The following is a 72089-nucleotide window of genomic DNA, read 5'->3' on the forward strand; positions in this document are numbered from 1 at the left end:
ATTGATAAAAACAATCGGAGAAATGTTTTCATTGCATACATGTGCATTGTATACACATATTGATATATTGGCCTGTTTCAAGCATAGAACAACTAAACCTAACATTAATTTTTCATTTAAATCTGAATTTAAACATTTAAGTTAATTGTCCTGTTTTTATGTACAAATCAGTCATATTATCACAGAGCTATACATGTAGGTCTGTGATATTATCAATCTCTATAGGTCACTGAATTATGTGATTGACAAAGTGCTGGTCAAGTAAGTTAGTTTATGTATTGATTTTGAATACGAGTGTCACTTTAATTGCATTGAATGTTTGCAATCCTACAGCTACAAGATGGTTCTCTCTTAAAAAATCACCAAATTCCCTTTGGAAGGCACCACAATCCTGCTCCAACCCCATATAAAATATTGGTACCAAACCAATAAAAGAGATTTTATATATTGACACATCACCTTTGTTTTCCAACTACGTTGCTAAATGTGCACCTTTTACAGAGTGATCATGAGGAACATAAGATAAGATAAATTTTATTTTAAGTCAGCAAGTCAGAAATAACAATATAACATAAGCGACAAGCGCTTTTGAACCGACTATAACAATAGTATACATGATGAACCACAATATCATGGTAAGAAGGCTGTAAAATAATTTTGAGCATTGTTAAATAAGCACATATCACATAGCAAAGCAAGTAAAAGAGGTTAAACCTGTGAAAGATCTGCTGCTCTAGACCAGAGGCCTAAGAGACACTTAAGAAAAAGAGTAATAAAAAACTGATAGTCAAAATAGTTGCAAAAAGCAGATTAAAAGTAGTCTAAACGAAAATATCACCACAGATCAGATCTGGGATGACCTGAGCAGCAATTCCTTCACAGCAGCACATACAAGAGCACAATCAATAATAAAGCATGGTATGACAATGACGAAAGCATATACAAAGAGAGTTTTATTAACAAGCTGCTGCATAGCAAGTACTAGTTAGCAAAATTAAGCAGTAAAAGCAAATCAAGTAATGTACAGCTATACAAAAAGAGCAGAGCATGCAGCTAGAACACTTGAACAAGCTAAGGCAAGCAGAAACACAAAACACAAAATAAACTTAAAAGACCCAACACAAGCAAGATATAAACTAAGATAGATATTGAACAAAAAGACAAAGATGATGTCCGGCCCTGTAGAACAAGCAACTAATTTGATTTGCAAATTGAACACCTACAGTCCCGTACATTCCAATGTGCAATCAAGCTTTTGAATTGATTGTAGTTTGTTGTATTTCTAAAAGCTTCTGGGAGCGAGTTCCACAGGACCGGAGCAGCATACTTAAAACTATTTTTTCCATACCTAGTTGTAGTTACTCTGGGAACTTCTAATAAGTTTGAATACCTAAAATTATAACCGGCATCATGCACTTTAATTAAATCATTTAATACAGGTGGGGCAATATTATTCAAGATTTTAAAAGTTTCTATAGTCATCGCTCTAGTTCTTCTGATATACAAGCTAGGAAGTTTTGCTCTATTTAGAAGTTGTTCATATGTACTGGAGTAGTCGTCATAAACAAAACGAAGGGCTCTTTCTTGTATTTTTTCAATCTTGTTTGTGCTTTTATTTGAACAGAAATGCCAAGTTAACGGACAGAAGTTGAAATTGGATAAGATAAAAGAGTGAAAAATGGTTAGGCGGCTTAATCTACACAAATTTCGGCCTAATCTTTTCAATATATTATGTTGTTGTGCAGCTTTACTACATATGATGCTAATACTCGTATGGTTTTCAAAGGTAAGGGCAAAATCTAAGTTGACTCCAAGAAGTTTTACCACTTCATCACATTCAATGTTGGCATTTTTAATACTAAGCTTGGGCTTTTTAGAGTGCGTTTTAGTGCCTATGGCGATAGCCTGAAACTTATCAGGATTTGCCTGCATGCAATTAACAGAGAACCAGTTGATAAGGACATTACTTTCGTTTTGAAGGACTGATATCAGAGTATCAAAGTTAAATGCGCTAAAAGAAAGGGTATTGTCATCAGCGTAGCTGTAGAGGGATCCTTGTTTGATGAAATAAAAGATGTCATTGAGAAATATGTTAAAGAGTAAAGGACCAAGGATCGAGCCCTGTGGCACACCTTTGGTTATCTCAGCCCAGCTACTTGTAATGTGACCTATTTTGATTTGCTGTTTTCTCTGAGTAAGATAGGATGTTAATTAGTTCAGTGAGCTGGCAGACAGACCATAACATTTAAGTTTGCAAAGTAATATATCATGGGGCAGACAGTCAAAAGCCTTTGACAGGTCCATAAGGACAGCAGCAACACATTGTTTTGAGTCCAGAGCGGACTTCCAGTCTTCAACTAATTTTAAAAGGGTGGTCTGACAACCATGGCCTTTCCTAAATGCACAAAGAAATTTATTAAAAATAGGTTCGAAATGCTCAGATAGTTGCTCGGCTAAAACTTTTTCAAATATTTTTGAGGGTGCAGGCAAAATACTGACAGGCCTGTAATTAGACTTTTGTAGAGGATCATTTTTCTTGAAGATTGGAGTAACCTGAGCTTGCTTTAGGCGATCTGGGAAAATGCCATTGTCTATAGAGCTATTTATAAAATCAGTATGAAATGGGGCTAACGACTGTGATCCTAGCTGAAGTAGTTTAATTGATATTTTATCAACACCTGTAGCTTTTTTTACATTAAACTTTTGTATAATTTTTGAGACTGTTGATTGCCCTACATGTGTAAAATTGAAGGAGCTGGGTGTAATGTTTTGTTCTAATATTTTACTGATGCTGGGGTGATTAGCCTCATTAAAAACAACATCTTTACCAATATCTTTGGCAACATTTGCATAGAACTCATTGAAAACTTCTGCGACTTCAGTGCTTACTGAAATAATCTTTTCGTTATTGTTTAAAATAATTTTGGACTGATTGCTTTTTGATTTATTTGACATATAGGGTTTAATTGTTGACCAGAAGTCTTTGTTCTTACATCCACCTAAGCATCTTTCCTGAAAGTAATTGTTTATTGATATTCGTTTAAGCTTATTAACATAATTTCTACTTTTTCTATATTCTTCCCATGTTTTAGCATTTTTGTTCTTCATGTATTTCGTGTGAGACATTTTCTTATTGTAAATTGCTTTTCTTAGTCTTCTATTCATGTAAGGCAGCTGAACAGGCTTTTTATAGATTTGTTTAAGAGGAGCGTGTTTTTCTATAGTATTCACAACTTTTTTCTCAAAATCATTATATACAGTATCTATGTTATTTTTGTCAGGGTGATAACCATCATTAATCATGCTAAGATCATTGTTAAAAGAGTCAATGTCGAAAGTTTTGAAACTTCTAAAACTTACTTTTTGTTTCTCATTTCCTGGTGCATTATTATTGATGACTGTGCTGATCATATTGTGACAATCACTGATACCAGTTGGGAAATTTAAAGTTTTAAAACAAAGGTTTTTATGATTAGTCAAAAATACATCTAAAAGCGATGGTGGACAACCCTTTTTAAAACATGTAGGTTCTTTAATAATATTTGACAGGTTAAAAGATTCAATAATATCCAAAAGTGTTTTACATTTGGTTTCAGACAAGAGATCATAGTTCAAATCCCCTAGCACGGAATATAGTCATAGAGACTGACACATCTATCAAAAGTTTTACAAAAGTGTTCACCAAAAAGATTATTTTTCATACATGGAGGTCTGTAAACGCAGAAAAAGCACCATTTTTATTTGTTTAAATTTACATAACATCCTAAGAACAGCTGCTTTAAAAAGTATAGCCAAGTTTTGCTTTCATATCGATGAGAAAAGGAGACTTATCTTTAATTTTCAAGTATGTCAATTTTGATCGGGAGTATGATGCTTTTAGGTCTCATACTTTGGTGTGTAAAACTACAAATCACTCGACACCGTTTGGGGAAAAGCCGTTTTGACTAACGGTTTAATATCAGGGTAGTGGGTTGTCCTATATTGTTTATCTGCAGAAAAAAGTTACTTTTTAGATTTTAGATTAGGAAAATGAGCTATTATGCGCAACAATACGATACAGGGGGTGGTGATAGTTATCAAGAACCAACTGATACACAGATTGAAACGACTAGCGACCCAAACCAAGCATACTATGACCAATCCTACTATTCCGAACAATCTGGCTACGATCAATATCAAAATCAAGCTGACCCTTACGGCCAGTACAATGCCAACGAAAGCTATGTGGAAAACTATGACCAACAAGAACGTGCTGCTGGAACAAGTACCAGCACCGATTACTATGACTATCACACATCACAGGCGACTGAATACCCAAATTACAATAGTGCCACCAACTACCAAGCTGGTGCTGGTGGTGGTGTCGCAAGCACTTCTTACCAAAGAGGTGGAAGAGGTAAACATATTGAAAATTATTTTTTGTTAGTGCTGTGAAGGGTTATTTTGGTTTATATTTTCAAGCTAGACATATTTCAGTCTATGTGCACAAGCAACAATGATGAGCGTTACGGGATACTTTTTAATATTTTGATATTTCTTATGTATACATAAAAAGCTATTACAGAATTACTGGTTGACGGTACATTTCCGAACAGGACACAAATCCCGAACACCGGCTAAAACACGCGTTTGTTTACCGTGATCGATTATTCAATGATCTAGATCAATACAGAGGCTTGCCTTGGTCACACTTGCGAAGTTTCATCTTGTTTTGTTGAGTATTTTTCTAAAAAATGCCATTCAAAGTGTTTATGCTTAAAGATCAAAATGTAGCACATGCGGAAATGACGTCAGAGGGCGCACGCGCATCTTTAGGTTTTGCAGTTATGTTGACCCACATTCAAGTAATTTATAAATAGAAATCACGCTTTACATTTGAATTGCATGTTTTGAAAAACATCGGCAACAATAAATAACTTTACAGCTAAGTGTTTATTTAATAAAGCATACTTATAAATTATAATTGTATGACCATGTATTTTCACTTTGCAAGTGTTCGGTGTTTGTGCCGTCCATAGCATAAATTTAAGGGTGATTTACTGTCCATAAACTGAACGATTTTCGACATAAAATTGATGAGTTCGTGAATCTGTACTTTGACAGATTTTGTCACATTAACCAAAGATGTTTCATACACAGTTTTAACTTACTACAACAAAAACTCTCCAAGATAATTGTGAAAAACCTCAAAAAGTGTTCGGATTTATGACCTTAGCCAGTACTCTTTAAATTGAAACTGTGCGAAATCATATTAAGGCCAAAAAAAATAATATGTCTGGTTCAGGAAACGTTGTCCCAAAAAATTAGGAGGGTAGGCATTTTTTCCATTTTTTTTTTTTTTTTTTTTTTTTTTTTTGGACGTATGTTGTCTATGTGTAGACGATGCACAGAGCAGTCAGATCACTTTGTAACTCCCAGCATGTGGTATTGTGATGTGTGCTTGTTTCAATGCAGTCATTTAACCACATAATAACAGAGCATTTCAACCCTGTATTATCTGTAAGGACCACAATGGAAATAAGGTTTTATTTTACCTCTTTTTTGTGTTATCCTTGACATAAATGTTATATATGTTTATACATGTTTAAATTTGTATTTGTCATGTTATATGCAATTTTTATGTCGAATAAATCTATCTAATCTATCTAACCATGTATCATCTTTGTTTATTCACATTATTTTCCTTTTCTATGCTTGCTGTTTATGTACCCTATGCCTTTTAGTCACCCTCTGTACAATGCTAACCTGCACAAAGAGTTCATAAAAGAGATTCATGTACAACCTAGTATTTTATAAAAATTCCATTTTTTAAAGATTTCTGTCGACAATTTTGTTTAAAATATCTTGTAAAGATAAGTCACTTTAATACATCTCTTTTGTGAATTCTGTCATTGTAACAAATGCACATTGTGAGTGGTGTTACACAAAATCATATAAGGCATTAGCTAGGCAACCTTAGTGCACTGAGGACCTAGGGGTCCAGGTTAGAAGAGCAACACAAGTATTATCCAATACTTTGTGAGTTTAATATTATTAATTGACTGTTGATATATTTCCCAAACACAATTATTAAAGTACAAAATGCGTACATTCAATGACATGGCAATTTTTTCACTGATATATATTTAATGACATTCACTGAAAATCTTCTGATACTTTTACTTAAATGGGTTGGTACTTTTTACTTTATATAAGTTTTCAAACATATGACAGTGTACAATTCAACACTCCAATGATAAAATGTTTGCCAAAAAATCTAGCAGTGATAGATACAGTTACTAGTCACTGCATTTTCAACTACATGTACTGACAGAAAGCACATGGAAAAAATCTTAAAAAGAGTTTTACAGTTTAACATTTGCCCATTATGTATTCATATTCTTCAATACATACACCGGGCCTAAACTACTTGCGGCTTCATATTTGGTGGCAAACAGTTTGGGGTTGGTTGGCCCATGGAGCTCCTCGAATACTTCCGAAGCTGTGCAACCATGCTGGACCGCTTTCATGACCTGCCGCTCTGCTCCATGTTCACATTTTTGGAGTTTTATGGCCATCAAAGTGGCTGGTGAACACGCCATGGGCGCCGCCATTGTTGTGCGCTCTATTAACCCAAAGATCGATATAAACGCGCTCTATTAACCCAAAGAGCAATAACTACAGAAAAGAAAATTTTCAATACGCAGTATAGCGGTTTTCGGCCGCGATTTCGAAAAAAAAGTTTAGGGTCGGCGGGTAAAAAATAGGGTCGGTCGGGTTTCCTGAACCAGACATATTTTTTTTTTTGGCCTAAGCATAATCATGTAAATATGTTGCATAACAATGATAAAACTGTACCAAATGTACTTAAAAATGATTGAAACTGGAAGCCAATTGCCAAAAGTCATATTGAAGGCCATTTAGGTTGGCGTGTTTTGCCTCTGAATTTTAGTCCTTTTAAAATGGTCAAGTATTGACCTAATGCACCAGTCATTTGTAACCACGCCCCCCCCCCCCCCCCCCCCCCCCCCCCCCCCAGGTCTGGGGAATAGCTGAGACTTCGACTTTCGGTCGTCCAGCCAACCCCGGACAAAATCCCCGCCCTGTGGGGACGAACTGATGGTTAAACCCCAACCAAATGTCCCCACACTCCAGAGACTATATCAGGCCCAATCTCAGCTTTATTTGGCGCTATGAAAAAACCACCACGGTTAACCAGCCCTGCGGGGGCACCTGGAAAGTAAAAACATGGCCCTTTTCCCTGGCTATCCCCGGTATACCCCCGTACCGGGGGGGGGGGGGCATGGTTACAATTGACTGGTGCATAAATCTTGAAGGAATATTTGCTGGCTGCTTAATTTATCATGCATAATTCATTTAATATAAAACTACTAGAACATGAACATTAATTTAACAGATACTGAATGAATTACATTTTTGAATTACATCTTTCATATCATATGCAGGTCAAGTGTATCAAGCCAGAGGGAGGGGAACAGCGGTAGGAAGGGTAGCCCAAAGTTCAAGAGGTCGTGGAAGGGCACAGGGGCGTGGTGACTATGGCAACAACCAGCAACAATTTGGACGTGGGAATAGAGGGCAACATTTTGGGGTTGGGAAAAATCAGCAACAATATGGGAACTCAGTTGGACAGTTTGGTCAGGCAATTAGTAGTGGTGTTAGCATGTCAAGCCAAAGCAATAGGCAGTATCATAATCCGAGCAGTACTAATAAAGTTGGTGGACAGTTTGGAATTAAGTCTCCTTTGAAAGATAGTAATCAAGCAGCCACATCAATCAGCCAAATGTCGAATAAGCCAAATTCTACTGATCAAACCCCAGGTTCAAGTACTGTAACAGAAGTTAAAGGTACAGAAGTAAAAGGTCCGGAAGTTAAAGGTGCAGAAGATAAAGCTACAGAAGTAATAGAAGAACCGAAGGAGGCGGAAAGTGAATCATCAGATGAAGACACTGACTTCTGCAAATACTGTAACAAGAAGTTTGACTCATTAAAGGTAAATTGCCTTGGTGTACTTCAGTGCATTTGTGGCTTTCGGTATCTTAATAATAATACAAAACTAGGCGAAAGGGTAATGAAGTTCAGCTTAAAATTAGTAACTTCTGCTAATAAAAACAACATTTTTTAAGGACTTTCAAATGTGGATTTGAAGTTAACACCCATCACGTTTTTTTCTGGAATTTGTAATTAACAAGTCATTTTTGGTGCTCTACATTTTTGCTTTAATTTCTCAGGTATGCAGCATTAAAGCAATATGACCAGCAAGAAAAAAATGCGAGATTAACTAGTAAAAGAATAAGATGATTAACCTGGGTACAAACCCAACTGAAATAAAATTCAAATTGGGTTTTCTTTTACATTTTATAAAGACTGTGTATACAGAGTTCCATTTTACCTTTTTGGGAATGGGTTTTTAAGATTGAAATGAAGGGGAAAATGCTTTAATTTGACTAAAATCGAGAATTTAACTTTGCCTAGAAATCAACAAGAATGTTTTTTTAAATAGACTGACAGAAAAAATAGTTTCTTTAAGAAGACATGACGTCTTCCTTTCAAAAACAGTTTGGGGTACAAATGTACATCTTTAGTGAGAAATAAACATAAAATGGCATTTTTATTTTCACAATTTGGGAAAAAGTATTGTATTTTTGTGGGGCTGAAATCGGTAAAATAGCTCCATACGTGTAAAAGGGATAAAACAAGTCAAATGGCAAAAGTTTTAAGTTAGTAATAAGAAAATTGCTGCCAATCTAGGATATTATTCCAAATACTCATAACAGCATTGTTTGCTAGTTGCTTGACAGTGTAGAATTTCCATGAATTATGTGTTTTTAGGCGTACCATGCTCATACCAGAGGAATGCAACACACAGCATTTGTTATGGAGGCAAAAAGAAAGAAGGGAGACAAGAAATATGATAAGGAAATAGTTGATAAATCTGTACTCGGTAAGTTTAAGTTTTCATGTGTCTGATTACTCTTCAAATTTCTTGCAGTTTTATAGTCAAATAATACCATTATTTTTTATCCTTACAGAATTTCCCTGATCAATGCAGAAAACTTACATCCCTGACTCAGTTTTACTTGCTGGGGACTGTTTGTCACTGGCCCCCCAAAATAAACTTTTTTTATGTATGCACGTGTTATTGGTACCCTATAAATTCATCAGAACCATTTAGAGTTAAAGATGCAAGACCCATTTTCCTTTTTATAGATGATATTCAGTTTTGTTCCCAATGCCAAAAAGTATGTTTTAATTCCAAATGTAGAATAATAAATTCCAAGATTTTCAGTGTTATTAAGTTGCTGAGATAATTATGTTTGGTAAATGACTTTAGTTAGCAAATGACTTCAGATGGAAATGACTTAAGGTGTTTTATGAATACCAGCCAGGGCTTTTTATGCCCATTTTGGGAAATTTTGCTTTGTAAAAATGCCAAAATTGGGAAATTTTACAGTTAAAAGAAAAAGCTGTCTAGTCTCCTGCGAATTAGGAAATGATTAAATATTAGTTTATTTTCCGTACTTAAAAGACCCAAAAATATCAATCCTTAAACGTAAATCATATATCTATTGCAATAAATCATGATAGATAACATTTTATACTGATCTCCAAATGTTATGAAAATCAATGATTTCCGAGTTTAATTTCCAAAAAAAACTTAATATATCACATAATTTATGAGGATGTTGAAAATGAACCCGGACGGGATAAAAGAATTCTAAAATAAAAAAAATTGGGAATAGGTCCGATAGTCGGACCCGTGGGTACTATAGAAAAAGCCCTGCCAGCCCTGTATTAACCAATGCCTTTTCAGAGGTTCAGATTCCAGCTCCAAGGCCACAAAATGTTGAGGCAGAATTTAAGGATGAATTTGAGGTGGAAGACAACTGGATGGATCTTGACAATGACATGATAGATTCCATCCGTATGCGCAAGAACATCGAAGAGAGGGACCTGAATCCAGAGCAGATTGGAAAGAGTCACTTGCCTGATAATTATTCTTGCCCGGTATATGGAAGGCTTTTTGTATATATATTATATATATATAGTATTAATTACTAAAAATCATGGTTGATGATTGTCAATTTTATATAAAATAAGTGCTTTGAATGATTTTTAATAGCATATTTGACTAGACATTTAAACAAACTTCAATCTAAATTTATTCATAAACCTTTTAAAAATACTTTTTCATCAAACTTAATAGTTTAATTTAATTTTCCCATGTTGTCCCCACTAGCTCCAAATTTCTCAACTCAAACTTCAGATAATTCATCTCTGAATCTATGTGATTTTCTTATTTAGGTGAGAAATTTGGTCTATATTTTTTCTTACTATTTACAACTAGCTTACTCGTACTCATAGGGTTAGATGAAATGTAAGGCTCTTAAAAAGCTTAAAACCCAGAAGATTCAAAGGGGCTCTGACTGGGATAACCCCCACAATTGCCCTGCCCTGGACCTGCTGGAGCCGTTGCTAGGACTCCAGAGTAAAGTGGCAATAACACAGAGGATCCCATCTACTTTTGAAAAAATTCTTCAAAATGTTTTAACCTTAACATAACTTTGTTGTTTTTTATTTCAGTATCTTGATAATTTCAGTATGTTTATTTTATTCCAGTATGTTGTTCTATTTAACCCTTAGGCTGCTGATGGCGATTTTAAAGGCTTTGCAAACAGCATGGAACCAGACCAGCCGCCGAGTAACTCGGCGCCTGGTCAGGTTCCAAGCTGTTTGCCACTCGGTCAATATATCCCCAAAGTTTTAAGTAAATTGAAAGAAATTTAGAATAAACCAGACAACATTTTAGAGCAGACGACAATTTACCCAGCATGCAAAGGGTTAAGTTTGTTTTCTTTTATTTCAGTTGTGTGAAATTCGATGTACAGGGGCACAGGCTTTTCGGGCTCACATCGATGGAAAACAGCACAAACATGTAAGAATTCTCATTTTTTCTATGATTTAAAGTATGATTTAAGTAAGAAATCGGAAAAAAAATGATTTTGTATTTTTTACTTATAAACTTAAAAAAGCTTTGATAGTGTACTTGTAAACAGCATTGAATGGCTTGGAGTTTCATGCACGCAAAAGGTTCCGGTAAGTAAAATGATGTACTTGATGTATTTTAAGACTGCAGAGTCTTCTTCAAGGAGGTAAGAATGTCTTTTAATAAAGATGATCAGGTTTCCCCAATTGTTATTCCGTTTGTGGGATAACCAGTTGCATGTGTTCACAGAGTTGGAATGCGAACATACGTTTTCAATGTAAATAGCAAGAATGTTTTATACCTTGACAAAATTGTTCAAACAGGTTGTAGTGCAGTTGCTACTGGTTTTGACTCTGTCAGACAAATGTATAACTGTTTTTAACATAAAACAAAAGTGTGATAATGAATAATTCAGACCAAAACTTGAAAAAATGAAATACAGGTATACTAGAATTGATAAATACATTTAATCTGGTGAAATAAATGGACAAATAAAATAGCTGCCGTTTGTGCTGGTATCAGATATTTACTATCGATAACTTTACTCAATTTTGGGAATTATCGAGCTGGTTTTTCACAAAAAAACAGGCACAGGCATTTAAGTAAGTTTTTAAAAAATGCACGGCTATGCAGATTCTTCCATGTATCTCAAAAGCTGTATTAAATTTGATGAGAAATTTGGGGCTGGGATTATTTCTGCTTTGTTAGAAAGGAGGTGAAATCTTAATATTTCTCTTCAGAAATCAATCATGGCAAAATCAGAATTGACCTTTTTGATTAGTTATTTATAATCGACCCTCGTAACAACACTAGCCACAAACTTTGTTTATGGGGAAATTTTTAGATGTTCTTTAAGAAAAGGCTTTTCAAAAGACTATTCTTTATGTCTTGAAAAGTATTCAAAGCAAATTTGACAGTTAATATTTATATGATAAATTTTGGACCGGTTCAAAGAAGCCTGTCTTTGTATGGTTAAAATTTGCACTTCAGACATTTAACCAAATGGCGAAGATCTTTCTTATTCGTAGAAAGGATTAAACATTCCCCTCAAGAGTTTTGATGGGAATGTTTATGATATATGAAACAATGATGAATTAAAATACAAATGTGAGATACAATGACACAGTTTTAATGCAAGTAGTTCATACATGTACTTGAAAAAATAGTGCAAGCTATTAATATTGCCAATACTGTAAGGCAAAGCATTGAATTATTGAACACATCTTTACTTATTCTCCATAGCCACATTGCATATAATTATACCCTCACAAACGAAGTTTGAGGGGGTATATAGGAGTGAGCTTGTCGGTCGGCCCGTCTGTCGGTTTTCATGGTTTCCGGACGATAACTCATGAAAGGCTAGACAGATTTGAAAATTTTTTGGTACACAGGTGTAACATCAGACGATACAGGTCAAGTTTGATATTGGGGCTGGTGGGGCCAAGGTCAAGGTCACTGTTACTAAAAATAGAAAAAACGGTTTCCTTACGATAACTCATGAAAGGCTAGACAGATTTGAACAATTTTTTGGTACACAGGTGTAACATCAGAAGATACAGGTCAAGTTTGATATTGGGGCTGGTGGGGCCAAGGTCAAGGTCACTGTTACTAAAAATAGAAAAACGGTTTCCGGACGATAACTCATGAAAGGCTTGACAGATTTGAACAATTTTTGGTACACAGGTGTAACATCAGAAGATACAGGTCAAGTTCGATATTGGGGCTGGTGGGGCCAAGGTCAAGGTCACTGTTGCTAAAAATAGAAACGGTTTCCGGACGATAAATCATGAAAGGCTTGACAGATTTGAACAATTTTTGGTACACAGGTGTAACATCAGAAGATACAGGTCAAGTTCGATATTGGGGCTGGTGGGGCCAAGGTCAAGGTCACTGTTACTAAAAATAGAAAAACGGTTTCCTTACGATAACTCATGAAAGGCTAGACAGATTTGAACAATTTTTGGTACGCAGGTGTAACATCAGAAGATACAGGTCAAGTTCAATATTGGGGCTGGTGGGGCCAAGGTCAAGGTCACTGTTACTAAGAACAGAAAAACGGTTTCCGGACGATAACTCATGAAAGGCTAGTTTTTCTTGTCAGCAGTGTAACTTCTAAATTACTCAACAGATTTAAATAAAACAATACATGCATGATAAAAGAAGATGCAGCATGCAGTAACCTTGGAGTTATGGCCTCTTTTCAAAGGAATGGTTTGCCATTCCTGTGTCCAGGCGGCATTTGGGGGTATTCGTCACTCCTATGACAGCTCTAGTTGTCTCAGGCTTAACATATTATTTGTCCGATAAATTCTGGACACCATCTTAAGTAACTCTGTTCTGAAATAATGTTCATTTAAAAATTGCTTAATATTGTTCTTAATAGTTATACCAATGGTCAAAATAAGGCCCAGCTCTTGTAGGATGCTGTTTGGGCATGCTCAAAGTCTCGATGTTATATAGCAGGGCTTGTTTAAAGTTTTTATGGCTTGTTTTTTTAATGAATGGTATCAATGAATACATCAATGCTTGTAAATATTGTGCCCATAGTATTCATGCATAAAAAATACAGATGCTTGCTTTTGATGATTAAGAAAAGCCTTCTACTACAATATGAAATATGGTATTAAATTGTTCCATAAGAAAATGAAGTGGAAAATGATTTGAAATTTAAAACAAATAAATATTGTTACTGAAAAGACCAACTGGGACAAAACGCTTATACACAAATAAAACCATTCCATAGCTCATTGGTAATAAGTTTTTTCACTGTAATGCCTGAAAAGTGAATTACTATGACAGCAAACTATTGTTGTATACACAAGAATAATATACGAAATGTCCTAAATTGAAAAAACAACAACATTACAGTAGTATACTGAAATCATAGACTCCTAAACACATTAAATATGTATCGTATAAGAATACTCAATCTTCAAATGTTTGATAGTTTCGTCATTTGAAGAAAACTTGCTGTAAAACTGTGCTTTGTTGGTACGAAAACTGTACACTATCAAGGGATGGACTTAAAAAAATGCACAGATTTAATGCAAGTGAAATATTTAAGTAGAAACTTAAATACTTGCTGTAAATCTGTGTTCTTGGGCCTAGCAGAATACAGATGAATTTTCTGTATTGATGGATTCATGCATAATTGAGTGCATTTCAAAGAGAAGTGATTTATCAATTTGAGCTCATATGTTCTTTGAAGAAATAAAGTCTAAGTATAGAAGTAGCCCTGGCATCAGGTGGTGTTAACTGAGGTGCCACTAATGCCTTTGCATCACATTTGCGTTTACAGAGGTGCCATAGATGGCTTGCAAAAAACTTTAACCAGGGCCATAACTTAAAAAGTAATCAAGCTATTCAGGTGAAACTTAGTACACATGTTGAATTAGACAATGTGCATGTTTGGAGAAGTACCCATAACTCTTGCTTTAATAATTGTTTAGTTATGCACCCTGTTTGACAGGAAAAACATACACAAGTTGGGGTTTGTTCCACAGTGCTCTTGTTTTAATTTTTGGTGATTAACGATATTGATGGCCAGAGAATTTTTTTTATATTTGCTGTGCCAGAATGGTAAAAAATGAGGAAGTTGTGCTTCGTTGATACGAAAACTGTAAACTATCAAGGGATGGTCTTTAAAAAATGCACAGATTTAATGCAAGTGAAATATTTAAGTAGAAACTTAAATACTTGCTGTAAATCTGTGTTCTTGGGCCTAGCAGAGTACAGATGATTTTTCTGTATTGATGGATTAATGCATAATTGAGTGCATTTTAAAGAGAAGTGATTTATCAATTTGAGCTCATCTGATCTTTGAAGAAATAAAGTCTAAGTATAGAAGTAGCCCTGGCATCAGGTGGTGTTAACAGTGGTGCCATAGTTGCCTTGCAAAAAACTTTAACCATGGCCATAACTAAAAAAGTAATCAAGCTATTCAGATGAAACTTAGTACACATGTTGAATTAGACAATGTGCATGTTTGGAGAAGTACCCATAACTCTTGCATTAATAATGGTTTAGTTATGCATAATGTTTGACTGGATAAAATGTACACAATGTTGGCGTTGGTTCTCTACAGTAGTGCTCTTTCTTGTTTAAATTCTTGATAATTAACTGATGGCCAGAGAAACATATTTCCTGTGGCAGAATTAGTCAGTGATGAATGAAAAAGTGCCAAAATTTAAGCATGCCACTTGCTTTTTTTACATCATAAATCTAATCATCCACCTTCCCACTTTTATATATCTTGGTAAGAATTTAAATCTTATTTGTCTATGTTCTACTGAACAAATACAATAAAACATAAAATTAATTTTGAAAGATGGAAAATAAAAGAAATACAAGCAGAATTGTTTTATCTTATGTAATACTATGAAAACTTATGGGGCTTGTCCTAATCTTTGTATTTTTTTATTTTCATTCAAGTTAATGTTTTGGTATTGCAAGAAAGTCTATTGAAACGTATTCATTATTTTCCGAACATTTTTACAGATTTTATTTTTAAAAGACTTGATTATTAATATACATGTATTGACTACGTTTTCTGTATTTTTCAGAACTTGGAGCTTGCAGCGAAGGGTGGTGAGTAAAACGCTATATAATTAACTGTTAATTATTTAAGTGATTCAGTCTTATTATTTCACAGCTAGCTTCTCATTATGAATATACTGACATTACTGATTCGTCTATTTTAATGGCTGAAGCATATTTTTTTTTAAATAGAAGATTTTTTATTGAAAGGTTTGAAGCAAATAATATGACATTTTTTTTTCTAATTTGAACATGATTTTACTCTGTCACTTGTGCACTAAATAACAATTTCACTTCTTGCCTTAAGACGAGATTTTGAGGACAGACAACATATATATCTTAAATTAACATATATTTTCTTGTTGCTTCTATGAAATAATGATTTCATTCATTGTATGCTTGATGATTTTATTCTTAGCTTAAAAACACAATGGAAAGTATTTTTGAAGCTCATTTACCTCTATCGATGTAAAAAATGGATAGAATTAATACTTGCTCATCAATCAGAAATGATAAAAACTACTGATACAAGTGATGAGGTCTTCGTGAGAACTTCCTGACGCAGCTTCAATTTTGAAAGCACATCAGGATCAAAAAGAAAAGAATCTTCTTATAGACTGAATTAGATGACTGCAAGCAGCAACCTCATCTTGAAAACCATGACCAGCCGACAAAAGATCTGTACCAAGAAACTAGCTTGCTTGGTATGAGGAATTTTCATTGTAGTTCTAATGCAGTGATATTGGGAGCGTGTATCTGCCAAAATGGAAACGTTTTGCCTGGTTGTCAACTTCAAACCCACTTTTCGAGCCTGAAAATCATGACATGGGATGTCAATACCATAAGAATTAGCTTGTTTGGAATAAGAACATTTCATCAGTTCCATTGCAGTAGAGTGCAGTATAGTTGAGATCAGTGGATAGCTACTTTACACACCGAACAATGATCTCATGAGAGCTCTTTATTCATAGAATCTGTGCGGCACCTGATGCTTATGAAAAAAGTTTGGGGAAAGGCTTCCCTCATCTGAAACTACAGGATGTGTTTCGTGTAGCAATGTATCATGCTATAATTGCAGACGGTTCTGTTATAAATAAATGCTTCCTCATTGCTGGATATAGCTTGAAATGCCTGATGTAACGTTACGTTATTTCAGTATATTGTTGTATTTGAATTGGTTCTTAGTAATAATGATATCTAAAAAGGTTTTGACAGAAGAAATTGGTGGTGAAATAGCTATTTGTAACTCGACAGCTTTGCAACTCAACATCTTATTGTGAACAAATTAGTGTTTATGTGTGTTTATACCTGCTTACTTGGACCCATGGTAATGCATACTTGAAGACTTTTATCAATAAACGTAAGGGAAAATATCGTTAGATCAAGATTTTCAGTTAACATTATTGTCGTGTTATCAATTTATTAACTCTTTTTAATAGCAAAATGAAATAAATATTTCAGAGCCTGACCAACAAATCACTAAGTTTAAAAAAATATTGTATGTTTACACAGAAATGTTTATTGGAAAAAAGAGATAGTATGATATGTGCATTGATGGTATGTTTGTATCATATATGTATGCACACTTTTGTTTGTGTATGGGCTGGAGCCCTTTTATGAAATAGACTTCATATGGCCCTAATGTCCTTTTACATGTACGTCAGTAATTAAAGATAGGGTGACATTTGCATTCAGTTTGAAATAAACATCTTGTATATATATTTGAAGACTTTGTTCAATATAGAACAATTCTATTAATCTTCAAAACATGACATCAGTTAATTTCTATTTAAATAGATTTACCAGCTTAAAATCTAAATTTATGATATTGAAGATGTGAGAAGTTGTCAGAATTCTTCAAAAAATATGTTGTCATGTTTTAAAGTTTAATATACTTGGATTAATGTTTGGACCTAAAATTGTTCCCTCTTGAAGCTGTCCTGTATATGATTTAGTTCCTATTGTGAAGGTAAGTCAAGATTTAAGGTAAGTTAATAGGTTATTTCAGTTAAAAAGACAACACCGGTAAGATATTATAATATGCTTAAGATGTACTGCTTTTGGATCATGGAGGATTTGGCTTTCATGAGAACACTAGCTGAATGAAATCGAAATATACAGAAATCAAAAGACAGTACTATCATCCCTTTTAGTATAATGTATACATTACTGGTTTATATCTCAAAGACATTATTTCATATTAAATGTCGTTTTTATGACACATGTTTTTGAACATCATTTTATTTTTGCGCAATTAAACTTGTAATGACATGACATCGGCCGAGTGGAATATGGCTGTATTACACTGGAGTGGGATACAAACTACCATATTTTGCGATATGTTTTGCATTGATCAGTAGTATTTAACAAACTGTAATATTCAGAGTTTATATTTGTATGCTTTTCCAGTACCTGAAAGGTGTGATTCTATGTGGTTTTATTTCAGCTCTAAGTTTTAAAAAGATAACAACAATCATAAGAGTAATGTGAAGAAGAAAACTGGAAAAAAATATTTTTTCAAGATTTAAGTGACATCTCATATTCGTGTTCATACTCTGCTCTAAAAATATGTTGGTGATCAATATTGCTGAACTGCATGGGGAGGTCATTATGAAAATATGTTATATACTAAAGGCTATCTATCCATATAAGCCCAAATATAATTGGCTAGCCTTTGGTGGGCATTTGTCACATTCCAGTGACAGTTATTGTTTACCATTATTCTAAACAAGTAATATATTACATTAATAAAGCCTTATCTTGCAACAAGCATTCTGTCTGCAATTAACATGTAATTTCATGATCTACTTACAGTCAAGGTGAAGGCCAAGAAGAAACAGACAAGTGGAATCATGATTGAAACAGAAGTGGAGGCGAAATGCATGAAAACAATCCAGGAATGCCCCCATCCTATACTTGGTAGGAACTTGGAATTGTCTCATCCTTAACACATATTTTTTTTATAGCATAAGAGTTTTAGCTGAAGATATATGGAAAGGTGCTGCACACTGTCCATTATCAGAAGCACCCTTCTGGTCTCATTGAGCCCAGGATGGGCACGCTTCAGCCTTCATATAATTCAATGCTATAACTCATAACAAGATAATAAATACATACAAACTTTACATATCTGGCGGTTGAAACCTAATATCACCTCAGTTAAACACAATGTCTAACATTTTCTGCCAAATTCATAAATGTTCAACTTCTTCATAGCCCAATTCAATGTTCCCTTTTTTACAGACATGCTTATTAATTTACATGTGTAGGCAAATCAGTTTCGCTTGTGTCATTGAAATAGTAAATATTACAGAAAATCACAATTGAAGCTGTTGCCCATAAAATGAATATAAAAACTGTCACCACTTTTTATGATTTTGTCATATTTGCCGCGAATGGCGATCACCAGCGTCCCTCTGTTTGTTCCATTAGATTGTTCAACCACCAATCCACCAATCACAGAAAAGAGACTAAGAAAAAGCATTAATGCTAACTTCTCGATTCTGTTACTGTGTACTTAAATTGCTAGCACAACTTATTGATATCTGATACTTACAAATATTGACTACCATGATTGCTTTGTGATTATATGTCGACTTGCTATTATGTGTGTATATAAACTTACTGTATTATCAAAATAAATATTGGTTTGACCAAACCAAGCACCAATTTCTTGCCTTTTTTGTGCAGGACTGGACTATGTGACAGAGTTTCAGAAAAGTGATCCCAAGGTGGCCCCTCGCTACGTGTGTAACCTGTGTGAGGCCAAGTGTGACGTCAGTACTATCATATCACACATCGTGGGGTCGAAGCATAGGCTCAATTTGTTTGTATGTTTACATTTATAGTAGATCTCTTGTTTTAAAATGACATGACACCAAACCACCCTCAAATTACAAGAGAGCAGATGTGATTTGTCTGCGGATGCATGGATTCCCGCAAACTTACGGCTCCAGGGTCTAAAAACTGATTTAAAAAATAGTTAAACTGCTTTTTAATTATTTGTTGTCAGTATTCACACTCCAGATTACTTCAATTTTGAAGTCAGGAGAGCCCTCAAAAAGGCTTTTAAAAAGCCAGTTTTGCCTTAGAGGAAGGGTGTTTCATCCTAAATGGGGGCATAAAGCACCCCCAAAACTCATCAGCCCTTCAGCTGCCAGATCAATCACATCCCTGAAAGGGTAAACCAATGGACAGATGTAATTATACAAATCAGCATCACATCAGTTGACATTTTTTATCAGTGTGACCATCATATGATTGTTTTAGAGGTAATGGGTTGTCTGATATAGTTTTAGCTTGTCTGGTTTCTGCAGAAAAGAAGTCTTGGTATTGCAGTAGCCCTTGTGTCACATGCATTGTGGTGCAAAAAGTTTGGTCATAACTAAAAGAAAATTCAAGATAGAACTTGGTACACATGTTGCTTGAAACAATACGCTTATATACAGCAAGGTCCATTACTCCATCTTTTACTGTCTTCCTGAGTTATGCCCCTTTGTATTCAAAGAACACCAGACAAGTGTTTATGGTCCCTCTGCACTCCTCTTGTTTTCTAGAATGTTTTTCAAAGTCTAGGCATAGTGCTTGTGTTATAATTGGCTTTCTCTGTTCCGCATAAAAACAGTATCCTTTAGGTGACTGGTAATTTGAAAACTGTCATTGGTATTAACTTGAGTCTTAAATAACCTGATTTTTACCACACTATCTATTTAAGAAATATTACACACTGATGAGTGTCATATGACATTATAAGGACCGACCAGTCAGCCCCCGAAGGTGTATATGGATTGAGGCATTAGCCTTATATTACACCGAACACTTTATTTTACCATTGTTTTTGAAGTGTTTCAATTAACAAAGCTAATAGCTTTGCCTTCAATTTTTTTCTGCCTTTGTCAAAATCGCAAGCAGCACTCACCATTTTTATGATGTCAGCAGTCTATATTAGATTTTGAACAGGTCCGTACTGCTGAAGTCATAAAAACTGGATTTATATTAAAATACAGTGATATGCGGACCGATCAACTTTATATATATATATACTAAGAAGGGACACATATATGTAAAGTATAATATATATATAAATGACATGTATATTTGTAGCAAGGACCATAACACTGAATGAGATTATTATTGAGTTAAGCCCCTTTATATTTTTCAGAAAGCTAAGCATCCGAGCATCTATGAACATTTGACCAAGTTCAACTCTAAGAAAAAGAAATCGGAGATAAATGCAAACTGTGAGATGTTTGCAAAGGATATTTACAAGAAGGAAGGGCGAGGTCAGGTTCGTGTGAAGATCGAACTGGATGTGGATAATGATGAGAAAGACTTTGACGTAAGTTTTGATGGATTGTGGGTTTTTTGCTAAGATAAAAAAAACAGACCTGTCACAGAAGCATGACAAATGCCCCTGAATTGGCCTCATCTGTGTGATGGCCAATTGACTTTTAAGTGTGAACTTCATGATTGAGGCAAGAACATGAATTGATTGATTTTGAAAGAGATAAAGTAAATAAGTAATAAATGTAAAGCTGAGATACAATATAAATGGATGGACAGTGTGATTTCTATATGCCTCACTAAAGGAGGCATAAAAAGTTCTACCATAGCATTGATGTCTTTAACAGTATTTAAGTTTTTGAGTTGGACATTGGGTCAACATTTTTACAACGATAATATCCAATCAATAATTATGTATAACTAAATTTGTAGCAGGATCATTATCACAATTTAGGCACAAGCATTTCTTCAGCTATGATGCTTCATAAAATGACAGTTAGGTTAATTACATTCAAAAACTATTGGGGAAAAATGGGGAAAAAAGCATGAGTTTATCAAAATTCATAAAGCAAGATATACTAGTAAATGGTGTCTGTAAATTGTAGTTATATAATACCCCTGCTTGTATTACAGAACAATATGAAGCGTCACGCTATGGCCCTGGCGGAGAAGGCTAGTACACTACGAGAGATTGACACGGAGGAGAAGACCGAGATTGTCATGGAGGAATTCAGACGTAAGAAACGTCAGGAACGATTGGAGCAATCTGGCGGTAAGGATTTTGCTCTTTTTATGGAAATTATGAAATTTCAGGTGAAAGAGACTTTTGAAAAGTTTTGAGAAATTTACCAGAAGGGCATTATCATTAACTATGTAAATTAGTTATGGAGTAATTCTGACACAAGAATGTTTTTTAAAAATGGTAGAATTTTGGCAATGAGATTGTGACTTAAGCACAAGGTTTTGATATATCATGTGGTAACTGCTATCTCACATGTGCTTCAATTCAAGCTAGTTTATCCAAAAGTCTTATGGCGATGACTGTTCATAAATATATTCAAAAAACTATACAAAGTTTGCGCTCACAATTTATGTCCTCAGATGCGCCTCCAAGGCATGGTCAGGTTGGAGCAGAAGACAGAGGCCATTGGGGTCCAAAGAGGGGTCGGTTTGAACGGGAGGATTGGGGTGACGACAATTCACAGGATAGCTTTTATGAAACCAGATATGACCAAAACAGAGGCAGACGGTACCCTAAAGATGATAGGCCCATGTATGTATATCGATTAAAAACTTTAAAATGGACATACCTTTAACTACTTACTAAATAATGCATCTATGGAAGATATTAAAAATGTAACCGCGTATTTAATAGCAGAAAGCACAAAAATATATAATGATTGGTGAAAGCTAAAAGATTTACTGTGGTCTACTCTAGTCGCATAAGGTAGAAATACCATGTTTTATGCTCATTTCTTTCAAATTAAACTTGGTATCCTTCGGACCATTGTTTTCGACATTTAATCATCCTTTTTATAATGATATTATTAATTTTGGTAAATCTCATTTTGGAGCAATAGTGCATCTTTAAGGAAAGATAAAGGTATTCCAACCACATATTTGTACCCTAATTAGACATTCATGCGTAGTGAAATCATTCTTGTAAATTGAACTAACTTACTTCAAATTCAGGAAACTCATTAGTACTTGCATAATTATTAAACATGGACGATGTCTATGGCCAGTGTCTGACTTTAGACTCAAGAGTCTAAATTGCCAATCTCCATTTCATTTTAACTTTCCTTCTGGCATAGTATTGATGATGAACTATGCTGATTTACATCACTTTTAAATGTTTACTGTTATTTACATATTTGATTAAAATAAATCGCATCAAGGTGATTTTTTAACCAGGTTTTCAACGAAAACCGGGTTATTAGAATGAGGTTGTCGTTGGGCGGGCGGATGGACGGGCGGGCGGGCGTCAAACATTGGTTTCTGTTCAATAACTTTAGTTAGCATTGACAGATATTGATGAAACTTGGTGTGTAGGTAGCTTATGTGAAGAGCAAGCTTGGGATTGCTTTTGAGGGGGGTGGGGCTAAGGTCAAGGTCGCCTGTTACTAAAAATAGAAAAATGGTTTCTGCCCAATAACTTTTAGTTAGGATTGATAGATATTGACGAAAGTTGGTGTGTAGGTAGCTTATGTGAAGAGCTAGCTTGGGATTGCTATTGAGGGGGGAGGGGCTAAGGTCAAGGTCACTGTTACTTAAAATAGAAAAATGGTTTCTGCCCAATAATTTTAGTTAGCATTGACCGATATTGATATATGAAACTTGGTGTGTAAGTTGCTTATGTGAAGAGCTAGCTTGGGATTGCTTTTGAGTGGGGAGGGGCTAAGGTCAAGGTCACTATTACTTAAAATAGAAAAATGGTCAAGGTCACTGTTTCGTAAAATAGAAAAATGGTTTCTGCCCAATAACTTTAGTTAGCATTGACCGATATTGATGAAACTTGGTGTGTAGGTAGCTTATGTACAGAGCTAGCTTGGGATTGCTTTTGAGGGGGGTGGGGCTAAGGTCAAGGTCGCCTGTTACTAAAAATAGAAAAATGGTTTCTGCCCAATAACATAAGTTAGCATTTATAGATATTGATGAAACTAAGTGCATGTGTAGGTAGCTTATGTGAAGAGCTAGCTTGGAATTGCTTTTGAGTGGGGAGGGGCTAAGGTCAAGGTCACTATTACTAAAAATAAAAAAATGGTTTCCGCCAACAGTAATTTTCAGTTACGTCTCTTTTTGATAAAAGTAAAGATAAAGTCATACAACAAATTAATTGGCTATAATTTCTGATTGCCCATAACAAAAACCTGGTTTCGTCGCATTGCCGCGCTTCTAGTTTATTTTTTATAAAAATGATTTTCTGAGTCTACGTCTAGACTCGGACTTGAAACTGAAGTCAAAAATGTGGTCTTATGGGCACTGTGTATGCTGACTCTGATTAAGAGCTGCACATGGGTTTGTTTGGATCTAAATAGACTTCCAAATGCTGGTACAATTTTTCATATTAAAATTCAGTATATTTCATCATTAGTTCTCAGTTAGAAGGAAAGTTCCGATTAAATGAAGATTTGCGGATTTGCCACTTGAGTCCGAACTCAGACTTGAGACTATAATCATGGCCCCAGATAACAGCTGTCCTATGTTACATGTATCTTCCTACTATAAACTTCACTCTATATAGCCTTTTTAACACTATATTCAGGCACGGTCGATATGGCAGAGAACCATATCAGCCAGATCCTTACCAATCATATGACCCATATAGCCGAGAAGACTTCAGAGTATCGTACCGAGAGAGGTTCGACTTCCATCAACATAATGACCCATATTATGAGCGGTAAGTAGTAATGATGCTGTAAGTAAAATCATTGATTAATTGTTGATCATCAAACATTAACTGACAATTTTATATAACTATTAATTTTTAGCCCTTAAACACAGCATTTGCCTCGTCCAATAATGCAAATGCCTTCTCTATCTCAGTGCCAATATCTATATCAGTTAGCAGCCCTGGTCCGAAAAATGATATTGATATACAGCCCACATTTTAAAGGATTTGTTTGGCTAATTAAACAGGGCCAAAAATTGATATCGATTCGCAGCTGGAAGTTCGGAAATGGCAGCCATTTTGTTTTAAATATATAAAATTTATGACAAATATAAAATGTGTTATGTATATAAGAGTGGTTCTTTGTTATAATTAATACATTTTTTTAATAAATTTAGTGTTTAAATTCTGTATCCATGAAGTAATTTAATAAAATTGTCAATAAATAAGTAATTTGATATTGGCTCTGTAATTTGTCCTTGGGACAGTCGTATTGGCCCTCGACCTTCGGCATTGAGCCAATATGACTGCCCTTGGACAAATCACAGGGCCAATATTAAATCACTTATTTATTAACATATAGCATTAACTGATATTCATAATTAGCACTGCCAAAATGTATGATTTCTGATATTGTAGCCGCACCTGTTCTTTTTAAAAAATATCATAATGAAGAGATGTTTTATTCCATGATGGAAAAATATATCAACACAACTGAACACAGAGAGCAACGTGATGTCATGCTGTTCATAATTAACTCTACTTTATAGTAACTCATTTTTCCGAAATACCCATATGATTAGATGTAATACATTTGAGGTAGAAATGCGGAAGTCCAAAATATGTTTGAACATACCTAGTAAAATTACTATAATTATTTCAATATACAGTAATATATAGAAAAAAAATATGAGCTTGAAGATTATAAGTATCTTTCATATGTTTTCGGTACGGCTGGAAGGTCATGCAGCATGCCCGAGGGTCAGATTTTTGGATCCGGACCAGAGAAACATGATTGATATTTTTTCTTGCATACCTAAAATTATGATTTTGTGGAAAAATTGACATAGAAAATGCACTTTTGAACATTTCACCAAAAAGTGTGTGCAATGTTGTGTACTGACATCATAAAGCGCAGTAATTTTAAATCACTATCGACGTCAAATAGTTCCTTTAAAAATCGCGCTTTTACGATTATTTATTTTCAATTTTGATTCTAAGTATTGTATACTTATATTTTTGATTCCGCTTTATTGAAATTGCATAATATACTTTTCATTAACCAAACAATAAAAGAAATAAAAAGTGGCACGTTTTTGCGCGTGACTCATCTTACATGGGGAAGTTTTTCCAGCACCGGTCACATGACTGGAAACACACGTCCGATATGCAAGAAAAATTTATTTTCTACAAGTCTTTCATTCAAAATGAAAAAAATAATATTTGGTGTAGTAAATATGATTTAAACAGAGCAGGTGTCATTTTCCTACTGTCTTTTCCAATACCCCTATAAAGATAGGGCACTGATAGGGGCCAGCTCCCTATAAGTTGCTGATAATCCAATTACTGATAAGGGCAGACACTAGTAGTAGCTGATAGGGTGTATTATCTATGAAGTAAAGGGTTTAATAGTTACAATAAAAAAGTATGCATACTATGAACATGTCAGTCAGGCAGTATTATGGTAAGTATTACATAACTAGGTAGCATGGCTTAATTGTCTACCGGGTATTTGAATGTGCAAACTTTAAAAAGACATGAACTCCTGTAATGTAATTCTGTTGACAGTGTTCACTGTCCAATCTGTTTTGCTGACATATTTGTTTATATAAATAGATTAAAAATTAACAGCAGATTTAACAATCCTTTTTATGCTGTGCTCTTGTGTTTTTTAAGGTAAATCAAACATGATTATAAAATACATAAAATAAAGGTTTTGTAAGTTTGTTTCCTCCTTGTCCTCAGGCGAATGTTAGATGAACGTCGATACCTGGACAGTCTAATGATGGAGCGACATCGTCTTGCTGACCCCTACGATGAACGGAGACGTCTGGACGATGTCATGGCACGCAGGAAGTACCTTGACTCACTTGAGAAGGATCGTCTAGAAGACATGATTGCCAGACGAGCGAGGCTGGAACAAACGGAAGATATCGACCTGATAAGGCTGAGGCGCTTTGAAGAGAGGTCAGTTTTGTTTTTGCTATCGCCTGCTAAACATAGCAGACAAATAAAGGTTACTTTGTCTGGTGGCGTCTTATTTTTGTTTTGGATCAGTAACTATTAAATACTTGTTTTCTTCAGACTTGGTATGCACCTTTCTTATGGTTCCATAACACATAATAATATCTTAATCATTCCTAACTACCATCACACTTACAAGGAGCCATTCCATGAGTTGGCAATGTTAAATAGAAATATGTTACTTATTTCTAATTACCATCCCATCCATATACAGGGAGCCATTCCATGAGATAGCAATGTTAAATAAAAAATGTCTTAATTATTCCTATCTACCATCCCATATACAGGGAGCCATTCCATGAGATAGCAATGTTAAATAGAAATGTCTTAATTATTCCTAACTACCATCCCATATACAGGGAGCCATTCCATTAGTTGGCATTGTTAAATCGAAATGTCTTAATTATTCCTAACTACCATCACACCTACAGGGAGCGGCAGATCGGCCAGAGAAGTGGAGGTATGCCTGAAGCCAGCCGAAGTCCGGGCCTATCCAGCAACGAGAGGACGCGACTTGAAGACCAGATGAAGAGAAGAGAGCTTATGAATATACAGTCCACGGCCAAGGATATCATGCAGGACCAGTTAGTGTTCTTTGAATGTACTTTACAGGAAATCTAAGAGATAACTTGTTTCTATGATAAAGTTCTCTTTTCAAATACATTTTGTGATGTTAAAAATTGAGCTCCAGTTCAAAGAGAAGTTATAAATGCTTAAGGCAAATTTATAAAAAAAATAATGATTGAAAAATCTAGGCCACATTACACTAAATTAATTAAATACATTATTGTACTTGGAAAATTATTTGGTTGTGTATATCTGTCAAAGTTGTTTGTTAATTGTTATTTTTAGGGATAAATTGTTCCTCCATAGCATTACCTGGTATTTTTAGATGACATTCTTCTTAAGTGAAATGATGTGACTTTAATTTCAACCCTTTCCTGTTTTTAGTATAATATTATGCTAAATTTGTATGTTTCTGTCCAACAGATCAGCCAGTCTGTCACTGAGTGGTGACCCTTCTGTTGCTAGCAGACAAAGGACTGATGCCGCTAGGCAACTGCAAGAGGTGACAATATGAAATATATTTTTCAGCCCTTCTGTTTTTCGAAAATGAAAAAGTTGAGGCACCGTCAGTTGAGGCACCGTCATAGCCTTGGTGTTGTTGTCAGCGACGTTGTTTACAACAACCTTGAACCTTGGTTATATCTCCAAAACCTCAAAGATAATTAAATTCACACTTATAACAAGGCCCTTAACTCTGGCTTTAATAAGTCTTGTGCATTGGCGTTCACCCATCGGTGCTCTTCTTTAGTTCTTCTTTTCTTGAAGAAAAGGTTTAGGTATTGACTTAAGCTTGTTGGAATTGGAGCAGTCATTGTATATTAACTTTCATGTTGACGTTTACTTTGTTCGCATGAAGAAGCTCATATGAAACTTGGTTCACTTGGTCCATATAACAAAATGCACATTTGTACTAAGTCCCATATCAATGAATAAAATATTTGTTGAGTTCCACTTCTTGATTGACTGACAAATTGGACAGCATCCCCATTTGAATATTTGTATCTATAAGAGATTAGTTTATACAAATTTCTTGTAGCTCGATTGTGATGAAAACTGATAGCTTGTTGAATAAATCTTGAGTCTGTTTCCTGCGTAGAAACTAGTACTGTTTCCCATTTTGAGAGGCCATAAGAAAGTACCCCTGGTGGGGATCGAACCCACAACTTCTTGAGTGAGAGGCGGACACCTGAACCACTAGACCCCTCAAAAGATTGTAACGTCAATTGATGATGACCATTTGATGTTTGCCTTAAGGTTACAAAATAGTTTTTAATTATACACCATTTGGTATACAGACAGGCATATGAAAGTTTTTTGTAGAAAATGACAGGGTTGCTCCAATCACTGAATAACTGAAAAATGATGACCATCAATATTTATTTGGTCATAAACAATTAACAAATATATTTTAATATGTACACAAAAGAGCTTTTTTGATTTATGCTATATGAACGAAAAATAACATAGAACACACAGAAAACGCATAAGAAACGATATTAATTTTGTAGTTATAAAACAATGAAGTCAAACATGCCAAATGTGTGGTGTTTGCTCATGCATAAAAATATTCCAATCATTGATCAGTTTTATATCTCCAATTATCTATAGTAAAATTTGGTCGAATTCCCAAAACTAGCACACCATTCATTCTCATATTCTTGCCTGTTGCAGGAAGCTGCCAAGAATCCCACTGTCAACGTGTCCGAGATATTGCAAAGCCTGGTAAGAATGATTTGATAAAATACACGATGAATATCTACAACTATACCTTTTCTTGTAAAAAAATTGTTACTGTAAATAAACATGTTCAGAGCATGTACATTGAAAACTGACTGCTTATTGAAAATATAGAAACTTGACTGAACATTCAAAAGATATGCCATTACCACACATTGAAAAGATTAAAAGATAGACGCTTAACTGGTAATTTTATGTATAGAAACTTTACAGTAAATTTAGAAAACTGTACCATACAATTAAAATACAGAGACTTAACTGCTTATTTTATATATAGAAACTTTACAGTAAATTTAGAAAACTGTACCATAATGATACAATTAAAATACAGAGACTGCAAAAAAACATTAAATCCTTCCTGAATCTTGCTTACGTCTATTAATTCCTTTGTAGCTGTTGTTAATGACCTTCAGTGATGATGAGGCAGTCAGGGCCCTGCTGATTCCAATCCTCAATCATCTTACATTTTCCAGCACACTATGGCATGATGTCCTTATTTTCTTTTTAGACATCGTCAATGATCTCAAGTGAGGATGACGCAGCCATGGCCCTGCAGATTTCCAACGCTCTCACACAGTCACTCCTCAAGTACAGGCTACACAATGCACCCAAGGAGGTAAGGCCCTCAGAAATGTGTATTTTAACAATCCTAAATTGATGGATGTTTATTAAGTGACATCAGACATAGGTTTGGGGTAAACAACAATAATAAAAACTAAGAGCTGATAAAAACAAGTCGAGGTAAATTAAAGTGCCTGTTGAAATTTGTTTATAAACTGTCGCCTCAGAGCAAGAAATGCATCTATAAATAGAAGATGGAATTGAGTTCCTGCATTTATTTGACTGTATCTTTAATAGAAACTAAAATGTTATTTTCAATGCATTTTTATGCCCCCGAAGGTGAGCATATTAAAATCGCACCGTCCGTCTGTCCGTCCGTCCGGCTCTGTAACTTTCCCTTGTATGGACAGATTTTAAAATAACTTGGCAAATGTGTTCCACGTACCAAGACGACGTGTCGCGTGCAAGACCCGTGTCCCTACCTCTAAGGTCAAGGTCACACTTAGTATTTATTCGCAATGGAGTGCTGCATATAAAGACATAGTGTATAGGTTGTTGTGTCCGGGCTGTAACTTTCTCTTGTATGGACAGATTATAAAATGACTTGCCACATGTGTTCCACATACCAAGACGACGTGTCGTGTGCAAGACCCATGTCGCTACCACTAAGGTCAAGGTCACACTTAGTGTTTATTCACAATGGAATGCTGCATATATAAGGACATAGAGTATAGGTTGTCAAGTCCGGGCTGTAACTTTCCATTGTATGGACAGATTTTAAAATGACTTGCCACATGTGTTCCACATACCAAGACAACTGTCGCGTGCAAGACCCATGTCGCTACCTCTAAGGTCAAACTTAGGTGTTTATTCACAATGGAATGCTGCATATATAAGGACATAGAGTATAGGTTGTCGTGTCCGGGCTGTAACTTTCCCTTGTATGGACAGATTTTAAAATAACTTGCTACATGTGTTCCACATACCAAGATGGCGTGTCGTGTGCAAGACCTGTGTCCCTTCCTCTAAGGTCAAGGTCACACTTAGGTGTTTATTCACAATGGAATGCTGCATATATAAGGACATTGAGTATAGGTTGTCGTGTCCGGGCTATGACTTGCCACATGTGTTCCACATACCAAGACGACGTGTTGCGTGCAAGACCCATGTCCCTACCTCCAAGTTCAAGGTCACACTTAGTGTTTATTCACAATGGAATGCTGCATATAAGGACACAGAGTATAGTTTGTCGTGTCCGGGCTGTAACTTTTTTTTGTATGGACAGATTTTAAAATAACTTGCCACATGTGTTTGACATACCAAGACGACGTGTCACGTTCAAGACCCATGTCCCTACCTCTAAGGTGAAAGATACACTAAGTATCTATTCACAAGGGAATTCTGAATATAAGGACATAACAGTGTAGGTTGTCAAGTATGGTTGGTATTTTTTTATGATCAGAGGCAATTTAAAATATCTTGCCATATGTATTTGACACGTAAAGACAAGATCAACTTTTCATGTACTGACCTTGTTCATAGGCCAATGTCACATTCGGGGGCATTCGTCACATACTGTGACAGCTCTTGTTGTTGTTTTTTCTGATGCTAAACATATTATTGCTTAGTTAGCGTTAATCCAATTCAAATACAGTTAGGTAAGAAATGTGACAATGATATCCAGATATAACCTAAAATGCATCACATAAAAGAGTGCTGTCCACCATTGTATCTTAATTATTTTAATTTAGGGGCACAGAAACACAGAAAAAAAATGTCCTTTCTACTGTTTCTTCAAACGTGTCAAATTTTGATTCTTAAATACATGTATTTTACAGCTTTCATCAATTACTGACTCCCTGAAGGATTACCTGCAGCCAGCTGAAAAGCCAGAGCCATCTTCTAACATACCAGGATTGGGAAATTCCTCCTCAGATAAGAAGGTTCCATCATTCCTGAGACAAAAAGCCCCAACACCAAAACTAGCATTCTCTGTGAAGAAGGACGATAAAGTTGTGTCCGGCAGAAACGTGTTTGGTCCACCAAGTCCTTCACCGCCAAATTCACCCACTAGCATAAGCACTGCTGCTAGTGTTGCGACTACGGTTGTCAATACAGCCAATACTGATCAGCCACAAAGAATGTTGTTGGAATCTATTAGAAAACAGACAGAATTGATAAAACAGAAGATTGCTGCATCTTGTGTGGCAAGTACTGTGCCCAGTTCTCAACAGCAGACTTATCCTCAAAGCAAGCAATCCCAAGCATCTACACAACCTTATGAACCTTCAGCCAATCAGAAACAAGCTGTAACAAGTCACATAACCTCAGCTGCAACATCAGCCCATCATTCACAAGCTTCAGGTCACATGGCTGCAGCATCAGCCAATCAGACACAAGCTCTAAGTCAGGTGACTTTCTCATCAGCCAATCAGCAGGCAGTTCAGCAAGGTGGACCAAGTGACTATTCCTCCTATTATTATCAGCAGAACTTCCATATGGGGGTTCCGAATGCTGCCCCACAAACTGCTAGCACTTCAAACCCAGTGCAAGCCCCTGGTATGAACACCCAAAGTATGGGATATAAACCTAGTCAGCAGTCTTACAGGAGATAGATCAATGGTTTTATTATTAAAATAATCTTTGTATTGTATTGATTGTAAAAAAAATCATACATGTATATATCTTAATTTTATGGTCGTTTTTGTGTCGCCTGAAAAGACGACATATAGGGGTTACTTTTGTCCGGGGTATATCTCCTAAACTATTAGTGGTATCAACTTGAAACTTCATATGTACATAGATCTAATTGAGGGCAAGTGCAGTGCACAAGAACTGTTACTCTTGCTTCCATATTTTTAGAGTTTTGCCCTTTGTTATTTTTCATGTTTAAAGTTTTGTCCGGGGCATATCTTGTAGAATATAAGAGTTATCAACTTGAAACTTCATATGTACATAGATCTAATTGAGGGCAAGTGCAGTGCACAAGAACTGTTACTCTTGCTTCCATATTTTTAGAGTTTTGCCCTTTGTTATTTTTCATGCTTAAAGTTTTGTCCGGGGCATATCTTGTAGAATATAAGAGTTATCAACTTGAAACTTCATATGTAGATAGATCTCATGGAGGGCAAGTGCAGTGCACAATAACAGTAACTCTTGCTTTCTTAGTTTTAAAATTATTGCCCTTTGTTAATTTTCATGCTTAAAGTTTTGTCCGGGGCATATCTTGAAGAATATAAGAGGTATCAACTTGAAACTTCATAGCTAGACAGATCTCATTGAGGGCAAGTGCAGTGCACAATAACAGTAACTCTTGCTTTCTTAGTTTTAAAGTTATTGCCCTTTGTTAATTTTCATGCTTAAAGTTTTGTCCGGGGCATATCTTGAAGAATATAAGAGGTATCAACTTGAAACTTCATAGCTAGATATATCTCATTGAGGGCAAGTGCAGTGCACAATAACAGTAACTCTTGCTTTCTTAATTTTAAAGTTATTGCCCTTTGTTAATTTTCATGCTTAAAGTTTTGTCCGTGGCATATCTTGAAGAATATAAGAGGTATCAACTTGAAACTTCATAGCTAGATAGATCTCATTGAGGGCAAGTGCAGTGCACAAGAACCGTTACTCTTGCTGCCATATTTTTAGAGTTATTGCCCTTCGTTAATTTTCTTGCTTAGGTTTTGTCCGTGGCATATCTCGTAAACTATAGGAGGTTTAAACCTGAAACTTATTCCGTAGGTATATCTGATTGAGGGTTCAAATGCCACCTACACTTGAAAGTTAAATGGCAACATCATTGTCTATAAATGAATAAAATGCCAATCTAACAGCTATAATGTCGACAGTAAATAATTCGTCAGGCGACACATCCGACTCGCGGAGTTCTAGTATTGAGCATAAAATGCCATTCATGAAAGATTATATAATAAAACATTAAAATGCCAAAATATTGACCATTGTGAATACTAATGCATGTGAATCAGAGCTCATGTTTTTTAAAAACAGCTAAATGTCCACTGTTAAGATTTTATCCTTGGATCTCAATTACTAACATCTTTAGTCTTCTTTTAGGCCCAGATTCAGTCTTGTAAATGGTTTCTGTTTAAAAAAAAAGTATCGAAATATAAATAATTGTGAAATGAACATATTTGAACATATGATTTATATACAGCATTTTACTCAATGTTTTAAAAGAATTTTATAGCAAAATCAAAATAAGACAGATTTGAATCTCAAATCTGAAAATGCTGGTGAATATAAATCTTGAATAACTTGACTGTGACATACAATTATCATATGTTGTAAAAATGGTACCGTATATATTTATTGTCATTTGTAAAATCAGAAAGAAAAAAAGGATCTAGTTTCCTTTGTAATTCATACTTTTAAATGATCATGTATGAAAAATAAATGTTTTCGTTACAAGTTTGTTGACATCATCTTTATTTGTTTAGTATTTGTGGAATTACAAAGAAAGCTTGGTGCTTAAATGTGATCATGGAAAAGCGAACTAAGCACAACACTTGCCATTCGGTCATATTTTCAGTATGTTGCTGATTATTTGTGTGAAATTAAATTACGCCAGTATTTAAAGTTGTAGGAAATAAAAAAATCAACTTGAGACATTTCTACGGATTTAAGATTACTCAAGTATGACCAAGATTCTTTACTTCAAGTGGCCGCCAGGACCAGGCCCCAATTTTCTCTAAACTTTTCAAGTCCCTTTTAACAGAATTAGGCTAAGCTCACATTGACACCATGCCAAACCACTTTGATATTATAATGTTGTTAATAAGATGATTTCATATTGGCCTAGTTATTTGTCCGAGGTTAGCTGTATTTGCCTGAGCCCGAAAGCAAATACAGCTGACCGAGGACAAATAACTGGGCTAACAAAACATATTAGGCGAGTTTTGTTGATATTGGCCGAGTTTGGTAGATATTGAGCAAATTCTGGCATATATTGTCTTCAATTGTCTGGTATTGGTACCGCAATTGTCTCTGTATCTTGTCAAATACATAATAGTTGATTAAAAAAAAACTATTAATTCAATGGACGCACTAGTTACATGGATAAACTTAGACAAACGAATCATGTGGGCTTGGTTTAAATAAGTAAACATTTCATATACCATAAAGACAAGTATTTTTCTCATGAGATTGAATGAAATAATTGGTTGTAGGATTTCCGAATATTTAATCTCATGGCCTACTTTTTCTCCAAACATTACAGTACTTGTAATTGCTGGTGAGCTGTGGTAGATTTCTATAGATGGTAGTTTTGACATAGTTTCAGGTGAGACTGAAAAATAACTAAGGTGAACTAAAATGACCTTGAGGTAAACAGTGATCCATACATGGTAATACTAATACATGTAGTAATTTTTGTCTTACTCAATAGTTATCATCTATTTTATATTATTAACCCCCTGCCACAGAGTGGGGAGGGGATTATAGGAATGCACTTCATCCTTCAGTCTGTCCGTCCGTACGTCTGGCTGTAACATTTCGTGTCCAGGCTATAACTTACTTATGCATGGATGGATTACCATATTACTTGGTACAAATGTTGTCCTCATTGAGACGATGTGCAGTGACCTTGATCCGGGTCCATACCTCAAAGGTCAAGGTCACACGAGGCAGCGAAAGGTCAGAATACACATGCTCTTGTCCACGCTAAAACTTACTGATGCATTGATGGATTACCATATTACTTGGTACAAATGTTGTCCTCATTCAGACGATGTGTAGTGACCTTGACCCGGGTCCATACTTCAAAGGTCTATACTAATACATGTAGTAATTTTTGTCTTACTCAATAATAATCATTATCATCTATTTTATATTTATTAACCCCCTGCCACAGAGTGGGGAGGGGATTATAGGAATGCACTTCATCCATCAGTCTGTCCGTCCGTCCGTCCGTACATCTGGCTGTAACATTTCGTGTCCGTGCTATAACTTACTTATGCGTGGATGGATTACCATATTACTTGGTACAAATGCGGTCCTCATTCAAACGATGTGTGGTGACCTTGACCTGGGTCCATACCTCAAAACAAGCTCACAAGAGACATTTAAAGATCAGAGTACACATGCTCGTGTCCACGCTATAACTTACTTATGCATTAATGGATTACCATATTACTTGGTACAAATGTCCTCATTGAGACAATGTGTAGTGACCTTGGTGATATTAAATGACTGTATTACTATACAAGAGGGCCATGATGGCCCTAAATCGCTCACCTGAGTAAAAGAGTTTAACCTTTGTTATTAATATAGCTTGTTTCTCAAAGAATATTGAACAAGAGCTGTCAAAGTATGTGACAAATGCCCCCCAATGTGACATTGATCTATGAACAAGTACATAAAAAGTTGATCTTGCCTTTATGTGTCAAATACATATTGCAAGTTATATTAAATTGCCCCTGAGCATAGGAAAAAACCCAATCATACTAAATGACAGCCAACACTCTTTATGTCCTCATATTCAGCATTCCATTGTGAATAAACACTTAGTGTATCTTTCACCTTAGAGGTAGGGACATGGGTCTTGCACACGACACGTTGTCTTGGTATGTCGAAAACATATGGCAAGTCATTTTAAAATCTATCCATATAAGAGTAAGTCACAGCGCGGACACGACAGCCTATATTTTCCTTCCATGGCAACCAGAGTTCTGCATGGAATTAATTTTTTTGAACAATTTTGAAAAAGCACCAACCAAGAATCATTCCTATGAAGTTTCATCAAAATTGTCCAAGCGGTTTAGGAGAAGAAGATGATTGTAACCAATTGTTGACACTTTTCCTTTAGGTTGCCATGTCAACCAGAGTTCTACATGGAATAAATTTCTTTGAACAATTTTGAAAAAGCACCAACCAAGGATCATTCCTATGAAGTTTCATCAAAATTGTCAAAGCGGTTTAGGAGAAGATGATTATAACCAAATGTTGACATTTTCCTTTAGGTTGCCATGGCAACCGGGCCAAACAAAATTATGTGAACAAATTTAAGAGAGGTCCATGCACTTCAAACCAAATTTGCTGAAGATCTATCAAGGGGTTCATGCGAAGAAAATGTTAAGTTTTTTTTACTAATTTTAGCTCTGGTAGCCCTTAAAAGGGGCCAAACAAAATTATTTGAAAAGACCTGACAGAGGCCCATGCTAGGATGCTTCAGACTTGAAGATCCATCAAGCAGTTAATAAGATCAAGTTGTTTAAAGGTTTTTCTATTTTTTGCTATGGTGACCCCTAAAAGGGGTCAAACAAAACCATTTGAACAAAGTTGAGAGAGGACCATGTAAGGATGCTACATATCAAGTATGGAGTCATTCTGACCTTTACTTTCAGAGGAAAAGATGTTTAAGTGACAAGACAATGTAAAAACAAATGACCCCTGAGCAAGGCAAATTTGACCCCGGGACAATAATTTGAATACCTTTGGTGTAGGTCCACTTGGTAACACTATATACCAAATATGAAAGCTCTAGGTCTTATATTTTGGAGAAGAGGATTTTTAAAGTTTTATTATATAAGACTATATAAAAATATTGAAAACCTAAGCCTATGAACACGGGGCGTGGCCAATTTTGACCCCAGGGCTAAAGTTTGAACAATCTTAATAGTGGTCCGATAAACAATGCTTCATACCAAATATCTAAGGCCTTCGCCTTTTGGTTTCGGAGAAGAAGATTTTATAAGTTTTCATCATATACATATATAAGGAAACCCATGTCCGCCCGGGTGGGGCCATTTTTTGACCCCAGGGCCAAAGATTGAACAATAATCAACTAGATGATATATCATGCCAAATATCTAAGCTCTTGTCACTACTTGATTTTACGTGTGTATCTATATATGTATATTTGTTATTAATTGTTGTATGTGGCCCATATTGAAAATTGGTATGTGTATTAAATATGTTATCCAGTTTAAATTAAGACGTTACTTGTCTTTGTGAGTTCGGAGAAGATTTTTTAAGTTTTCACTATAATACATATAGAGAAAACCCATCAGCCCCGGGATGTGGCCAATTTTGACCCCAGGGCCATAATTTGAACAAACTTTGTAGAGGTCCACTAGACGATGAATCATGCCAAATATCTAAGCTCTAAGCCACGTAAGTTCAGAGGAGATGATTTTTGAAGTTTTCACTATAAACATATAGAGAAAACCCGGGGCCAATTTTGACCCCGAGGCCATAATTTGAACAATCTTTGTAGAGGTCCACTAGACGATGAATCATGCCAAATATCTAAGCTCTAGTCCAAGTAAGTTCAGAGGAGAAGATTTTTGAAGTTTTAACTATAAACATATAGAGAATACCCTAACCCCCCTGGGCGGGGCCAATTTTGACCCCAAGGCCATAATTTGAACAATCTTTGTAGAGGTCCACTAGACGATGAATCATGCCAAATATCTAAGCTCTAGTCCAAGTAAGTTAAGAGGAGAAGATTTTTGAAGTTTTAACTATAAACATATCAAGTATACCCATGACCCCCCGGGGCGGGGCCAATTTTGACCCCAAGGCCATAATTTGAACAATCTTTGTAGAGGTCCACAAGATGATGAATCATGCCAAATATCTAAGCTCTAGTCCAAGTAAGTTCTAAGGAGAAGATTTTTGAAGTTTTCACTACAAACATATAGAGAAAACCCATGACCCCCCGGGGCGGAGCCAATTTTGACCCCAAGGCCATAATTTGAACAATCTTTGTAAAGGTCCACTAGACGATGAATCATGCCAAATATCTAAGCTCTAGTCCAAGTAAGTTAGTTCAGAGGAGAAGATTTTTAAAGTTTTAACTATAAACATATAGAGCATACCCATGACCCCCCGGGGCGGGGCCAATTTTGACCCCAGGGCCATAATTTGAACAAACTTTGTAGAGGTCCACTAGACGATGAACCATGACAAATATCTAAGCTCTAGTCCAAGTAAGTTAGTTCAGAGGAGAAGATTTTTTAAGTTTTCACTTAGTATAAACATATAGAAAAAACCCATGACCCCCCCGGGGCAGGGCCAATTTTGACCCAAGGGCCATAATTTGAACAATCTTCGTAGAGGACCATTTTGTGATCCTACCTACCATATATCAACGGCCTAAGCCTTATGGTTTGGGAGATGAAGATTTTTAAAGTTTTTCCTTTCCATTGCCATGGCAACCAGAGTTCTGCATGGAATTCAATTCTTTGAACAATTTTCAAAGGGGACCACCCAAGGAACATTCCTGTGAAGTTTGGATGAAATTGGCTAAGCGGTTTATGAGGAGATGTCGTTTAAAGTAAAAGATTACATACGGACAACGGACGCTGGACAAATTGTGATCACAAAAGCTCACCTTGTCACTATGTGACAGGTGAGCTAATAAAATGTTAACCATTCCTTGACCTCCACAACGAATACATCATAGGGGTTCTCAATTTTTGGTTGAATCGTCTTAAATATTACCAACCAGCTCCTACTTAATACTTATTTTTCCAATTGAACCATTTATTTTGGCTGACAGCTGGTTCTTATTGAGAACAGCTCATCATATATAATACATGTAGAACAACAATACTTTGGCAATTAAATTCTGACATATTGAAATTTTAAAAGTTAAAAAAAATCATATATCGAACATACTGCAATTTTCCACCTTAGAAAGATGAATTCTCACGAACAAAGCAACTGTGATATTATGTTTATTTCATCTGTAGTTAACATTAAAACTGACAGAAACCAATGCTGTGATGTTAAAGGGTATTTTGCCATCTCCGGAACGCCCCAATGTCTTGTCAGCATCTGAAATTCAAATATAGCATAGGTTGAAACAGTAGTCCAAATCATGTTGATTGTTACAAACTGAGATAGATTTTCTCTGTCAAAACAAATATTTCTCGTCAAGCTACCCTTAAAAACAAAAAAGTATTTACATATTCTAGATGTTTGCAAAAACAATGCATAGTCAGCATACAATTTTGCTACTTTGGTTATCAAAGATAAACAGATTTAAAAATTTTCAAACGTCTTAAAGCTTCTAGCATTTCGAAGAGTTTGAAGCACACAAATTTTGACCACTTGGAAAACATTTTCTTTGCCGCATCTTTGCCGCATTGATAGGTTTTAAAATTGAAAATGGACACATAAGATAGATTGAGTTTGGTATGGCCTAAAAAATAATATTATCTTAACAACAAATGACCTGGATAGCAGAATGTCACCAATGAAAACTATAAGGAAACCTCTTAAGAATATATACATTTGAAGATTCATATATCTAGAAAATCTGATCTTTCCCTGTACATGTCAGATATATTTCCCGAAACATTGTTTACCAATTCTAAAGCTCAAGAAAAACCTATTTCTTTGCTTATTGTAAATTCTTAATTATACGGCTTATATTGCACTCTGACAGTAAATAAGCTAAGTTAATTTTAAAATGTTTCTTTTTTCCAAGTTAAAGCCTTAAAAAATGTACACCCAACCATCGACACTTTACATGGCATAACTTTGAAAAGCACAGCACGAGCGCATCGTTTCCAAATAAGTTTTCAATAATGTTAGATGGCCACAAAAGTCAGGTTGCCAACACAACTAAGCCTCGATCAACAGGATATTTCCAAGGGCAAGCAAACATTTCTTGGTCTCACCTTACCTTGTATAGATAGACTGGTACCTCCTTGGAGAAACTGTCTAGAGTGTGAATTCAGGCATCACATTTTCGAGCGGAAACCAAATATTTTAAGAACATTTCGGTTTCATCCAACACCTGAAATATACACGTCTTTCATTTAACATGTACTTTAAATTATTCATTATATACATGTTTTTCATTATCTGTAATGAGACCAAATATAGCAAAATCTGAAAAAGTATTCATCAAATTTACACAATATGTAATAAAACTAAAGATAAAGTTAAGATTTTTTTTTCATTTATACGAAACACAATTTCATACAAAATATATTCAAATATCTCCTCTTTCATTCCAAATCCAAAGTTTTAAATATTTACTCCACATTCATTCAAAATCAATATCAAAAATTGAACCTATCAATAATAGTGCAATTATAGATTTTTTTCAAGAATTCATGCCTAGGTCGAAAGACAAATCTGCATTTCAGCTCTCTTTCCAAACCAAAATACCAACTCCAATGTTTCTCACTAATCTCAACACAACACTTTGAAATAACGACATATACACTGTGCTTTCTTACCTTCAGAAACTCCTCACCATCCTCAAACATGTTTACCTCGCTCACTGTACATCTTTCCTCAAACATCTGTTTTACTGGCACTTCCCTCTATTCCAACCTGAACGTCCATCATTCAATACCTCTTCATTCAATACCACAGCTCTGACAAGCAAACTCTCCAAATCCGTGCTTCATATTCAACAAAATGTTCGCACAATTTCTTCCACATTATCTACCGCATTAACTTCCTTCAACATCTTACAAATCACCGAATATGCTTTGCTCTTCATACATGTACAGTGCAATTTAATCTCGTACATACATGTTAGGATGATGTATACTATTTACATATATGTTTTTACTCCGTGCTCACCATGTAACTGTTAATACAAACTCAGTTTAACACTTTCACAATCAATCGCGGCAATTGTATTTTAAAATCAATCTCTTATGCGTACAACGAAACTTGACCAGAGGCATACATAACGCAGTGAACCAGTTGGCAAACTTGCTTAAAAAAATATGTCAATACCTGGCCCTGGTATCACAAAATTCCTAAGTCATTTCTCAACCTTTATCTTCACTCATTTCACCACAAAACAACATAGTATGATTCACAAACTTTAAAATTCTGATTGATTTATTTAAAATTCTGATTTATTTATTTTTCTATATTTCATATCAAATATATTATGTGATATTTAAATAGTGTAATTTATCATTTTTAGCATGACTCACAATCTTAAATATTTTTATTTATGTTTCTATTAATCTTTTTTTATATTATTATAAACCAAAAATTGTTGTGTGGTATTTAAATAGTCTAATAATTTAAGTAGAAATCAATTTTACAGGACTGATTTTAGGCAACAAAAAAAGCCCATTCTTTGCTCTTGAACAATTTTTCGCTAGAATAATGACCAGTATCAACTCAATCTATGATTTTTATCATGCTATGCTGTTATGTGGTAAAATAAGTTGAGATTGAGAAATGAGAAATGACCTACTTTTTTCCTCAAAAAACTGACAAACTTAAAATTAAATGTGTAATGCAATAAATTATTGAAATAGGAAAGAAAGACTCACACGCATTTTACTGCGCTTGCAAACTCCAACTTCACATCACACAATTCACAAGTTCACACAAATATCACACTAATACTTGCTTTTATTTCGCACAAGACAAATAACACAATAATGTGACGATATGAATGTCAAGTTCATACAATCAACAATCATAACCCAGGACGCATTTCATTAAGGATTCTAGGAACAATTATGCACTGCAGAATGATTTTTCTGTGCAATTGAAAATCTCTCCAAGGTACAAAATTGGTCCAAGGATTTCTTGATGAAATGACCCCTTGACTCTTTCACAACAAACTTTACAGATTTAAAATGAGATGAACTACAAAAGACTGTCAAAAATCCATACAGAGCAAAACAACTCTGCTGAATGATGTAAACAATCACACATGTATACATGTTACAGTCCAATTCTTAGCCATTAACAAAAATTTAAAATAGTAACCATAATCTTCAAAAAACATATCAAAATTAAAAAAATCATTATTATTATAACAAAACTATTTACACAATTTACGAAGTCTTTCTCACATTGCACAATTCTCATAGTTCTTGCGTTACCCAATACACTTACGCTGAGTTCTCTCATGACTGACTCTGTCCACTTTCATTTTAATGGCACTTTCATGTTCACTATATCATTAACAGTGAGAATGTGGCATGTCTAAACAATATTTACAAATTAAGTACTACTCTTCTATATAATAGAAACTAATTTTCTCATTAAATAGGAATGAACAAATAACTATTGTACAGTGGTTGAAATTACCACAAACCCTACACTGGAAAAATGCATTTCGGGCTTGCTCAAATTCTGGATTTAATATAGCAGGGGCTTTTTGAAGAATTTGATGCCAATCAATAATATCAGATTCAGGCTTGTTCATACAAAAGTCCTATTTCATGACTGATGATAAACAAGGTACCAAATACAATTTTTTTCATAAAAAATTATAAAAAGTATTACTATTGAATGGTAAAGGGTAAATCATTCCTGGACATGGTTTATGTTGTGCAAATATTTCTATAATGTAAAAAGATAAATATATGGTAGATGCTTGAACTCGATGATCTTAATTGCCCCCATTAGATTTACTTTTCCAAGATGATCTAGTTCCAGTTGCCCCTCCCACTTGCCCCCTGCCCCCAACCTGATGAGGAGGATGAATTGTTGTAACCTCCCCCTCCCCCAGACCTATTCCCCCACTGCGAGTAACTATTCTGCCCAGAAGCACTATCATTATTAAACCCCCCACTTCGACTATCCCTAGTCCCTCCAAAACCTGGCCCCAACTCGTAACTAGATGAGTTTGGATTTTGCGCCCCCTGAAACACAGCCTGTGCTGCAGCAAGCATTGCTGAACTGAACATGTTCATTCCGATATTATTCATATTCGGTTCTATACCCATAGCATTCATTTCAGACTTATTTTGAACTGGGTTATTACCCCTGGCCAGCCCAGCATCTTGTCCTGAGCCAGAGTTGTCCCACATTTCGCCCCTTCCAAAGTTGCCTCCCCTATTTCGGCCCTGCTGTCTTTCTATCTGCTGTTCCTTTGCCTTTGGCTCTGCGCTGCTGATATGAACGCTGGCAGTCTTTATAATATGGTCCTCACCACACAGCCTCTCTGCGACAAGGGGGTCGGCAAAAGTAACGAATGCAAAGGCTCTGAAAGGCTTTGGTATGAAGACATCAACGACCTCCCCAAACTGTTCAAAGTATTCCCTAAGCTCTTCATTTGTAAGGTCTTCTGTGCATCTGGCAACAAATATCTTTCGATTTGTTGGATTGTTATCCTGCTCAGTCTGAAATGAAATAAATTGTATCTTGGTTTGTGGACGAACATGCACTTCTTTGTTAGATAATAACATTTTACTGTGACAACAGTTTCACAATATTTGATAAATAAAGAATAATTAGATAACATTTTCTGACTTATTAATCATTGCTAAAATACTACAATTGTATATACATGTACAAGATTGTTAGATGTACTGTATGTAAAGTATGTATACAAGTACAAAATATAACAAGACATGGCATTTGGAAATACAGAGGGAAATAATCACAGTCTCAGTAAAAAGAGAGTGAAGTATAGTATATTATACCAATTTTTTTACAATAATTAAGGTACTGAAAAAAAATGTTCAAGTTGCAACTTTCTGAATGAAATGCATTGACCTGCTTTAAATATCTTTTGTCTAATAGCAATTGATATGTATCGCAAACCAGGTACAATTCGATGTTCCTTAGTTTGCTAAAGAGAAAGTACAACTAACTGTAACATGAATTGGGAATTATATCCATTGCAAAGATTCCAATAACAACAGCATGAGGTAATAGTTTCAAGCCTAGCTCAACAGTCTAGGATGACACTTGAAACTATTACAACTTTGGAAAATCATACACAAGTACCTCTTCATATAAATTTAGAAAATCCTAAAAACTTCTTCATGGTTTTAGAACACAATACATTTCACAGATATGTTGTGAACATATAAAAATGTAAGATATGGTTAAAATATTGACATTGGTTAAACTTGTTCCAGTCCCATTAAATTGTAAAAGAACAAATTTTATCTTACATGTGAATTGGGCAGATTAACTTCACACCATCTTCCATCTATCCTGTGTCTAGCTGCCAAGCACCTCAGTTGTGCTTCATAGTCCTTGAACTTTATAAAGCCAAACCCCTTCGACTGGCCACTCCTGGGATCTCTTTTCACCTTAAATTTGTAATATGATACAAATCAGTTTGGTCTGTACACCATAGAGTATGTTCCTATGGTACATTCGTGGATCATTTCATCGAAAAAGAAGGTGTATGTGCCATGAATTATCCTGTTAGTTATTGGCCATACTGAATGGTTCCTCACATTATTTCAATGCTGCCATCTAATAAAGTTTTCACCATCATAAAAGCTTGTATCTCAATAAGATTATCTTAAAATAATTAAGTGTGTTTATTCTTATCATATTCAGAACTATTATCACTTAGAATACAACATTTATTTTCAGTCAATGAAATTACAGATAGACATTTATGAAGTACTAGGCTTAAGCATTAAGATTTTCAATTTTCATGGGTGTTTAAAGGTCAGCCTACTGCCACTTATCCAGTACACATTCCCTGTGTCAAGAAAAATGTGTCAGCCCATGAGGTTGTATTCTAAGTCTGTTAGATGACCTGAAGTAACATCTTAATGATTAAGGAGGGCTTGTTCATTACGTTCAATCCACCCATTGTCAATCATTCTGATATTGAATCATGTCATCTTCCTATTACTGAGTTTAACTTTTACATATTTAAAAATCAAGAAACAACAGGCACAGAAAAATACAAAAAAACTAAGCCATCAAAATTTGACTTTTAAATCAGTCCAAATTTATTGAATTAAGAAATTGGAACAAGCTCTGAATAATCTGCACATATAGGATAAGTTGAGTTGAGTTGGGTTTTACGGCATCGCAAGACTGTATAGGTTATATGGCGCCATTCAGGCAGGAAAAAACTTGTTGGATCCACATTGGACACATACTTTTCAAGAATTAGATTGGAAACATATATTTTTGAAGTATTTTTGGCAAAAAAGGGCCGTAACTCCTAAATGACTAAAGCGATTTCCATGACTATCGAACTTGATCAAGATATTATGGTCACAAACATGTGTTTAAAGTTTGGTGAGGATTGGACAAACAGTTTTCAAGAATTAGATTGGAAACATATATTTTTGAAGTATTTTTGGCAAAAAAGGGCCGTAACTCCTAAATGACTAAAGCGATTTCCATGACTATCGAACTTGATCAAGATATTATGGTCACAAACATGTGTTTAAAGTTTGGTGAGGATTGGACAAATGGTTTTCAAGAATTAGATCGGAAACAATCTTCGGGACGTACGTACGTACAGACAAGACGTACGTACGTACGGACAAGGGCAACCCTATATGCCGCCACTTTGTGGGGGCATAAAAATGATCATTTTAATAAAGTTCAAAGGTATCAGTAACTTTACTTTTTACTTTATCTATTATCAAATAATCAACATTTACTTCATTAAACTTAATCAACATTATCATCTATGTGTACCTGTGTGAGAACTAGATCACCAAACTGTTCAAAGTAGGCCTTCATGTCATCTTCTGTGCTTTTCCATGGGAGCCCGAGAACAATCAGATCACTGGTCTTCCTAGTCTCCACCTTCTTCATCTTTGAAGAGACTGGATTTTCCAACTCTTCATCAACCTTGCGTTTTGATTCTGAGAAAAAGTTCAGATACAATTTAAACCACCGACAGTGGAGTATACACATGTAGCACATTGTAAAGGAACCCATATCATACAAAATGATATCAAACAGCCAAACCCTGATTGCCAGACAATATGGTTCAGGATATACACAAGGGATAAACAGCCAGCCAGGATTGATGGACCAGTATTTCAATCTGGGCAGTATAATGTACATGAAAACATGTTGCAAATGGTTGATTTTAAAAAAGTCCAACTTAAATTCAAAGTAGTTTAAGTACAGAGGACAGGTTTGTCCAGCATTGCTTGGGTCCAGAGAAAATATTACCGTAAATGACTGGGTATAAGACGATAGGGGGTATTAGACGCAGGGAAAAAAATCGGTGAAAAATCCGAGAAAAATCCGAGAAAAAAACTTTTAATCTATGTTTTTGGTTAAAAGACGCATAGAAAAAATGTCAAAATCGTCCGGCATTTTCAGCCACCATGTTTGTTGACAGTGACAAAAAAAATTTTTTTTCGTGAAAATGGCGATGGTTATCTTTAAAACCATACAACCATACTGTCGAGAATGAAAAGTTATGTTATGCAAAAAATATTTTGACAGTGCCCATCTTTGCTTTTTTATATATAAGTTTGATTATTGTTTAATTCAATTTATTATTCAAAATAATATTGAATACCGTAATTCACAAGAGTTCGGACACCATAAATTAATTATTTTTTTCGCTCTCCGAATACATTATCATTTTTACATTTTATTTACATGTTTGTTTAATCTGCCTTTTTTCTTCATGTTTGCTTTTTACCACTTATTAATTTATCCGTAGTAATCAATGGTCATAAACTTATTTATTACGCCTATAAGTGTAAATCCTTCATGAAGTTAATTAAAACATCATTTTATACATGCACTGAACTGAATAAACACATTCTATCGGCTTCAGATCAAAGAGTCACACTGTGTGACGTCACATAACTTACAGTTATACCCACGAGGATCTCGTGGAGAGCATGGACATTGCTATGCAGGATTAATGTATAACTGTACGATTATTGATTCTTACAGTAAGTGTGGTACAAGTTTGAAAGCTTATTAGCAGATCGTTTTACAAACATGCCATGTCGATGTTTTCTTAATCCCTTGATTGCCCTTGTTGTTTGTTTAATCCTCAAATTAATATATCACACTTCCTTTTCAACAGGCAATAAATCGTTTAGGATGGGTAGTAACTAATTAAATTGTCACAGTGGTGTATACTGTTAGGTAATCTAGCCAGGCATTGTAAAGATAAAAATCAATAATCTTCGTCTGTGAAACTTGGTAACTATGAAAGTTATGATTGATGTCCTTTGGGTGTCCGAAAATTAGGTACGCAAAAATAAATTATTTTGGGAAATAATTATGGGTGTCCAAATATTTAGAGTGTCCGAACTCTTAGGTGAATTACGGTAACTTTAATCGAAAAATATTTTTGTTGAAATTATAAACGTCTTACGATATACCGTATCCCGATCTTCAACTGCCGTTTTAACCCGTATATACTCGATCAATATGACGCGAGTAACATCCCTTTCTACATAAATCTAAACAAACTCTCGGCTTGAAATTGACCTCAGAAAAAAAGTTCGAAAAATTGTTACTGGGTATTATACGCAGGCATTTTTTGGCATCAAAATCTGAGGGAAAAAAGTGCGTCTAATACCCAGTCATTTACGGTAATAGAATACAGACCACCTGGATAGCAATAGATCATTGGTTCGATTCTGACTGGAATCTGCAGTTAGTTCAGTTGGTAAGAGTGCCATGCTCTTGTTCTGGCAGTTGAGAGCTGAGCACCACACCAGGCACAATTATCATACCAGATTTCATTAATGGTGGCAGCGTTCAACTTTAGTCTAAAATAATAGACGTGTTATACGGGATTCTTCCAATCCCTAACGTCTAAACGGGAATGTGCAAAAAACGGGGGTGTTTTAAAAATATTGAAATTGTTTTAAGTTAAGTATTTTATTGTTGAAATTGATCATAAAGAGTAATATTCATATTTTACCATGTAAGTGAAATGTTATTTTGCACTAAACAAGCATTTAATGCATAAAAACAAGTTGTTTACCTTTCCAATAAAACGAAAGTTGACTGACACAAACAACAGTTATGCGAAGGGGAACAACTCGATACAATCGTAATTACTCGGCCTCCTCTGACAAAGCTTCGAGATAGACCTTGTTATACAATCGTAACAACTCGGCCATGGCAGACAAAATAAACTCAGACAGACAAAATAAAGGATAGTAGTATGTGTGGGGAAGAACCATCCAGCCGGTGAGCTCATTTCGTTAAATCATCATGTTAGTGTTCTGGAAATTGTGCGTAAGAGCCCCCAACTGGCACACTTTACATTCCAGGTTTCCCCCTAGTCTAAAATAATAGACGTGTTATACGGGATTCTTCCAATCCCTAACGTCTAAACGGGAATGTGCAAAAAACGGGGGTGTTTTAAAAATATTGAAATTGTTTTAAGTATAGTATTTTATGGTTGAAATTGATCATAAAGAGTTATATTCATATTTTACCATGTAAGTGAAATGTTATTTTGCACTAAACAAGCATTTAGTGCATTAAAACAAGTTGTTTACCTTTCCAATAAAACGAAAGCTGACTGACACAGACAACAATTATGCGAAGGGGAACAACTCGATACAATCGTAATAGCTCGGCCTCCTCCGACAAAGCTTCGAGATAGACCTCATTATACAATCGTAACAACTCGGCAATGGCCGAAATGTTCCGAGCGATTTAAAACTGTGCCCTAAAGCCTTGCAGGTGCCCTTCATGTATATATCGTTATGTTTTGACAGAACGAAATAAAAAAAAGCCGTCAAACTTATAATTATAAGTTGGATATTTATATTTTTGTGTTCGGAACTAATATAAAATAACATTATCTGATAATATTTCTTGTTTTTATGATATTTTATAGACGCTATATGCTTTAACTCGGAATCCTGATCGGAACAACTACCCACTTTTGATACTAAACAATTTGTACGTGAAGGATTTGCCATATCAAAAATCTAAAAAAAATCCGTCAACGTACAATTATTTGGACTAGGTTTCCCCCTAGTCCAAATAATTGTACGTTGACGGATTTTTTTTAGATTTTTGATATGGCAAATCCTTCACGTACAAATTGTTTAGTATCAAAAGTGGGTAGTTGTTCCGATCAGGATTCCGGGTTAAAGCATATAACGTCTATAAAATATCATAAAAACAAGAAATATTACCAGATAAGGTTATTTTACATTAGTTCCGTACACAAAAAAATAAATATCCAACTTATAATTATGAGTTTGACGGCTTTTCTTCATTTCATTCTGTCAAAACATAACGATATATACATGAAGGGCACCTGCAAGGCTTCAGGGCACAGTTTTAAATCGCTCGGAATATTTCGGCCATGGCCGAATTGTTATGATTGTGCAACGAGGTCTATCTCGAAGCTTTGTCGGAGGAGGCGGAGTTATTACGATTGTATCGAGTTGTTCCCCTTCGCATAATTGTTTTCTGTGTCAGTCAACTTTCGTTTTATTGGAAAGGTAAACAACTTGTTTTAATGCATTAAATGCTTGTTTAGTGCAAAATAACATTTCACTTACATGGTAAAATATGAATATAACTCTTTATGATCAATTTCAACCATAAAATACTTCACTTAAAACAATTTCAATATTTTTTAAAACACCCCCGTTTTTTGCACATTCCCGTTTAGACGTTAGGGATTGGAAGAATCCCGTTAACACGTCTATTATTTTAGACTAGGTTTCCCCCCAGGACATTTGTGAACGAATTTCAGACCTTTTCGAGATTCTAAGCAATTCAAACCTTTTGGAAAGTTTACAATGTAAACAGTGTCTCCCCACATTCCACCAGGCGGGTAGAGGCTACCATTTGCTAGCCTAACACCTCGGAGTCCTCCAGTTTCCGATCGGTATTTCAACCCACAGGCGCCAGGAAATTGTGCAACCAATGAAGTAAGCAAGATTGTCCCATCTTGATCTACGCCATCTTCTTCTGTCGGAATCTCGATTTCAAGCTCACTTTCGTCATCTGTAACTCTCACAAACGTCGTCATTTTATTAAATTGTGTCTGTTTTTCTAACAAAGATGGCGTCTTATGGTGATTTTGATTAACGAACGTCTGATTAATCGATTTAAGTATTTAGTCATATCGGCACTTAAAAACATCAATTAGATCATTTTTATATGTTTGGACGCTGCTTAAAAAAACAGGCTTGCGTTAAAAAGTAACTATCTGTATTTAAAGTCGATTCAATTACATGCATTTTGAAGAAAACCGACAATAATTAATTAGTTTTTGCATTTTACATGTTACAAAATTTCTCTGGCAACCGGAAGCAGCATGGCCGCCTGTCAAAATATGTAAATAAAAAGGCAGCAGAATTATTGAGCGTTATTACGAACTTTCTGTGGTATGACAGGTTTTTTTCTTTCTTCAAAACATTGTAAGCCTAATTCATCTTTGTTGACAATTAATGTCAGTACACAGTACACATACAATTCCTGGTGTAGCTGTTGTGAGCTGGTATGCACAACAATGTTGTTGTATTTTAAGTATTTTATATATACTATTACTGAATACTGCAAAGGGTTCCACTACATAGCTTGGGCACTAAAATATGGCCTTTCAATTCTTTGGTATTGTTCAGATAGTAATGATATTGAAATTTGATAAATATCAAGCCACAATAATGCGCGTATAGTGAACATTTTTTAACATAAAGTTGCATTGTTAATTAAAAACACAAACGTTACAAATAAAATATTTTGAGCCAAAACCTTTCTCTTATTACACTTAAGTGTTTGAATGAAACATACATTCAAGTGGGATATGGACGCGCAGAGTCGCCAAAATAAAAATTGTCAAAGACTCTGAAGAAGCTTTCTATATGGACTATTTCTGGACCAATTAGCATGGGCCAAACATGCAAATAGTGTAATATTCAATGTCAGGGTGTTGTTTTCTGAAGTAGCTTATTGATATCAGATTAATGACTCTCTTTATGACTTTTGCTAATCAATAATAGATTTAAGTTTAGGTTTTTTATGCAGGGTAATTATTTTGGATGGTTGGTTATTTATATCAACTATTTTTGGCACTTCGGGGAATTCTTATGTGAATTTGATTCATTATCACCTTCAGAAGCTGTGTTTTCAACATAAATTTGCTTGTTTAGTCAATTAAAAAATAATGAGAGCGCATGCCAATTTAAGCAAGATACACTTCCTACGCTTTGATATTAATATTAGTAAGTCAATAACTCTCATCAAATACTTGATTATTGCATTGAAACTTTTAACAATCAAGTATGATAACTCTATCTGGCATATATAATACAAATTTTGCCCCTTTATTATCGACGCAATTTGACACTTCATCCTAAGCTTGCACCAGAATTATTTTTTGGTGAAGGTCCTGATGCATTCATATAATGATAATTTTTCAAATAAAACTCTTAGAACTTTAGTGAAATGTCATATTATTACTTTTCAACAATATCAAAGGACTGAAGGGCCACGTTTTAGCACCCAAGCCATATGACAGACTCCTGTAGCTTACACACTAAAATAAATACCAGGAAAAATTGTATGTATCCAAAATAAATAGTCAAAAAATACTTTGTAGCAGGATTAAGCTTAAGCTCTGTCATCTGTGATAACAGACCCTAAAGTTCAAATCCTATATTATTATTATGCCTATTTCTGATGCAAGATACTACTGAAAATTTATTCCAAAAAGAGAAAAAACATCAGTCAGAAAAAGATTGTTTGTTGGCAAAAAATAGATACGGGCTGCTGCAAAAAATTAGAGTAGGTCGGAAAATCAAAAACCAATATTTATATACCTGTCGCATTATTGTGGCTAGGAGTTGTAGAGACTTTACAGAATTGTTGCAAAACAAAAACAGTGTTTAGTCAGATTCAGTGCCAGTGTCTTGTTGTTAGGGGTTCTTAGAGGTTATACCCAGGAAACAATGTTTATTTAGGGTATGAATCCCAGACTATTTAGTGTGTTTTTGCAGTCTATTACACTGCGTATAAACATAATAATAAATAATTTATCTGATAATAGGATCTGGATCTGTTGCCTAAATGCTATATATCCTCAATGCAGATATAAATCATTCAATTGCCCTGTACATGCATAAAAACACCAATTTATCAGTCAGAATTTAATTATAAATTACATTATATATATATAAATGTGAAATATTTGAAAACTATTTATCAATATTTATGCGAAAAACTACAGAAACTAGCTCAGTCAAATCAATTTTTTACATGCATTTCAGGTGACTACTGAACCATTATGGGCGTACGAGGATTATCTACCCTTGTCGATGACAACAAGAATTTACTTCTTGCCGACCACAGACTGTATGATACGCGAGTTATAATAGACGGATCCAACCTATATCATTTTCTTTACTACCACTACAAAGTCGCTGTTCAGTATGGCGGAGATTACGACCATTATGCAAGAAAATGCAAACGCTTCTTTAACACCCTCACAGCATGCAATATTAGACCATATGTTGTGTTTGATGGAGGATATGACCCGGATGACAGAAAACTGCCAACAGTTTTGGAAAGAATGGAAAACAGAAGAACAAGAGCTGCTAATATTTGTATCAAGGGTCGTGGGTGCATTCTCCCTCTGTTGGCGTATGAGACATTTCATTTAGTGCTGAAGGAGCTTGGTATTCCGCATGTGTCATGTGTGTATGAGGCTGATAGGGAAATAGCTGTGTTGGCAAACAAGTGGAAATGCCCTGTTATGAGTAATGACAGTGATTTCTTTGTTTTTGGAATGGATGGGGGATTTGTGCCATTAGATTATATGAACCTTACGCTTTGTGTCTTTAACCAAGAAACAGAGGTGGCTTCGGTTTTGGAGCCTGGTCAAAAACTTGGGAAGAACGAATATTGTTACATCCCCGTCAAGTATTATAACTATGAGATGTTCACAAAACATTTCAAGAAATCTGACACATCTTTCATTCTGCCACTTTTTGCAACTTTGACAGGCAATGACTACATCAATGCATCTATTCTGGCCAACTTCTATGCCAGTATTCATGTGCCAAAGAACCCTAGCAAGAAGGGTTTTAAGCTTAACACCCAGACTCACATGTTAGCAGTTTTGTATTGGATAGATTCTGTAGAATCATGGGAGTATGCTATTCAGCACGTGGTTGGTCACATCAAGTCTGATGAGAAAGAAATGGTGAGAGAGAAGGTCTGGACATCTTTCCACAGTTACGTGAACATTGATGACTTTTCTGATGTTGAAATTGATATTATTCTTGAGGCTCAGAATGTTAAAGCTGGCAATGAAATTGAAAACAAAGATGTGCCAAAACTGACCGATTTTTTCAAGCAAGAGATTCCATCTTGGTTTGTCAAGAAGCTAAGGAACTGTGAGATTACAGGCTTTTTCCTTCAGAACGTTGTCGTAAACCATAGGGTCATTTTCAATTGTCAGATTGAGATTTTAAGGGAGCTATCAACTTACGCCTGTTCGAGGGACTTTAGAAGTGTGATATATGGAGTGACTATGAATTCAAAAAGAAAAGAAAATGAAGCATTCAAAGATTCAAGAAAAAATAGTATTGAAGAATATGACAGGGACATAAAGAATACTAAAAAGTATTATGTAAGGCCTCAAACAAGTGTTATCAATGATGCAACAGTCCAATCACTTCCAAGTATTTCTCAAGTGCCAGAATTGAACCAATCGGAGAGGAAAAATATCTTGTTTGGTGCACTTGGCTTTAATATGAGCACCATAGATGTTGAGAATGATTCTTCCTTGACATTGCTTGGCATATTGAGTTACTGGATAGGACATGCGCAGCCTCAGGTAACCGAGAGTCATCTCTGGTCCGTGATACTGTCCGTGTTCGTGCTTCATATTCGGGCTCTCCAGTGGCTTGAAGATAAGAGAGGATTTGGCTTACAACCTGTTGTTCCAGAGATGTTTTCGGATGTTGTTAAAGCAATAGAAAACGCATCAGACAAAGAAATAGACAATTTCATGAAACACATGGAAAAAAATCGTTCCAAGCCTGATCACTCTTCAAAAAACCCTCAAGAAATGCGAGTTATCCATGGTTTCTCACAATTTCAAGCTTGTTTGGTTGATGTAATCTATTTAAATCAAGTGCTCCTCTCTCCTGTAGTGATACCTAGCCCGGGAGTCATACTTAACTGCACTTTTGTTTACAACCTTTGCAGAGACTTGGAGACTCGTCCAAAACCAGACTTTTACTCAGAAGAAATTCTGACAAAAGAATCGCCCCTACACAGACTGTTTTTATTATGGAAAGACTCTGTGATAAACCTGTGCCAATCCGCTTCACCGGACAGTTTTGATTACAGCAATCGAGGGACTAGTGTGAGAACCAAGAAGAAATCAAAATCAGGTAAAGCAAAAAAAGGGAAACGAGACAGAGTTGTTGAACATGCTGGATCCGATTCAGATTCTTCTGACAAAGATGCAGAAACAAGAGATGAACTGACTGTAAACTGTGATGTTAACAACAGATTTGCCATGTTGGGTCTTGATGAATAGCTTGAAGCAAATAATTTTTATGATTCATGTTTTGTTTAATAAGAGTGTTGCTTTGCCGTGGGTTTTGTTTGGTACACATAAAGTGAGTTTGCATAGATTTAAGTGAGGTTTTTATCTCATCTAATTTTCGAAGAAAGAAAATGGGATGTTCTCATTGTGTCAGCGTTGTCATCATGAACTTTGAGTGGTGCTCTTGTCTTAATCTGCAACAAAAAATTGAATTTTATTAAATGCATACAGTAATTAAACACTGACTTAATGACTGTTCTTATGCACACAAGCCTCATCCTTTCCCGCATGACTAGAATATGGACCTTGAAATTGTCCATATTGCTATTATACGGCTTGTGAACACAAAAGAGGCTAAAGCCTTTATTTTTTTCTGATCTTTACCAAACTATAACCTTGATTTCTTTCAAAAACCAGCCAGATCTGCCAATGCATGACTGGATTATGGTCCCTATTTATCATACGACATATACTTGACTTGTACACTAGTTAGATATTGACTTAAGCACGGTTCCTTTCAAAAACCAACCATATCCCCCTTGCATGACTGGGTTACGGGCCCTTGCAACTGATGGAATTGAAAATGACCAAAAACAATGCCAGTTGAGCATAGGCCCTCACGAGCCTCTTGTTTTATGTTGCATCTTATGAGAATTTCACATTTATGTAATCAGTGACGTAGCTACATATAGGCCTTGTAGGCCTGGGCCTACAACTTTTTTAAAAAATGACAAATTTAGTACAACACTTTGAACAACTCAATAGTTTGTTTTATTTGAACCAAGCAACTTTGGTGTTGATTTAAACTACTTGATTTTATTGTAATCAGTGCAAGAATAATTAAGTGTGTCTAATGTACATATAAAAGTCCCCAAACTCACATAGAAACATCGAGCCTACAAGTTGTTAAGGCCGTAGCTATGCCCCTGGAAATAGCAAAGAAATTAGATGTAAATATTTATTACAGTAAACCACTTTTAACTTTGCCTTGTTAGGTATTATTGAACAATAGAATATAAATCATCACAACATATTGATATACGAATTATATCAGTATTTTTTTTATTCTAGGCTCATCTGTTTCGGAAGAAGAAAATGTCAAGAAATTGTGAAAGCTTTAATACAAGAGTTTTTGCCTATTAATCAATGAAAAACCTTACATTTGGTCCAACAACAGACTGTGTTAATTCAAAGACAGAAATTAAGGAAAAACTTCATACATAAAGTGTGTAACAATGTTATTGTGCTGCATATAAGTGTTATTGCCCTTTGAAAAATGAAAACAAGTTTAAATTTGTCCATCTGATGCCATTGTTATGTAGTATTGGGCTGACTTGTATAAAGTGTGAATAACAAAAGTGCAGTAAAGCATGTGACACATTCATCTGAAACTAGAGTTATTTCCCTTTAATAAAAGCTCAAGTTTGTCTATCCATGGCCATTTTTTTGAAATTTAAAAACTGACATTTAAATTGTATGTTACTAAAGAGTAGTTATTATCATGAGCGTGCATGTTTTACCTGCAATGGATTTTCTACAAGAGTTATTGGCCTGAAGTTGATGAAAAAGGCGCTTCAGTTTGTCAATGCAGAGCCATTTCTGTGCAATTGTTAGATTGGAATAATAATACTTGTTTGCAGAGTATTGAACTATTAGGCTGCGGTGAACCCTCAAGATTCACTTTTATCTGGATTGTTGCCCTTTCATTTTGAAAATAGCTTCAATTTGTCTGTTTGAGTCATTAATAAACGAAACCAATTACAGAGTATATAACAATAGTGTGAGGGTGCACATAATACAAAAAATGTCTTTTGAAAAGATAACTGATAATGTTTTTTGATGCATGTACATGTATTCTCTGCTTTATTGTTTGATACTCCAGGTTAGTAAATAAACTATGATATTTTTAACAGGTACGTATTTGTCAAGATTTGTTTAGAATATTAAATTAATTCCCTGTATATATTATATAGAATAAACAAGATACGTATATAATTTGAAGGGAGTTTTGTCAGCTTTTTTGTAGTATGCTCTGGAGCAATCTCATTTGGTTTATGAGAGCAAACCTATTGCCACTCATATATGCTACTCATTCCCTGTGCCAGAGTTTACGTTTACAATGTTTTATTTTAAGTCCGTTCGACGACATGAAAATAACTCTTAATCATTAAGAGTTTACACCATGACTCATGTATTACTTAAACTTGGCCAGAATGTTATCGCTATGTAATTTAGGTGAAGTTTGACTTTAAATAATGTGGGGTCAAATATTAAGTCACAATGTCAACAGTTCAAAACAACTTAATTAATGGAGTGGTCAAAATGCTTGTTTTTATGTAACCTGTCATCTCGGTTTTGTACTTTAGATGATACATGTCATTTCAGACTTCATGAACTCGTGTCGGCATGTGTCTGGTCTGAAATCGTGAAGTCAAAATCGATTGTGTGGTTCAAAGGAAGGCACTGGATCTTAGACATTGATGCAAAATTAACATTTCTTGCCAATTTTAGTTAGTCGAATATTAGCATGTATGGAAATAGGTCAAATTTCAGATAAAAAAGTAATCCAAAAGGTCAAATTTTATAACATAGGCAATTATCTTCAAGGTAGAACGCTTTATATGCATCTGGATAGTTGAAGCGAGTTTTATAACTCTGTTACAGTGTAAAGGTATCGTTGATTGCATTTACAGAAAATCTCACTAGAGAACCTACAAGTTCCGAACTGTTCCAACAATCAAATTGTGGTTGAAATTACGAATGTCATGTTTTGTTCGCAGTTTTATGTGTCGTTTTGTTTAATACCGTGTTTGAGCATCCCTACTGTCAATGCAAGCAACGATGCGACCGCGCATGGATCGAGTGTGACTTTGAATACGTGAGAGCGTTTTCAAGGTTGTTAATGTTGGTGCGCACACGATCAGAGGAGCATTGTTGGGCATGAAACTAACCGTTCTATTTCTTTGCAAGATGAAACTGCCTCTTACCTTAGAATACGGTAAACAGCTCTTAGCATTAATGTTACCATGAACTAAAACAAGGTTGGCTTTCGGGCTCAATATGATCCAATCACACTCCCATACCTAATCCCTCTGCAGTAGGCAGCAATTTGCGAAACGCTCTCTTCTCCTTTCGACAATCATGGTGGCTAAGTTAAACCTTGTCTCGTCTAATGATATCAACCGAGCCGACGATCAGTGACCGTTTTGTTGAATGCTAACCCATTCATGGAATTTTTAATGTTTATTCTGTACACTAGGCCAAGCTCTATACTAAGTCTCATGTCGGGTAATATAGTTCATTTGAAAACTTTTGTTTACGCTCATTTCTACCTGTTTTGACCAATATTTGATTTATTGATAGTTCAAGTTCTTTTGATTTTTATTGTTATTTCACTAAAACCTATGGAACTCTACTACTAGATAAATGATATAGGTTCTTAATGACTGAGTCTCTTTTTATAGACTGTATTGCATTTTATGCTATGAAATCCACAGACATTTAACTCCTATATTTGGTGAAATTCAATGTTGGACAAACACTGACAAAAACAAAAATTTGATATTCCGGTCATTGTAATGTTTACATTTAATTAACAATATTTTACCTCAAGCTACATACATTACATTTTGTAGGTTGGTGATGTGACGGAACGAGTAGAATCACTAGAATATACGTTTATTGAAACATATAAAACATGCAGTACATTATCTGAATTAATAATAACTAAATATGCCCAAAATAGAGTAAACCATATCCAAGGACGATTCATATAGAGATGAAAAATGGATTGATACACAAATTACATTTTGATAAACATGTATCGAGTTGAAAAAATCACAACCCCATTCTCCACCGACATAGAATTAAAGTTTTCAGTCATTCCTTTATAACTTGATTGTTTACACGAGCTGCGTTTTGCACAGTTTTGTCGCACACTATGCGGTTGATATATCTGGCAACTAGATGTCTAGTGATACGCTGGCCCTTCCGCTTCCCCCTGTATTTGTTGCACAGGCTATGTTGATACACATGCAGAAAGTCACTACCAGCCACTTTAGCTATAGACGCCTTTTCTCAGCTATCATTTTCTTGAGAATTATGTTGGAATCAGTCAACTTCACCACTAATGAAAAACAGCGATTTTTAAAAATAACTTGTTCTCCTTATAAGTTAATCCCTTTTTCTAAAGAATCAACCATTTTTTTCCGAATGATGGTCAAAAGCCACAACATATACAAGCGTGTCAATAGGCAGACTAAGTTATCTCTCCAATGTATGCGTAGTCTACATGGAAGAAGACACAGTAACACTCCACGTACATAAAAGGTTTTGCCTAAGCATCATAGTAAATGTTCACTACATATTAAGCAATAGGTCGAGCACTTTGATATATATATGCTACATATTATATCAAAAGTCACACAAGCATACACGAACACACATGCACGCGCGCACGCACGCACGCACACACTAAAACACACAGGCACACACACCAAAGTCTACAGTTGATACACATGCACAGAACGACTTTCACCACTTACGAATAGAAGTCTTTCCTCAGTAGCATAGTCAATGGCCACCACGGGAAAATCCAGAGGCTTTGGAAACACGCTTGACACGTGGCCACTACGGTAGACCCTGTAAACATTCTTGTTCTCGCTACTTGCAACTAGGAGGGAGGAATCTTCCAACACTCGTATGTTCTGTGGCGACTTCAGTAGCTCTGAGTAAGCGAATAGTTCGACCGTACCATCATCTTTTATTTCAACGATGGAATTATTTCCCGGAACGAATACTGATCCAGTGGATTTGTCGACAGTTGAAAAAGAAACGGAAGAAATGAGCGACCGACCGTTTGCATCTTTAGTTTGCGACAAGTCTTTGCTCACGATTCTGTCTACCTTTCCGTCAAGCGTAAGCTCAACCAGTTGTAAAGGATATTTCCCAATGACTTTTAACATTTGATTGTAATAATCGATCGTTTTACTTTCAGTTGGGATTGTGTCGCCGTCTTTCAAGTTCAACTTATTATCTTGTTCATAAAGATGAATACTCTTAATACTACCGCTCGTGTTATTGTAAAGTATTGATGCATCCTTGTGTTCCCCGCTACTCATTTGCACAGGTACACCATTTGTCTTCTGTGAAGAGATAACTTTATCTTCCGTAGTGTCGATCATACATATCATTTGGTGTTTTTGTTCAACAACAACCACATTTTTATCCAAGCAAATTATATCGCTGATTTTGTGTCCAGTGTTACAAGTACAAGCATTCAGGATCTTCAACAAAAAAGGCGTTTTTGCTATGTTGATAATAGTTTCTGAAGGTATCACTTTCCTAATACAGTATCGAGTGATCTGGCTTTTGCCAAAGGAAGCATGGATGTAATCGTCCATTATACCTAACTGAGACTGTGTGGATTTGGATTGCATAAATTGCACCAATTTCTTATTTTGCTTTGTCGTTTTGAAACTCTCCACATCTAACAGCCATTGGTCAATCTGTGTGATGGTACTCTCGCATGCCGAAATTACCGACCCCAAATAAGCGCTATCTGCTGCTTTCATTTCACCCAGTTGGTTTGTTACAAAACTAATTGTAGTTTCATAGCAACGATTTACATCATCGAGGCTCGACAATGCTCGTTGTTTCTCTATCTGCCATTTGTTTCTAAACCGTGTCATAGATGCACAAAATGAGTTGAATTCATTTCTACTTGATATCTCATTTGTAAACTCAGTGATGTTTTTTAAGTCATTGCAAACTACATGGCCGATTTGGAGACACTTTTCACAACAAAACTGTTTGTGCGTTCCACAGTAATGAATAATAACACTTCCATCATGAATCTGGCAGACCAACGGTTCAATATCATTTTGTTTGTCGGTTATGTTTTCTTTAACTGAGTCTGGTATCTCACCCGTACAACACAGTCGATGCCTTCTAAATGGGCGGGGTATACAATGACTGTCAAAACACGTCTCACATAGACATTCACTACAATCCAAGCAATATCCCTTTGCTTTTAAAGACTTTCCTTCTTCTTTGCAAGGTTCACAGAAAAATTCAGTTTTTTTCTTTTTCGTGTCATCCTCCTCAAGCTCCGAAGTGGTTGACATTAATTCCTGACACTCTGCCATTTTTCCTCCTACTTTCGATTCAGATTGTTTACAAACATAAACATGGAAACGAGGACTTCCGATGCCGGTTGTTTGAATAGTAATCATTAAATATCATTTTGTATATCATGTACTCATATTACTCATTTAAATCGTTATTATATCTATTATCGAATTGCGGATTTCTTTATCAGTATAGTAATTGCCTGTCAAAGATCTTTTATTTGTATTGATATACTTATAATTTAAACATTTCATGATAATATTTTTAAGGCAAACTGCTCATATCATTCGTTGTTAATTGGAAAATTCAAGTTTCTTTAAAGAAAGATAAAATTTCAAAATTGCTAGAGCAATTCTAAAATCTCGGATTTAAATAAAGTATTGTGTGATTATTACATTTTAATCTTTTTTATGAATTATTTATGAAAAAGTTGTTGCATTTCCCATCTTCAGAATAGTAAATTCAATACCTACATAAGTTTAAACGAGTTTTACGAGTACATGTAAGTTAATTATCAGTGTGAAAATATCGTTGACTGCACTGACAGAAATAATCAAACTATAGAGAGCCTACAAACTCCATTACCAAATTGTGTTTGAAGTTGCGAATGTTCTTAGTTTTGTTTGAATTTTTAAGTTTTGTTTTGTTTGATAACGTGTTTTTAAAACAACAACATCACTACTGTTAATGCAAACGACGATGCGATTGCGTATTCTGCAATTAGCAGCATTTTGCAAAACGCCCTCCTCTCCTTCTTACAACTCAAACCCGACAATCATGATGGCAAACATTTAATCCAGACTCGTCTTAAAATATCACCCGAGCCAACTGCCAGAAACCCTTCCACCTAATCTCCCTTCCTCCACACCCAGCGCAAACAAGCAGCCCGAAGATGCGGTAACAGTACTGACCCCGCATAGGCTCTCCATGGACGAATCGGTACGTTAGCTTGCCCAGGACGACTCAATATGGTGTACTTACTGCCACCGTGCCTCACTTGACGCTGTTGGCGAGGCTATATGCTAGCCTGATGAATCGGTCGACCATTTCTTGCGTTCGTCATTCTAGCTCTGTTGGATCTACGATGATCTGCGACACCTCCGTTCAAATGGACGTCTCATTCATATCGAAGACTTTATGCCCGAGCGATAGCAAAATTCTACCTTTCTGTCCAAGTTTAAAGATTTAGGTCACAATGTTTGTTTTATTGATATTTTAAGTTATTTTAAAGATTTTTTGTACACTGAAGCTATACAATTCGACTCAGATAAATGATAAAAGGTCTTCATGGCCGAGCCTTTAGTTTATACACCGTTTTATGTCCTAAAATCTAATCTAATCTAGAATTGGACTCATTGTTTGCTGAAATTTACTGTGAAACAAATCACTGCTTAATAAAAAAGCTTAATTGTGTTAAATAGTAAACTGAACTGAACTTGACAGTACTTACACAGCGTTTTTATAAGTATTTTATAATTTTACTAGTTCTTGTATATAAAAACCCAAGGAAATTAATGACAAATTATATGTTTTTAAAATGTATGCAAAAAACACTCTGTAGCAGGATTAAGTTTAAGATTGAAGCATAGATACTTTTTGTCAAAAAGAGACCCAAAACCATATCTTACTGCTATTTACCATGCAAGAAACTACCAAAAGATGAACAAGATATCAGACAGAAAACGCTTGTTTTCTGGCAAGCAAAGCAAAATATGTTTGCTGGCTGCATTTCTTTTTAAGAGTAGGTCAGAAAACCGACAATAAACAGTTTTTGTTATGCCCTACACTCATTATTGTATGTGCCAAACCAATATGTATTTAATTAGATTCGCCGTCAGTGCCCTTGTTTTTGAAACTTTAAAGGCGCAATAAACAAATATACATCGGGGTCTGTTACACTGTTTACAAACAATTAATATTAATATTTCGGGCAATATCTGGATCTGTTGCGTAAAGGTTTAAAGGACTTTAAACTCTATGTAGGTAAACCATTGCAATGCTCTATACATGCATACCTACACCAATTTATAAGTCGGTATTTGATTATTAATAAAATATACGAAAGATGAAAATTGAAATATTTTAAAACAATTTAAAAAAATCACATAAGTATACTTTTCAGCTGTTTACTGTAAAATTATGGGCGAGTATGGCTTTTCTGCCCTTGTCGATGATTAAAAGAGTCAAATGGTTGTTGAATACAGACGATATGATACGCGAGTTATAATCTGCGGATCATACCTACATCATATCCTTTACTACTACTACAAAGTCGCTGTTCAGTATTGCGGAGATTAAGACTATTATACGAGGAAGTGCAAACGCTTCTTTTACACCCTCACAGCATGTTATATTACTACATATGTTGTGTGTGATGACGGATATGAACAATATAACAGAGAACTTCCAAAAGTTTTGGAAAGAGATGAACAAGAGCTGCAATTGTGTCAAGGGTGCATTCTCCCTCTGTTGGCGAATGAGAATGGTCACTTAGTGAAATAGCTGTGTTGGTGAACAAGTGGAAATGCCCCGTTATAAGTTATGACAGTGATTTCTTTGTTTTTGGAATAGATGGGGGATTTGTGCCATTAGATTATATGAACCTAATACGCTTTGTGTCTATAACCAAGAAACAGAGGTGGCTTCAGTTTTGGAGCCTGGTCAAAAAGTTGGGAAGAACGAATACTGTTACATCCCCGTCAAGTATTATAACTATGAGATGTTCACGAAACATTTCAAGAAATCTGACACATCTTTCATTCTGCCACTTTTTGCAACTTTGACAGGCAATGACTACATCAATGCATCTGTTCTGGCCAACTTCTATGCCAGTATTCATGTGCCAAAGAATCCTAGCAAGAAGGGTTTTAAGCTTAACACCCAAACTCACATGTTAGCGGTTTTGTATTGGTTAGATTCTGTAGAATCATGGGAGTATGCTATTCAGCACGTGGTTGGTCACATCAAGTCTGATGAGAAAGAAATGGTGAGGGGGATGGTCTTGACATCTTTTCACAATTACATGAACATTGATGACTTTTCTGATGTTGAAATAGATATTATTCTTGAGGCTCCGAATGTTAAAACTGGCAATGAAATTGAAAACAAAGATGTGCCAAAACTGACTGATTTTTACAAGCAAGAGATTCCATCTTGGTTTGTCAAAAAGCTAAGGAACTGTGAGATTACAGGCTTTTTCCTTCAGAACGTTATCGTAAACCATAGGGTCATATTCAATTGTCAGATTGAGATTTTAAGGGAGTTATCAACTTACGAATGTTCGAGGGACTTAAGAAGTGTGATATATGGAGTGACTATGAATTCAAAAAGGAAAGAAAATGAAGCATTCAGAGATTCAAGAAAGAATAGTATTGAAGAATATGACAGGGACATAAAGAATACTAAAAAGTATTATGTAAGGCCTCAAACAAGTGTTATCAATGATGCCACAGTCCAGTCACTTCCAAGTATTTCTCAAGTGCCAGAATTGGACCAATCGGAGAGGAAAAAGATCTTGTTTGGTGCACTTGGCTTTAATATGAGCACCATAGATGTTGAAAATGATTCTTCCTTGACATTGCTTGGAATATTGAGTTACTGGATAGGACATGCGCAGCCTCAGGTAACCGAGAGTCATCTTTGGTCCGTGATACTGTCCGTGTTCGTGCTTCATATTCGGGCTCTCCAGTGGTTGGAAGATAAGAGAGAATTTGGCTTACAACCAGTTGTTCCAGAGATGTTTTCGGATGTTGTTAAAGCAATAGAAAGCACATCAGACAAAGAAATAGACAATTTCATGAAACACATGGAAAAAAATCGTTCCAAGCCTGATCACTCGTTAAAAAACCCTCAAGAAATGAGAGTAATCCATGGTTTCTCACAATTTTAAGCTTGTTTGTTAGATGTTATCTATTTAAATCAATTGCTTCTCTCTCCTGTATTGATACCTAGCCCAGGAGTCATACTTAACTGCACTTTTGTTTACAACCTTTGCAGAGACTTGGAGACTCGTCCAAAACCAGACTTTTACTCAGAAGAAATTCTGACAAAAGAATCGCCCCTACACAGACTGTTTTTATTATGGAAAGACTCTGTGATAAACCTGTGCCAATCCGCTTCACCGGACAGTTTTGATTACAGCAATCGAGGGACTAGTGTGAGAACTAAGAACAAATCAAAATCAGGTAAAGCAAAAAAAGGGAAGCGAGAAAGAGTTGTTGAACATGCTGGATCAGATTCAGATTCTACTGACAAAGATACAGAAACAAGAGATGAACTGACTGTAAACTGTGGTGTTAACAACAAATTTGCCATGTTGGGTCTTGATGAATAGCTTGAAGCAAATTAATTTTTTGAATCATGTGTTGCTTTGTCGTGGGTTTTGTTTGGTACACATAAAGTGAGTTTGCATAGATTTTAGTGAGGTTTTTAACTCGTCTAATTTTCGAAGAAAGAAAATGGGATGTTCTCATTGTGCCATTGTGTCAGCGTTGTCATCATGAACTTTGTGTGGTGCTCTTGTTTAAATCTGCAACCAAAGATGGATGCTAAAATGATGAAATGTCTCTCTTTACGTGTACCTCCTATTTAGTAGAATTGAATTCATTAATTTTTAGCTCTTCTGGCCAGATGCTAAAAGAGCTTATGCAATGGCACAGTGTCTGTCCTTCTGTAAGCAATTGCTTGTGAACGTTATAAAGTTGTCTTAATAGTATCTTAATCAAACTTATAAAGTAGCTTGAGAGCTCATTTCCTATCCAAAACCAGCCAGATCTGCCCAATGCATGACTGGATTATTGCCCATGAAATTATTATGCCCCCCTTCGAAGAATAGGGGTATATTGCTTTGCACATGTCGGTCGGTCGGTAGGTCTGTCGGTAGGTCTGTTTGTCGGTCTGTCGGTAGACCAAGCTTGTCTGAGTGCTAACTCGACAATTCCTTGAAGAATGGTCACCAAACTTGACCTGAAGATAGGGCATGACTAGTAGATGACCACTATTGATTTTAGAGGTCATCTGGTCAAAGGTCAAGGTCACAGTGACCTTAAATGGTAAAAGGATTTTATAGGTTGTCCGAGTGATTTATAAACAATGGATAGACCTATGGTCATCAAACTTGACATTGAGGCTGGGCCTGACCAGTAGATGACCCCTATTGATTTTGGGGTTCATCGGGCCAAAGGTCGAGGTCACATCGACCTTGAATGATAAAAAGTTGTCCGAGTCATAACTCGAAAATGCCTTTTACCGATGGCCCTCAAACTTGACTTGGAGGTTCGGCCTGGCAAGTAGATGACCCCTATTGATTTTAGGGGATCGGGCCAAAGGTCAAGGTCACATTGACATTGAACGATAAAAGGTTGTCTGAGTGATAACTCAACAATTCCTACACCCCTGGCCCTAAAACTTGACTGTAGGTTGGGTGTGATCAGTAGATGCCCCTGATTTTGGGGTCATCAGGTCGAAGGTCAAGGTCACAATGACCTTGAAAGCAAACTTCACAATTCTTGGACCTATGGTCATCAAACTTGACAGGAAGGTAGGGCCTGACCAGTAGATGACCCCTGTTGATGTTGGGTTCCATCGGGTCAAAGGTCAAGGTCACAGTGACCTTTAACACGAAAAAGGTAACAAAGCTTCTCCCAGTGATATCTCAACAAAGCCTAGACCTATGATCATCAAAGATGACTAGGGTGTTGGGCCTGACCTGTAGAGTACCCCTATTGATTCAAGGGGTTCATCGGGCCAAAGGTCAAGGTCATATTGACCATGAATGATAAAAAGTTGTCCGAGTCATAACTCGAAAATGCCTTTTACCCATTGCCCTCAAACTTGACTTGTAGGTTCGGCCTGACAAGAAGATGACCCCTATTGATTTTAGGGGATCGGACCAAAGGTAACATAGACATTGAATGATAAAAGGTTGTCTGAGTGATAACTCAACAATTCCTGCACCCCTGGCCCTAAAAATTGACTTTAGGTTGGGTGCGATCAGTAGATGCCCCTGATTTTGGGGTCATCAGGTCAAAGGTCAAGGTCACAGTGACCTTGAAAGCAAACTTCACAATTCCTGGACCTATGGTCATCAAACTTGACAGGAAGGTAGGGCCTGATCAGTAGATGACCCCTGTTGATGTTGAGTTCCATTGGGTCAAAGGTCAAGGTCACAGTGACCTTTAACACGAAAAAGGTAACAAAGCTTCTCCCAGTGATATCTCAACAAAGCCTAGACCTATGATCATCAAAGATGACTAGGGAGTTAGGCCTGACCAGTAGATGACCCCTTTTAATCTAAGGGGTCATAGGGTCAAGGTCACTGTGACCTTGACCCTATGAAACCTTATATTAAAAGGGGTCATAGGGTCAAGGTCACAGTGACCTTGAATGCAAAAAGCTTGTCTGTGTGATAACTTAACACTGCCTGCACCCATGGCCCTAAAACTTGACTTGGAGGTTCATGCATATTTCATTCAATTGGCCAAAAAATCCTGATAAAATGGCACTCAGGGGGGGGGGGGGGCATAATGTTTGACAAACATCTCTTGTTAAAATTGCTTTTGTAGCTAAATGAAAAATGATAATTTTATATAGGCAGCCTATTTTTAGACAGTGCAGTTGTTTTTTTGATCTTCTCTCCCTTGTGTCTGTTACAGGTGAACATTTCTATTTAAGAGAGACAACCTGTACTCAGAGACTGCAGTTGGTTCTCTCCCTTGCCTTTGTTAAAGATGGTTGATTGAATTTTATTAAATGCACACAGTAGTTAAATAATGACTAAATGACAGTTCTTATGCAAATAAGCCACATCACTGTCCCCGTCATGCACGACGCGTAATTTACGATTATTTACTTTCAATTTTAGTTTAAAGTATTGCGTACACATATATATTTGATTGCGCTTTACTGAAATGGCATAATATATTTTTCATAGCCCATGCAATAAAGGAAATAAGAAGTGGCGCGTTGTTGCGCGTGACTCATCTTACATTGGGGTGTAAGATGAGTTTTTCCAGCACTGATCACATGACCGGAAACGTACGTCCGGTATGCAAGAATGCCTCGTCTGATAATATCAACCGAGCCAACGATCTGCGACACCCCCTTCTGTTAAATGCCATCCCATCAATATTCATGGAAATTCTTAATATTTATTCTGCACACTAGGCCAAGTTCTATATTAAGTCTCCTGTTTGGTCACAGTTCATTAGTAATATGTAAGAAAACTCTTGTTAACACTCATTTCGAACCGTTTTGACCAATACTTGTTTTTTGATAGTTCGAGTTCTATTGAAGCTCGGCTTTATATTTAATTGTATGGAACTCGACTCAAATAAGCGATATATGGTCTTAACGACCAAGTCTATTTATACTTTTATACATTGGTTTATATTTTACGCCATGGAATTCACAGAAATTTGTCTCATTATTTGGTAAAATTCCCTGTGGGACAAAAGACTAAAACAATATTTACATTTAATTCACAATAACTTACTTCAAGCTACAGAGATTACATTTTGTAGGTTAGTGGTGTGATGAAAAGAGTAGAATGTACGTTTATTGGAAGATAAAGAACCTTGCTACATGTGCCCTAAATAAAGTAAAACATATTCAAGCACGTGTCATACAAATATAAAATATGGATTTAGACACAAATTACATCATGATAAACATGAATTGTGTTGACCAAAACACAACCACATTCTCCACCAACATATGATTATAACGTTCTAAGACAGTTTAATCCTTAATTACTTGATTGTTTAAACTAACTGGATTTTGCACAGTTTCGTCGCACACTACGGTTGATACAAGACAATACAATATACACTAACATTAAGAAGATTCTCTTCAGCTTCATCATGAGTGTCTGGCAACTACATGTCTCGTGATACGCTGACCATGTCTGCTTAACTCCTTTAAATGTTGATGCACATACACAAAGTCACTCTCAGCCAACTTTCCCGCCTTTTCCCAACTATCATTGTGTTTGGACACAATTGGAAATCTTCAAGCATTTATAATCGTGTTGTAGCACACTAAAGTTGATAAACATGAACATCAATCAACCTCGCCTCTTATGAAAAACAGTGATTTCTCCTCCTATTAAGCCAATCCCTCCATCTAAAGAAAAACAACCTTTTTCTGCATGATGGTCAAAAGTCACCACAAGTCTCTCAAAAGGCAGGCCATGTTATCTTTCCAGTGCATGCGTATATTTGTGATAATAAACAGTTAATACAAGCCATAGTCGCAATCCACCAACATAAACAAGTATTTCCATAGCATCATAAGCAATGTCCACTACATGTTTAGCAATAGGCCGAGCACTTCAAAGTCTACAGTTGATAAACAGACACATTATCACTCTCTCCACCTACGAAAAGACGTCTTTCCTCGGTATCATAGCCAATGGCCACCACGGGAAAATCCAGGGGTTCTGGCAACACGCTTGACACGTGGCCACTACGGTAGACTCTGTAAACATTCTTGTTCTCTCTACTTGCAACAAGGAGGGAGGAATCTTCCAACACTCGTATGTTCTGTGGCGACTTTAGCAGCTCTGAGTATGCGAATAGTTCTACCGTACCATCATTTTTTATTTCAACGATGGAATTATTTCCGGGAACGAATACTGATCCAGTCGATTTGTCGACAGTTGAAAAAGAAACGGAAGAAATGAGCGACTGTCCGTCTGCATCTTTAGTTTGCGACAAGTCTTTGTTCACGATTCTGTCTAGCTTTCCGTCAAGCGTAAGCTCAGCCAGTTGTAACGGTTTCCCTCCAATGACTTTTAACTTTTGGTTGTAATAATCGATCGTATGATATTGAGTTTTAGTTTGAATATTGTCGCCGTTTTTAAAACCCAACTTGTTATCTTGTTGCTGTAGATGGACAATATTAACACCCATGTTACAATATACATCATTGTGTTCCCCGATACTCATCTGTAAAGGTGAACCATTTACATTATGACTTGTGATAACTTGATTTCCCGTAGCTTTAATCAGATGAATCATGTTTCTTGATTGGTTGGCAGCTAGCAAATGTGTTTTATTAAAACAATGTATATCGCTTATATGGCTTTTTACAGGATCTTTTTTTGGCTGATTACTATATGCAAAATAAGATCTAGGCGGAACAACCTCAACGTTCAACGTCTTCAACATAAAGGGTGTTTTTGCAATGGTGATAATAGATGTTTCTGAAGGTTGCACATTGCCAATACAGTATCGAGTGATCTGGCTTTTACCAAATGAAGTATGGATGTACTCATCCATTACGACTAACTGAGACTGTGCAGTTTGCATCAAATGAAGCAATTTCCTGATTTGTTTTTTCGATTTGAAATCCTCAACATCTGCTCGCCATTTTTCAAGCTGGCTAATGGTACTTTCACATGCCGATAAGACCGAATCAATGTAAGCGTTGTCTGCTTTTTTCATTTCATCCAATTTGCTAGTTACAAAACTAACGGTAGTTTCATAGGAACGATTTACGTCATCTAGGTTCGACAATGCTCTTTTTTTCTCTGTCTTCCATTTCGTTTTAAAGTAGTCCATAGATGCACAAAATGACTTGAATTCACTCTGATTGTCTATCTCATTTGTTAACTTGTTAATATCGGTCAAGTCCTTGCATGCTACATGACCGATACTGAGACACCTCTCGCAACAAAATTGTCCATGTGATCCACAGTATGAAAGAATAACATTCCCATCATGGATCTTGCATACCAATTGTGAAATGTCATCATCGTTTTTGTCGTTTTTAATTTCTTTCTCTGAAACTGACAACTCCTCCACCTTACGCAATCGATGCGTTCTCAATGGGCGAGGCCTGCAGTGGCTGTCAAAACATGTTTCACAGAGGTAGTCTCTACAATCCAGACAATATCCCTTTGCCTTTAAAGAGAGCCCTTCTTCCTGACACAGCTGACACAATATTTCCGTTTCTTTTTCGTTGGTTTCATTCTTCTCAGTTTCAATTGTATTTGACATTGAAACCTGACATTCCGCCATATATGAGTATCTGATTTCGATAAGTTATTTTTAAATCTTTCACATGGAAACATGGACTTTCAACACCGCTCGTCCAAGAACTATGCAATCCTTGCATGTGTTATTATGTTATTATGTAATTATTTCATTTCATTTAAATTCACCTGAATTATAGTATTCAAAATAAGCACATAACTTATTCCTGATTCTTAAACAAAGGTAAAACTTGGCGGACTTGATATCGCGCTATTCATAAATATCCTTTCATGGCAATATGATCGATAAACAGACAATTGTCTCTCCGATGTATAAATAGAAGAAATACCAACCTATTGTTTAGTCAGATATGTATAGCATGTCATAAATATTAGATCTGACGGGTATACTTTAATGATAAACCTGCGTGTGTATATATATTCATTAAATGCATGAACAACCACCGATTGTTGTATACCTGCTTGCCAAAGTGTAAATATTTATATATTACAGCTTAAAAGAGCAAACATATCTGTGTTCTTTGATTTGTATTGCTAAAATATTTTGGCTATTACTCTTGGGGGGAGAGGGTAAATGTCGGTGAAAAGTTGATCACGTTGTAAACGTCATCGTTGATTACTTTCAAATTGTTACTGCTGTGGAATTTAATGGATGCATTTGTAGTCGGCTGTATTTCCAACAAGATTTCAAACAATTATTCCACTTATACTTGTTTATATTTAGAAATGTGAGAACATCATTAAATAGTTCACGATGTGGTTTATCACTTTTTCAATTATTATGATTATTTGGACTGTGTATGTCACGTATTCTCACATTTGTATGGCACTGTCGGATTTAAGATGAGATTCTCAGATTACAATACAATCTAATGTTTTTGTAAATATGTAAAAACAAAGCTATAACTGCCTGCTAATAAGGCACAATGCCTCGAAAAAATGAAAACGAAACAGACCCTACGTGACCAATTTTCGCCGACGATTTCACTTAAACATACCTATCTCAGAATGATAATTAAATTCCTATAACAGTAAAGAAGTATCGATTTGTGATCCTTGTGTCAGAGAGAACGCATACCCTCGTTCCAACACAAAACATTTCAAAACATCTCTAGAATTACCACATATCTAAGATTGAAATGCTCAGTTAGGTGTCCGTCAAATTACCCGCTTATATCACAAGGTATACCGGCGGGAGCAAATTTGATCCTGTGAACAAATTAACTCACGGAAAATATGTGCATATAAACGGAATTGACACCACGCCGATTACGATAAGGCTATGCCTACAGTGTCACGTGACCCTTCAGTAAGGGCCCTCCGACATGAACACAGAAGCAGACGATAATTATACAGAACTTATACTTGCTTGTTAACTAAGATTTGTATTTTCCTTAATGTTATCTACAAAGAAAAATTGGTGTGCTAAATGATACGCCTTCACCTTTCAAACGGGGTTCCATTCTCCAGG

The 72089-nt window shown here is 35.6% G+C and overlaps 4 protein-coding genes across 6 annotated transcripts; 2 read left to right on the forward strand and 2 right to left on the reverse strand.

Annotated features, from left to right (window-relative positions):
* Positions 1 to 3976: 3976 nt before the first annotated feature.
* Positions 3977 to 33800, forward strand: LOC128244855 (uncharacterized). Its single transcript, XM_052962955.1, has 18 exons — positions 3977 to 4396; positions 7446 to 7993; positions 8833 to 8944; positions 9815 to 10008; positions 10868 to 10936; positions 15550 to 15574; positions 18338 to 18442; positions 19214 to 19353; positions 20685 to 20861; positions 21440 to 21578; positions 21908 to 22079; positions 24072 to 24206; positions 26163 to 26384; positions 26873 to 27025; positions 27432 to 27510; positions 28680 to 28730; positions 29254 to 29361; positions 31145 to 33800. The coding sequence occupies exons 1-18, from the start codon at positions 4030 to 4032 to the stop codon at positions 31919 to 31921; spliced, it is 3573 nt and encodes a 1190-aa protein (XP_052818915.1). The 5' UTR covers positions 3977 to 4029; the 3' UTR covers positions 31922 to 33800.
* A 5188-nt stretch (positions 33801 to 38988) lies between these two features.
* Positions 38989 to 50171, reverse strand: LOC128244860 (TAR DNA-binding protein 43-like). 2 transcript variants are annotated; one of them, XM_052962964.1, is made up of 6 exons: positions 49716 to 50171; positions 45672 to 45841; positions 44168 to 44308; positions 40517 to 43387; positions 39955 to 40068; positions 38989 to 39101 (listed from the first exon to the last, which is right to left on the reverse strand). In XM_052962964.1, the coding sequence occupies exons 1-4, from the start codon at positions 49963 to 49965 to the stop codon at positions 42692 to 42694; spliced, it is 1257 nt and encodes a 418-aa protein (XP_052818924.1). In that variant the 5' UTR covers positions 49966 to 50171; the 3' UTR covers positions 38989 to 39101; positions 39955 to 40068; positions 40517 to 42691. The 2 variants fall into 2 exon arrangements, with proteins under 2 accessions (XP_052818924.1, XP_052818925.1); XM_052962965.1 differs by having other exon boundaries at positions 43030 to 43387; positions 49716 to 50167.
* A 71-nt stretch (positions 50172 to 50242) lies between these two features.
* Positions 50243 to 56496, forward strand: LOC128244856 (protein asteroid homolog 1-like). 2 transcript variants are annotated; one of them, XM_052962958.1, is made up of 3 exons: positions 50243 to 50323; positions 52205 to 54337; positions 55567 to 56496. In XM_052962958.1, exons 2-3 carry the CDS (start codon positions 52222 to 52224, stop codon positions 55605 to 55607), a joined length of 2157 nt encoding a protein of 718 aa, XP_052818918.1. In that variant the 5' UTR covers positions 50243 to 50323; positions 52205 to 52221; the 3' UTR covers positions 55608 to 56496. The 2 variants fall into 2 exon arrangements, with proteins under 2 accessions (XP_052818918.1, XP_052818916.1); XM_052962956.1 differs by having other exon boundaries at positions 52205 to 56496.
* Positions 56497 to 68085: 11589 nt separating this feature from the next.
* On the reverse strand, positions 68086 to 70863 carry LOC128244857 (uncharacterized). The gene has a single exon (XM_052962959.1). The coding sequence runs from the start codon at positions 70641 to 70643 to the stop codon at positions 68961 to 68963; it is 1683 nt and encodes a 560-aa protein (XP_052818919.1). The 5' UTR covers positions 70644 to 70863; the 3' UTR covers positions 68086 to 68960.
* Positions 70864 to 72089: the final 1226 nt, after the last annotated feature.

This window comes from Mya arenaria, chromosome 8 (assembly GCF_026914265.1).
Source record: "Mya arenaria isolate MELC-2E11 chromosome 8, ASM2691426v1".
NCBI classification, from domain to species: Eukaryota; Metazoa; Mollusca; class Bivalvia; order Myida; family Myidae; genus Mya; species Mya arenaria.

Bases quoted from the DNA above. Each gene is read 5' to 3' on its own strand.
- LOC128244855 (XM_052962955.1), top strand. From the start codon at position 4,030: ATGAGCTATTATGCGCAACAATACGATACAGGGGGTGGTGATAGTTAT. The intron at 10,009-10,867 runs GTATATGGAAGG...CTTTTATTTCAG, and splicing joins CTGATAATTATTCTTGCCCG to TTGTGTGAAATTCGATGTAC. The intron at 10,937-15,549 runs GTAAGAATTCTC...TGTATTTTTCAG, and splicing joins ATGGAAAACAGCACAAACAT to AACTTGGAGCTTGCAGCGAA.
- LOC128244857 (XM_052962959.1), bottom strand. From the start codon at position 70,643: ATGGCGGAATGTCAGGTTTCAATGTCAAATACAATTGAAACTGAGAAG.
- LOC128244856 (XM_052962956.1), top strand. From the start codon at position 52,222: ATGGGCGTACGAGGATTATCTACCCTTGTCGATGACAACAAGAATTTA.
- LOC128244860 (XM_052962964.1), bottom strand. From the start codon at position 49,965: ATGACGACGTTTGTGAGAGTTACAGATGACGAAAGTGAGCTTGAAATC. The intron at 44,309-45,671 runs GTACACATAGAT...TACAAATTTAAG, and splicing joins GTGATCTAGTTCTCACACAG to GTGAAAAGAGATCCCAGGAG. The intron at 43,388-44,167 runs GTAAGATAAAAT...ATTTCATTTCAG, and splicing joins TTAATCTGCCCAATTCACAT to ACTGAGCAGGATAACAATCC.